Source organism: Manihot esculenta, chromosome 17 (assembly GCF_001659605.2).
Source record: "Manihot esculenta cultivar AM560-2 chromosome 17, M.esculenta_v8, whole genome shotgun sequence".
Classification (NCBI taxonomy): domain Eukaryota; kingdom Viridiplantae; phylum Streptophyta; class Magnoliopsida; order Malpighiales; family Euphorbiaceae; genus Manihot; species Manihot esculenta.
The window spans coordinates 24,535,244-24,593,219 of NC_035177.2; the positions used below are offsets into that span (position 1 = coordinate 24,535,244).

General features: G+C 43.8%; 2 protein-coding genes across 2 annotated transcripts; both read right to left on the bottom strand.

Annotated features, from left to right (window-relative positions):
- Nucleotides 1-30,411: 30,411 nt before the first annotated feature.
- LOC110604887 lies at nucleotides 30,412-32,193 on the bottom strand. Its single transcript, XM_021743176.1, has 3 exons — nucleotides 31,846-32,193; nucleotides 30,946-31,731; nucleotides 30,412-30,870 (listed from the first exon to the last, which is right to left on the bottom strand). Exons 1-3 carry the CDS (start codon nucleotides 32,191-32,193, stop codon nucleotides 30,412-30,414), a joined length of 1,593 nt encoding a protein of 530 aa, XP_021598868.1.
- Nucleotides 32,194-35,730: 3,537 nt separating this feature from the next.
- On the bottom strand, nucleotides 35,731-37,235 carry LOC110604630 (ethylene-responsive transcription factor 4). Its single transcript, XM_021742886.2, has one exon. The coding sequence runs from the start codon at nucleotides 37,144-37,146 to the stop codon at nucleotides 36,400-36,402; it is 747 nt and encodes a 248-aa protein (XP_021598578.1). The 5' UTR covers nucleotides 37,147-37,235; the 3' UTR covers nucleotides 35,731-36,399.
- Nucleotides 37,236-57,976: the final 20,741 nt, after the last annotated feature.

Here is a 57,976-nt window from a genome sequence, read left to right on the forward strand (position 1 = left end):
TGAGTCAATTTGGTCATCGAAGCTGCTATCTTTGAGAAGTTCTGAACGAACCTCCTGTAGTAACCTGCCAGTCCCAGAAAGCTTTTAATCTCAGTCACTGTCATAGGTCTGGGCCAGTTAGCTACAGCCTCTATCTTCTTGGGGTCTACCTCAATACCCTCTGCTGATACCACGTGTCCCAAGAAGGCAATGCTCCTCAACCAAAACTCACACTTCGAGAACTTGGCATACAAACCATGCTCTCTCAGTGTCTGCAGAATTACCCTCAGATGCTGGGCATGCTCCTCTGCATCTCTGGAATACACTAAGATATCATCGATAAATACAATGACAAAGTGATCCAGAAACTCACTGAATACCCTGTTCATGAGATCCATAAATGCTGCAGGGGCGTTAGTCAACCCGAACGGCATCACTAAGAACTCATAATGCCCATATCTGGTTCTGAACGCTGTCTTAGGCACATCTGCCTCTCTGACTCTCAACTGATGATACCCGGATCTCAGATCTATTTTCGAAAAACAACCTGCTCCAGCTAGCTGGTCAAATAGATCATCAATCCTAGGTAGCGGATATCTATTCTTGATAGTGACCTTGTTCAACTGTCTGTAGTCGATACAAAGTCTGAGGGATCCATCCTTCTTTCTGACAAAGAGCACTGGAGCACCCCAAGGTGAGGTACTAGGGCGGATGAAACCCTTATCTACCAAGTCCTGCAACTGTTCTTTCAACTCTTTTAACTCTGCTGGTGCCATCCTGTAGGGAGGAATAGAGATAGGTCTAGTACCTGGCAGCAATTCAATTTCAAACCCTATCTCCCTATCAGGTGGAAGTCCTGGTAAATCGTCTGGGAACACATCGAGAAAATCTCGGACTACTGGTACGGCGGCTGGTTCCCTCACCTGACTGTCTAGCTCTCTCACATGAGCTAGAAACCCCTGACAACCCCTCCTAAGCAAACGACGAGCCTGAAGGGCTGATATCATACCTCTGGGTGTACCTCTCCTGTCTCCTCTGAAGACACACTCTGACCCATCCTGGTCTCTGAGACTCACTAGTTTCTCTCTACAGTCCAATGTAGCACTATATGTAGATAACCAATCCATCCCTAGAATGACATCAAAATCCGTCAAATCTAGAACCACAAGGTCAGCTGGAAGGTATCTACCCTCTATAAACACTGGACTGAAACGACAGACTGACACTGCCACTGATGGGTCACATTTAGGTCCACTGACCCAGAGAGGATACTCTAACTCAGAACTGATCAAACCCAATCTCTCTATGGCTCTCGAAGCAATAAAGGAATGAGAAGCACCGGGGTCCATCAAAGCATACACATCGGAACACCCAATGATGAGATTACCTGACACCACTGTGTTCGACGTGTTAGCCTCCTCCTGTGTCACTGTGAAAATCCGTGCTGGGGCTACCGGATTTCCACCTCGGGAACCTGCTGCTGAAGTAGAGGCTGCCCCTCTCCCTCTACCTCTGCCACTACTCTGAGGCATGACTGGAGCTGCTGGCCGAACAACTGGCTGTACCACACTGCCTGAACTCATCTGCTGGGATGGTGCAAAAGTCATCTGCGGACAATCCCGAGCAATATGCCCTTCCTGTCCACATCGAAAACAAGCTGTAGATCCCAACCGACAAACTCCGCCATGTGGTTTTCCGCATCTTCTGCAGACTGGAGCTGTGCCAGAGCTTGAGGCACTACCTATTCCCAGACCTGACTTCACTTTATTCCAGAACTTACTCTTTGTTCCTTTTGCTCTATCCCATCTTTTGCTGCCTGACGTGCCTGTACTGGGGGCCTTAGAACCCGAAGCCTGTGCCTTTGATTGTTTCTGAATATTGGCACTAGCTTCCATTTTCCTGGTTGCGTCCACTATGGTGTGGAAACTCTCCTTTTCTGCTGGAAGAATCAAGGAAGCATACCTGGGATGCAATCTCATAGTATATCTCCTTGCCTTCTTCTGATCAGTATCATAGGCTTGACCCACATACTGAAGCAAATCCAGGAACTTATCTGTGAATTCATCAACACTCATCTCATCTGTCTGGCGCAACTGTTCAAACTCTATTACTTTCAATTCCCGAGAACTGTCAGGAAAAGCCCATCCTGCAAACTCATTGGCGAACTCTCCCCAGGACATGCTGTCCATTCTGGGTTCCACATAGTTCTTAAACCATTCTCTGGCTTTCTTGCATTTTAATGTGAAACCTGCCATCTCAATGGCTCTACTATCATCAGCTCCCAACTCACTAGTTATCATCCTAACTGATCTGAGGTATTCAAATGGATCATCTCCCGTGTTGTATTTAGGAGCATCCAATTTCAAGTACTCCGTCATGTGTACCTTACCTCCAGATGAGCTAGGTTGATGTCTGTCAACAACAGGGGCTACTGGTTCTGATGGTGGTACTGGTTCATTTGGCTCTGGGTGTGCTGCACTTGGATGGGTAGGGGAAGATGGATACATAGGATATGGTGGATAGTACGGAGGATAAGGCATATATGGCATGTAAGAAGGATATGGCACAAAACTAGAGTACTCCGACATACCTCCCATCGGATACTCTGGATAGCCAAAACCTGAGGTCTGAGCACCTCCCTGTGACTCTCCCATACCTTTCTCAAAACTGCCTATACCCATGCTCTCATCTCTAGACTGATCAATCTCCATAGCTTCCATCCTTTCCTCTGATCTTTCTCCCCTAACTGTTCCTCTTCTGCTCTCGTCTACAGACCTTCTCGGGTCTATAGACGTACCTTCCCAGCTAGATCTCTGAGACCTTGCCCTTGGCAATGCAGGAGGACGAGCAGCTGTTCTCTCACTCTCTGGTGGGACTCCAGTCAATCGAGCTGATCGACGAGTTCCTCGCATCTTTACTCGCTGGAAAACAACACATAACATAGCACTTTAGCACATACATCAAATATCAATAAGGCACATGCATAACTCATGGCATATCACAGATAGGACGCAACACCCTATCCTAGTGGACATGATTTCCTATTGTGCTTGACCAACTGTATTTTCTATGAGCCCGACACTGTCTCTATAGGTCCGATCATGTGAACCTAGGGCTCTGATACCAATCTGTAACGACCCCAAAATGGACCGTCACCGGCGCTAGGATTCAGGTCGGCTTAAGGCCGCCAGAACCCGTAGCAAGCCTGCTAAACTCTCTGTGTACCTGTAAAACTCATACATGATCATACATTTGCTGTGAAAATAAAAACTCTTTGCTGAACCAAGGCTTAACCTGTGCATGCACTATCTCTGTACTCTGTACTCTGTACTCTGTACTCTGTACCCCTGACTAGAGCTTGCTCTAGATGGGTTAACTCATACCTGTTAAGCCTGGTTTTTCACATACAGAAAAACATATATACATATCCAGATCATGTACAACACATACAATACTAAGTCAAGCACATGTCTAACTTTAGACACACAATTATTACATCTCTTTACTATTACATGTCCACTCTAGGCTATTACAATTCTCTTTACTCTTTTCGTACTCTGCTGGACTGTCCCTGTACACTGTATACTGAACCTGCAAAACTGGGGTTAAGGGAGTGGGATGAGCTCTATAGCCCAGTGAGTAGAACAGTAAAACATCTCAGTAAAACATGATCTCATGGAATGCGTCATAACACAGATAAATCACATCAAGAGTAAACCTGTCACCACATAGTCTCAGTAACTCTGTGCCAGGGCGTAGTCAAAGGCTCCTGGACTTCCTGTCATATATGTATATGTGTATATAACACCATTATACGTACCATTGCCAGGGCGTAGTCAAAGGCTCCTGGTCTTTACTATATACCTGCCAGGGCGTAGTCAAAGGCTCCTGGACTTGCTATACCTGCCAGGGCGTAGTCAAAGGCTCCTGGACTTCCTGTCTGTGACTATTGGATCATTCAGCATTTACCCACATCAACAACTAAACTATGCAATGCAACATATTCGTGGATACTAATGCAATCAACCTATGGCATAATCATGATGCATGAGATATGCTAAAACATTCCATTAGTCAATTAAAAGAGTTAAGTTTAGTTCCACTCACCTCTGGCTAACTGGACTGACTGACTGAGCAGGCTCTGAAAACTCTGGAGCAGTACTCACTGCCGCTCTCTCTGGTTCCTCTGGTCTGTACAGATACAGATAAATGCAAATGAGGGACCAAACTAGCTTCTGACTACCTCTAGTAAACTTCCCAAGAATCCCCTTAACCTCACTCAGCTATCCATGCAAAGCATGAAAAAGAAGACTGGACAGAACACTTTCGGCGGCAGGTTCGGCGGCCGAATGTCCTTTCCAGAGACGAAACTCAAGCACCTTCGGCGGCACCTTCGGCGGCCGAAGTCCCCAAACAGAGCCGAACATGCAAAAACACTCAGGGCAAGCTGTGGCAGCCAAAGCCACCATGCAAGAGGTTCGGCGGCCGAATGAACCTTCGGCTGCCGAACCTGAGTTCATCCAGAACTCAGCCCGACGGCAAACCAAGCTCTTCCTTCCCTTCAATATCTCCAAACATGCATATATCAACTCCTCAACACTCATATACATAAGTATATGGTCACAGGGGTCCAAAACTATCTAATCACCCCAAAAAAACAAAACAAACATAACACATAAACATATATACATGCATAAATCAGCAAAACGCTCATTTATACCCTAAGCATGCATTTTCTTCCACAACTCCCATAAGCCCTACAGAAAACATAAAAACATGTTCAAGAGCCTCAATTACCTCCTGGACCAAGAAGATGACTGCTCTGAACAAAGGAAAACGGATCAACGCCTTTGAAAACGCTCAAACCCTCAAACTCTCACACTCCCACAAACGTAGCTTTTTGCTTCAAAACTTTCAACCTCTTTTGCACATTAGCAACTCCTGCATGAGCTGCTCAAACTGAGCACATATAGCATGGGAGACGTGGCCACTCTTCTGGCCATGGTTTGGAGCCAACACCTGTCCATCATGCTGACTAAGGATTGCACAAGAGCTGGCTGAGCAACTCAGCTTCGGCTGCCGAATCGCATGCAAAACCATGAAACATTCGGGGGCCGAACTTGCACTTCGGTAGCCGAACCTTGAGCACTTTCGGCGGCCGAACTTACCTTCGGCGGCCGAACTTGGCTCAGCTGCCTTGGGTCCTTTCAGCTCAAAACTTAAGTCCATTTGACTTTAACATCTTAACACACAACAGAACACATAGGAAAACATAAATCCTACCCTTTCATAGACTTCCGACACCCCGGATTCCACCGGACAACAGGAATTCCGGTGCCGGACTCTAGCCGGGTATTACATTCTCCCCCCCTTAAAAACATTCGTCCTCGAATGATTCGAAAAAAAATAACACATAAACTGGAGGAAACTCACCTCAAAACAAATATGGATACTGCTGGAGCATAGACTCCCGCGTCTCCCAGGTGCACTCTTCTAGGTTATGGTGGTTCCATAGAACTTTCACCATCGGAATCCCCTTGTTTCTTAGCTGTCTGATCTGCGTGTCCAGAATCCGCACTGGCTGCTCTATATAGGTGAGATCTGTATGAATCTCCACCTCAGGCTCACTCAGAACCTGATTCGGGTCTGACACAAACTGCCGTAGCATAGAAACATGAAATACCGGGTGAATCCTCGCCATAGAAGCAGGCAAATCTAGCTTATACGACACATTTCCGATCCTTTGCAAAATCTCAAAGGGTCCAATGTACCGTGGAGCTAACTTACCCTTCTTCCCAAAACGAACCACTCCTTTCATTGGAGACACTTTTAGCAATACCCAATTACCCTCCTGAAACTCTAACTGTTTTCTGCGAACGTCTGCATAACTTTTCTGTCTACTCTGAGCTGTCTTGATTCTATCTCTGATCACTGACACTACGCGACTAGTAATCTCTACTAACTCTGGCCCTGCAAGAGCCTTCTCTCCTATCTCTTCCCAACAAACAGGGGATCTGCACTTCCTCCCATACAAAGCTTCATAAGGAGCCATCCCAATGCTAGCATGATGGCTGTTATTGTAGGCAAACTCCACCAAAGGTAGATGCTGCCTCCAAGAACCGCCAAAGTCTAACACACACAATCGAAGCATATCCTCTATGGTCTGGATGGTCCTCTCTGACTGTCCATCAGTCTGTGGGTGGAAAGCAGTGCTAAACTCTAATCTCGTGCCCATCGCACTCTGCAGACTTCGCCAAAATCGAGAAGTAAACTGAGGTCCTCTATCTGAAACTATTGACACTGGAACCCCATGCAATCTTACTATTTCATCCAGATAGACCTGTGCCAACTTATCCACAGAATAGGTACTCCAAACTGGAAGAAAATGAGCAGATTTCGTGAGTCTGTCCACAATCACCCATATCGAGTCTATTCTGTTGGACACTGCTGGTAAACCCACTACAAAATCCATAGCTATGTTCTCCCATTTCCATTCTGGAATCGGCAATGGGTTAAGCATTCCTGCTGGTTTCTGATGCTCTAGTTTCACCCTCTGGCAAACTTCACAGGCTGTCACAAACTGCGCCACTTCTTTCTTCATGGCTGCCACCAATAGACCCTTTTCAGATCCTGATACATCTTGGTGGCTCCTGGGTGAACACTATACCTCGCATTATGAGCTTCTCTCATAATGTCTTCCTTCACACTGCCCCTATCTGGTACACAAAGTCGACTCCCATAACGAAGGATCCCTTTGCTGTCAAATCTGAACTCTGCACTGTTGCCTGACTGAACAGTCCTGGCAATTTTCATCAACTCAGGGTCCTCATGCTGTCTCTGAGCGATCTGCTCCAGAAACACAGGTGTCACTCGCATCTGTGCTATCAACGCACCTGTACCAGACAACTCTAACTGTAACCCCTCTTCTAAGAGCTTATGAAGCTCCATCACTATCGGTCTCCGCTCTGCTGCTATCTGGGATAGACTGCCTAGTATGCCACCACAGACAGGTTCGGCGGCCGAAAGTGCCTTCGGCTGTCGAACCTGAGTTCTTCCAAAGTGGCAGAACTCAGCCTCTATAATGCATTTATGCCTCCCAAACTTTCCAAACATGCATTTAGCTATTCTACAACATGCATACACATACCACCAAGTATATAGGGGTCTCAAACTATCCTAAACCTCAACACAAACACATATAGCAACTCAAACAATATATATTATCCATAAACTCAACATAAACCCTAACATTAGGCATATACTCTAAAACATGCATCAACCCTCTTAAAACCCCTAAAAAATTTTACAAAGCATATAAGAAAGGTGGGATCTGAGCTTACCTCTTGAAGACCGAGAGGGGAGGCGATCCCTAACTTGGAGATGGAAGAAATCAAGCTCCTTGGATCTCCAAGTTTCAAAACTCCGTTTTTAACTAAAAAATCTTCAAAACAAGATGAAAGCTTGTCAAAACTTGAAAGATTTAAAGGAAATCATTGAAACTAACCATGGGAGGGCATGGACTCACCGTTGACGAAAATAGGGGAGAAAGCTCGCCCATTTTCGGCCATGGGGCCTTTTATAGGTTGCTGGCCAGGCCACCTTCGGAAGCCGAAGGTGACTCCAAAACTCATGCATGTTCGGCGGCCGAACCTGGATTTCCCTCTATGGTCTTTTTTATTCAAAACTCAATTTCTTTCTTACTTAAAACCATAAAATACATGAAAACATTTTATAAAAACATGTTTGTTACCCTTCTAGAGGTTTTCGACATCCGAGATTCCACCGGACGGTAGGAATTCCGATACCGGAGTCTAGCCGGGTATTACATTCTCCCCCCTTAAGAACATTCATCCCCGAATGTTCACCAAACAAGCATACATAGCATAAAACATAAACATACATACAGAACACATAACACTCACCTTAGAAGAGATAAGGATATTACTGGAGTATAGACTCCCGTGTCTCCCAGGTACACTCTTCGATGTTGTGGTGATTCCAAAGGACTTTCACCATCGGGATTTCTTGTTCCTTAGCTTTCTGATCTGGGTGTCTAGGATCCGTACTGGCTGCTCAACATAGGTGAGATCTCCAAGGATCTCCACATCAGGCTCACTAAGAACCTTGCCCGGATCTGACACGAACTTCCGTAACATGGAAACATGGAAAACCGGATGGATTCTCTCCATTGAAGTAGGTAAGTCCAACTTGTACGATACATTCCTAACCTTTTGCAAGATTTCAAAGGGTCCGATGTACCGTGGAGCTAACTTACCCTTCTTCCCAAACCGAATCACCCCTTTCATAGGAGACACCTTGAGCAATACCAAATCTCCCTCTTGAAACTCCACATGCTTCCTGCGGACATCTGTATAGCTCTTTTGCCTACTCACAGCAGTTCTAATTCTTTCTCTGATAATGGGTACTACTCTGCTGGTGATCTCTACTAGCTCAGGCCCCGCTAAGGCCCTTTCTCCAACTTCCTCCCAACAGACAGGTGACCTGCACTTCCTTCCATACAAAGCTTCATATGGAGCCATCCCTATGCTAGCATGATAGCTGTTATTGTAGGCAAACTCCACCAAAGGTAGATGCTGCCTCCAAGAACCGCCAAAATCTAGCACACACATTCTGAGCATATCTTCTATTGTCTGGATGGTCCTCTCTGATTGTCCATCTGTCTGAGGATGGAAAGCAGTGCTGAAGTCTAGCCTGGTACCCATAGCACTCTGTAGACTCCGCCAAAACCTGGAGGTGAACTGGGGTCCTCTATCAGACACTATTGAGACAGGAGCCCCATGCAACCTGACCACTTCATCAACAAATACCTGCGCCAATTTGTCCACAAAATAGCCATTCCTGACAGGGATGAAGTGAGTAGATTTGGTCAGTCTGTCCACAATCACCCATATGGAGTCCAATCTGTTGGATGTCACCGGTAACCCCACCACGAAGTCCATAGCTATATTCTCCCATTTTCACTCTGGAATCGGCAGTGGGTTAAGCATTCCAGCCGGCTTCTGATGTTCCAGCTTCACCCTCTGACATACTTCGCAGGCGGACACGAACTGTGCCACTTCTCTCTTCATAGCTGGCCACCAATAAACTCTTTTAAGATCTTGGTACATTTTGGTGGCTCCAGGGTGAACACTGTATCTAGCATTATAAGCCTCTCTCATAATGTCTCCCTTCAGACCCACGTCATCTGGTACACACAATCTGTTCCCATAGCGGAGGATCCCTTTGCTGTCAAATCTGAACTCATCATTCTTGCCTGACTAAACAGTCCTGGCAATCTTTACTAACTCTAGGTCCTCGTGCTGTTTCTGAGCCACCTGCTCCAGAAACACGGGTGTCACTCTCATCTGGGCTATCAAAGCACCTGTACCAGACAACTCCAACTGCAAACCTTCATTAATGAGCTTGTGAAACTCTTTCACTACCGGTCTCCTTTCTGTTGTGATATGGGATAGACTGCCAAGTGATTTCCGACTTAAGGCGTCTGCCACAACATTCGCCTTACCCGGATGGTACTGAATCTTGCAATCATAGTCACTAAGCAGTTCTACCCAGCAGTTCTACCCATCTTCTTTGTCTCAAGTTCAACTCTCTCTGACTCAGGATGTACTGCAGGCTTTTATGATCTGTGAAGATCTCACATTTAACCCCATAAAGGTAATGCCTCCACATCTTGAGTGCAAAGATCACAATTGCCATCTCTAGGTCATGTGTAGGATAATTCAACTCATGCTTCTTCAGCTGTCTAGAAGCATAAGCAATTACCCTTTCATTTTGCATCAACACACAACCTAGTCCCACACGGGACGCATCACAAAACACTGTGAAGTCTTCATTACTGGTGGGCAGAGCTAACACTGGTGCTGAAGTTAACCTCCTCTTTAGCTCCTCAAAACTCTCTTCACACTGGTCAGTCCACATAAACTTCTTATTCTTCCTAGTCAGTTTGGTCATAGGAGCTGCAATCTTAGAGAAGTCCTGAACGAACCTCCTGTAGTAACCTGCCAAACCCAAAAAACTCTTGATCTCTGTCACTGTAGTGGGTCTAGGCCAGTTAGCTACAGCTTTCACCTTATTAGGGTCCACTTCAATTCCATTTTCTGACACAACATGCCCCAAGAATGAAATGCTCCTCAACCAGAACTCACACTTGGAGAACTTGGCATACAAACCGTGTTCCCTCAAGGTCTGCAAGACTAACCTCAGATGATGGGCATGCTCCTCTGCATTCCTGAAATACACTAAGATATCATCTATGAAGACAATAACAAAGTGATCTAGATACTGACTGAATACTCTGTTTATGAGATCCATGAATGCTACAGGGGTATTGGTTAACCCGAACGACATTACAAGGAACTCATAGTGCCCATATCTAGTTCTGAACGCCGTCTTCGGCACATCTTCTTCTCTTATTCTCAGCTTATGGTACCCAGATCTCAAATCTATCTTGGAGAAACAACCTGCTCCTACTAGCTGGTCGAATAGATCGTCGATCCTGGATAACGGGTACTTATTTTTGGTAGTGACTTTGTTCAACTGCCTCTAGTCGACACAAAGTCTAAGGGATCCATCCTTCTTTTTCACAAACAGTACTGGAGCACCCCAAGGTGAGGTACTCTGTAACAGCCCGGAAACCGGTACCCCTCTAGTAACGGCCCGACCTGCTCGGCGCTAGGATTCAGATCGGCTTAAGGCCGCCGGAACCCGTAGCAAGCCTGCTAAACATCCTGAAACTCTAGGTATAATCCCATACATGATCAAACTTGCCTGAAAACTTAAACTTTGATCTCATAAAAACCTTTAAACTTGTTTTCCTTACCTCAGCTTGACCTATGCATGCAAACATAGAACCTCATACCAAATGGGTCATCAAGCTTGCTTTAAAACATATCCGCTTTGGGTCAAGGGATTGAAACCCTTTCTTCCCTCACGGGCCATTCAAAACTCATAACATTTAAAACATTTTCTCAAGATCATGCATAACAAAGGGATTAACCAACACTCAAGGCAAAGCACAATTCTATACATCTCATGTTACAACACATGGCATAACTATACTTTTCTTAACTTGGCTCTATCTCTTTACACATTACTCTTTCCATTCTTTCATATTCTTTATATACATAAGGACCATACATCAAGTCCATCTATCATGTCCATATATCATCATGTCCATAACTAAACTATACAAGCATACAAGCATTCATAGCATTACATAACATATCATCTCTTTAGCAACTTACATCACATACTATCTCCATAACCATATACAAAACAAAACAAGCTAAGCTGTTACAACCAAACATGGCAACCCATGCTTGAACCTCTTCTATCCCATAGCTCTTTCTGACTTACTCTGGCTTGACATACTCTGGCCCTGCAAAACTGGGGTTAAGGGAATGGGGTGAGCTACAAGAGCCCAGTGAGTAGAAACAGAGAAAAACATTTGATTTAGTTCCACCATTTTTAGGTATATTATTATTCATTCTATTCATTCTCTTTCTTTATGCTTACATGAAATGCGTCATAACACAGAGAAATCACATCATCTTGTCCGTCTCGGGGCTCATGCTATAATTATTCCCCACGGACCCTGGTTTCTGAGAGTCTGTCTGTTTGCATGCATCTTTCCTCTCAGAGGATGGACATGACCTCAAAAATACCCTCTGTCGGTGCCCGGCTCCCCCATAGGAGCTCACAAAGGCCTGAAACATACATGACATGGTGTTTGGTCCACAGAGAGCTCACAAGGACTTTCCTACATGTACTTGTCCGGCTCCCAAAGGACTAAACAAGACTCGTGACAGATATGGGCTATTGAAGTCGCCTCGGTCCACCCTACCTCAGCATCAACATCAGATAATGCAATGCATCACCTTCGTGAAACTAGTGCAAACATCCTATTACAAATAAACATGATGCATGCATATGCTTTATGCATTGAATTCTTTAAAATAAAAGATGCATTAAACATTGGATTTTCTTAAAGTAAAAGATTGAGTTAGTTCTACTCACCTGAAGCCACTGCTCAACAAACTCAGGGTCAACTAGCACTGAAGCTAGACACCTCTCCTCAGGTCCACTCCTACACAGATGGACTCACATGAGGTACTAAACACATGCTAACAACTCATAAGCAACTCCCCAAAAAAAACCCCTCTAAACATCACTGAAACATGTATAGAAAACAGCCATGAAAAGGCTGGACAGGCACTTTCGGCGGCACCTTCGGCGGCCGAAAGTCTCCTCCAGAGACGAAACTCGGGTAGGTTCGGCGGCACCTTCGGCGGCCGAACCCTCACTCCAGAGACGAAAGTCAGGCACTTTCGGCGGCCGAACATTGCCTTCGGCGGCCGAAAGTCTGCTTTCAAGCCACAACTCAACTTTCGGGGGCAAGGTTAGGCGGCCAAACCATGCATCCAACGGCACGTTCGGCGGCCGAAACCACCTTCGGCGGCCGAACCTGAGTTCATCAGAACTCAGCCTTTGCACACCAGCCTCCAAAACCTTCCAAAACACCCCAAACTCACATACTCTCTCCCAAGCATGCATACACACTCCCACAAGCAAAGAGAGCAAAGAAACTAACTTAAACTCCTCAACACATCATCACATAACATACATTGGGCATAAAACCCACATAAACCTTAAACATGCATATCTACCCATTCTAACATAAAACCTTCATAAAACTTACTTAAAACTTCATGAAAACTCAAGGGAAACCAAGATCTACACTTACCTCTTGAAGATCGAGGGTTGGTGCGATCCCTAACTCGGAGGCGTGGAGAATCCAAGCTCCAAAAGCTCCAAGCTCCCAAAACTTCTATTTTAGCTTCAAAACTTCAAACCAAGGGTAGAAATCATGAAAACTTGAAGGATTTTGAAGAGAAGACACACAAGCAACCAAGGGAGGGCAGAAACTCACCTGAGTTCGAGAATGGGGAGAAAACTCGCCCATTTCCGATCTGAGGGCCTTATATAGGTGGCCTGGTCATCAACCTTCGGCAGCCTAACGTGCCCCCTAAACTCATGCATGTTCGGCGGCCGAACTTCACTTTCGGCGGCCGAACCTTGGCTTGCTCCCACAAGACTTTCGGAGGCCAAAGGCGCTCCCGAAGCCTTCACATGTTCGGCGGCCGAACTTCACTTTCGGCGGCCGAACCTGGCAAACGCCTCCTTGGTCTTTCCTCTTCAAAACCTCAACTCTTTTCTATTTAAAACCATAAAACACTTAAAAACATTTTAGAAAACCTTTCCTTTACCCTTGCTCTACCCCCCAAAGAGGATCCGACACCCGAGATTCCACCGGACGGTAGGAATTCCGATGTCTGAACGAGCGGGGTCTTACATACTCGGTCGGATGAAGCCCTTATCTACCAGCTCTTGCAACTGTTCTTTCAACTCTTTCAACTCAGCTAGTGCCATCCTGTAGGGAGGGATAGAGATTAGTCTGGTTCCAGGCATCAATTCTATTTCAAACTCTATCTCCCTAGCAGGTGGTAAACCTGGCAGCTCGTCTGGAAAAACATCTAAAAACTCTCTGACCACGGGCACTGAGGCGGGCTCTCTAACATGACTATCCAGCTCTCTCACATGAGCTAGAAAACCCTGACAACCCCTCCTGAGCAACCTACGAGCCTGTAGGGCTAATATCAAACCTCTAGGTGTACCCCTCCTGTCTCCTCTGAAGACAACCTCTGACCAATCCTGACCTCTGAACCTGACTACCTTGTCTCTGCAGTCCAAGGTAGCACCATGGGTAGATAGCCAATCCATCCCTAGAATGACATCAAAATCTGTTAAATCTAGAACCACAAGGTCGGCTGGAAGGCATCTACTCTCCACAAACACTGGACTAAGCCGGCAGACTGACTCTGCCACTGACGGGTTACACTTGGGTCCACTGACCCATAGGGGACACTCTAACCCAGAGACCATCAAACCCAACCTCTCAACGGCTCTCGGAGCAACAAAAGAATGAGATGCACCAGGGTCCATTAAGGCATAAACATCCGAACAACCAATGATGAGATTACTTGACACCACGGTGTTTGATGCATTTGCCTCCTGCTATGTCATAGTGAAGATCCGCACTGGAGCTGATGGACCTTCACCCCTGAAGCCCGCTGAAAAAGAGGCTGCCCCTCTCCCTCTGCCTCTGCCACTGGCCTGAGTCGCGGCTGGAGCTACTGGCTGAGCTACACTATCAGAAGCTGTCTGCTGGGACTGCGCCATATAAGCTGCTCTAGGACACTCCCGTGCCATGTGTCCCTCCTGCCCACATCTGAAGCAGGCTGTCGTCCCAAACCGACATACTCCCTTGTGCGGCTTCCCACACTTCATACATACTGCACTGCCTGCACCTGAGCTCGAGCCACCTCCTAATCCCAGACCTGACTTTATCTTATTCCAGAACTTGTTCTTCTTTGACTTTTTGGTGGTATTGCCCCACCTCTTACTGCTTGAAACTGTTGCACTCAAAGAAGGAGGGTCTAACTTTCCCCCACCTGGGGTCATGGAACCAGAAGGTTGTGCCACAGACTGCTTAACTTTTCCTTCGATTATTGCACTAGCCTCCATTCTCCGGGCCATATCCACTATGGCATGGAAACTCTCCCTCTCTGCTGATTGGATCAAGGAGGAATACCTGGAATGAAGCTTCATGATATATCTCCTAGCCTTCTTCTGATTTGTGTCCAGATTTTGCCCTGCAAACGGCAACAGCTCCAAGAACTTATCTGTGTACTCATCTACACTCATCTCCTCTGACTGCCTCAACTGTTCAAACTCGATCATCTTCAACTCCCTTGAGCTATCAGGGAAAGCCCATCCTGCAAACTCATTAGCAAACTCCTCCCATGATAGACTGTCCAGCCTCGGGTTCACATACTTTTTAAACCACTCTCGAGCCTTCTTGCACTTCAGTGTGAACCCAGCCATCTGAATGGCTCTACTGTCATCTGCCCCCAACTCATCTGTTATCATCTTGACCGTCCTGAGGTACTCAAACGGATCATCACCTGTTTCATACTTAGGAGCATCCAACTTCAAGTAGTCAGTCATCTTGACCTTGCTCCCTCCAGATGAGCTAGGTTTAGGTGCTTGGGCTTCTGGGACCATAGGTTCTGCTGGCGGTGGAGGAGGTGTAACATCCCCTAGGTTAGGGTTTATTGTACCTGGATAAAAGGATGGGGGTGGGTACATAGGGTATTGTGAGTATGGTGGGTAGAAAGGTGGATATGGCATGTAAGAAGGATAATGGTTAAAACTGGGGTAATCTGATGTACCTCCCATCGAATACCCGGGATTCTGTGAAAAGGGTGGGTATTAGGATGGTTGGACAAACCCCGAGGCCTGAGTGCCTCCTTGAGACTCTCCCATGCCCTCTTCAAACATGCTCATACCAAGACTGCCATCCCTCCTCTGATCCACATCCATATCATCCCCCACATCTTCTGACACTCCACCTTGAACTGTTCCTCTTCTGCTCATATCAAAAGACCTTCTAGGGTCCCTTGACACTCTCTCCCTACTAGACCTGCAGGACATTGCCCTAGGCAAAGCAGGAGGATGGGCATCCGTGCCCTCATCCTGAGGTGGTACTCCTGTCAATCGTGCAGATCGACGAGTTCCTCTCATCCTGCTTACTGAAAAACAGCACACATCACATAAAACATTAGCATTATATGGTTCATGTGGAAACACATGAACTCGCGTCACATACATCACATACACAGCATATCATCAATGCACATGCATAAAATCAAGGCATTTCACATCATTATTCAAGATAGGACTCTACATCCTATCCTAGTGGACATGATTTTCCTATTGTGCTTGCCCTTCTATAACCTCTATGAGCCCGACACTCTCTAGGTCCGACCATATGAACTTGGCTCTGATACCAATCTGTAACGACCCGAAAATTAGACCGCTACCGGCACTAGGATCCAGATCGGCATAAGGCCGCCGGGACCCGTAGCAAGCCTAACATACATCCTATATACCTGTTAAATCCCATACATGATCATACATATACATAAAACTTTAAACTTTTTCTTTCATTTACCAAGCTTAACCTGTGCATGCACAAACTCATAAACATAAAACCCTATAATGGAGCCCTCATCAAATGCTTCAATGGGGTAACATATCATACATTAAGCTTGGCTTACTTAAACATCAATAAAACATTTCATTAAAAGATCATGTACCAAAAAGGGATTAACATACACTAGGGCCAAGCACAATTCTATCCTCAATACAATTCTTTACATTACATCACATTATAACATTTTACAATACATGTCCACATCTAACTATTACATAAAACATGACTCCCTTACTCTTATTGACTTCCTAGTCTATACCGTACCTGCAAACCTGGGGGTTAAGGGAATGGGGTGAGCTACTAGAGCCCAGTGAGCAGAATAGTAAAAAACATTATATTAAAATTCATGCTTTCATGAAATACATCACATCACAAACAAATCACATCAAGGATGGACTTGTCACCAATAGCCCTCTACACATTCTAATAGTGCCAGGGGCGTAGAATGGGCCTCACTGGTCTTACATACCATACCATATCATATCATATCATGTCATCATACGAGGGCTAATGGATCATTCAACACCCATCCACATCAACATTATATTATGCAATGCAACATATTCGTGAATTCTAGTGCAAACAACCTAATATATCACATGGCATTCGTGATGCATGAACATGCTCGAAATTTATTTGCTTTGAAACGTAAAGATCCATTCTACTCACCTCAGGCTAGCTCTGAAAAGACACTGAAGCAGCTATCTCACTGCTGGGGTCCTCGGTTCCTTGGGTCCAAACCTACACAGGTGGACTCAAATGAAGGACCAAACATACATGAACATGACTCTAAACTATTCCCCAAAAACCCCCTAAAACACCTTAAAACAATCATAGAAAACATGCAAAGAAAGGCTGAACAGGGCACCTTCGGCGGCCGAACCCTCCTCCAGATCCAAAAGTCATGCACTTTCGGCGGCACCTTCGGCGGCCAAAAGTTCTCTCAAGATCCGAAACTCATGTATGTTCGGCGGCAGGTTCGGCGGCCGAAACTCCCATCCAGAGCCGAAAGTCCAACTTTCGAGGGCAGGGTTCGGCAGCCAAAGCATGCCACCACAGGCAGGTTCGGCGGCCGAAAGTGCCTTCGGCTGCCGAACCTGAGTTCTTCCAAAGTTGCAGAACTCAGCCTCTACAATGCATTTATGCCTCCCAAACTTTCGAAACATGCATTTAGCTATTCTACAACATGCATACACATACCACCAAGCATATAGGGGTCTCAAACTATCCTAAACTCCAACACAAACACATATAGTAACTCAAATAATATACATTATCCATAAACTCAACATAAACCCTAACATTAGGCATATACTCTAAAACATGCATCAACCCTCTTAAAACCCCTCAAAACTTTTACAAAACATACAAGAAAGGTAGGATCCGAGCTTACCTCTTGAAGACCGAGAGGGGAGGCGATCCCTAATGTAACGACCCCAAAATGGACCGTCACCGGCGCTAGGATTCAGGTCGGCTTAAGGCCGCCAGAACCCGTAGCAAGCCTGCAATACTCTCTGTGTACCTGTAAAACTCATACATGATACATACATTTTCTGTGAAAATAAAAACTCTTTGCTGAACCAAGGCTTAACCTGTGCATGCACTATCTCTGTACTCTGTACTCTGTACTCTGTACTCTGTACTCTGTACCCCTGACTAGAGCTTGCTCTAGATGGGTTAACTCATACCTGTTAAGCCTGGTTATAAAACATATATACATATACAGATCATGTATGTAACAAAAGCTTTATAACACAATACAACTAAGTCAAGCACAACTCTAACGGTATACACAACTATAACATCTCTTTACAATTTACATGTCCACTCTATACTATTACAAGCTTTTTTTACTCTTTCTGTACTCTGCTGGACTGTCCCTGTACACTGTACACTAAACCTGCAAAACTGGGGTTAAGGGAGTGGGATGAGCTCTATAGCCCAGTGAGTAGAACAGTAAAATATCTCAGTAAAACATGCTCTCATGGAATGCGTCATAACACAGATAAATCATATCAAGAGTAAACCTGTCACCACATAGTCCCAGTAACTCTGTGCCAGGGCGTAGTCAAAGGCTCCTGGACTTCCTGTCATATATGTATATGTGTATATAACACCATTATACGTACCATTGCCAGGGCGTAGTCAAAGGCTACTGGTCTTTACTATAAACCTGCCAGGGCGTAGTCAAAGGCTCCTGGTCTTTACTATACCTGCCAGGGCGTAGTCAAAGGCTCCTGGACTTCCTGTCTGTGACTATTGGATCATTCAGCATTTACTCACATCCACAGATAACTATGCAATGCAACATATTCGTGGATACTAATGCACATAACCTACAATATACTCATGATGCATGACTGATGCTAAAAGCATTTTATGTTCCAATTAAAAGATTAAGTTTAGTTCCACTCACCTCTGGCTAACTGAACTGACTGACTGAGCAGGCTCTGACAACTCTGGAGCAGTACTCACTGCTGCTCTCTCTGGTTCCTCTGGTCTGTATAGATACAGATAAATGCAAATGAGGGACCAAACTAGCTTATGACCAACTCTATTAAACTTCCCAAGACTCCCCTTACACTCACTCTGCACCTCATGCACAGCATGCAAAAGAAGGCTGGACAGAACACTGGTGCTGTTGTCAATCTCCGCTTGAGCTCCTCAAAGCTCTCTTCACACTGGTCTAACCAGACAAACTTCTGGTTCTTCTGAGTCAGTTTGGTCATCGGAGCTGCTATCTTTGAGAAGTTCTGTACGAACCTCCTGTAGTAACCTGCCAGTCCCAGAAAGCTTTTAATCTCAGTCACTGTTGTGGGTCTGGGCCAGTTAGCTACAGCCTCTATCTTCTTGGGGTCTACCTCAATCCCATCTGCTGATACTACATGTCCCAAGAAGGAAATGCTCCTCAACCAAAACTCACACTTCGAGAACTTGGCATACAAACCATGCTCTCTTAGTGTCTGCAAAACTCTCCTCAGATGCTGGGCATGCTCCTCTGCATCTCTGGAATACACTAAGATATCATCGATAAACACAATGACAAAGTGATCCAGAAACTCACTGAATACCCTGTTCATGAGATCCATAAATGCTGCAGGGGCGTTAGTCAACCCGAACGGCATCACTAAGAACTCATAATGCCCATATCTGGTTCTGAACGCTGTCTTAGGCACATCTGCCTCTCTGACTCTCAACTGATGATACCCGGATCTCAGATCTATTTTCGAGAAACAACCTGCTCCAGCTAGCTGGTCAAATAGATCATCAATCCTAGGTAGCGGATATCTATTCTTGTTAGTGACCTTGTTCAACTGTCTGTAGTCGATACAAAGTCTAAGGGATCCATCCTTCTTTCTGACAAAAAGCACTGGAGCACCCCAAGGTGAGGTACTAGGGCGGATGAAACCCTTATCTACTAAGTCCTGCAACTGTTCTTTTAATTCTTTTAACTCTGCTGGTGCCATCCTGTAGGGAGGAATAGAGATAGGTCTGGTGCCTGGCAGCAATTCAATTTCAAACCCTATCTCCCTATCAGGTGGAAGTCCTGGTAAATCGTCTGGGAACACATCGAGAAACTCTCGGACTACTGGTACGGTGGCTGGTTCCCTAACCTGACTGTCTAGCTCTCTCACATGAGCTAGAAACCCCTGACAACCCCTCCTAAGCAAACGACGAGCCTGAAGGGCTGAAATCATACCTCTGGGTGTACCTCTCCTGTCTCCTCTGAAGACACACTCTGACCCATCCTGGTCTCTAAGACTCACTATCTTCTCTCTACAGTCCAACGTAGCACTATATGTAGACAACCAATCCATCCCTAGAATGACATCAAAATCTGTCAAGTCTAGAACCACAAGGTCAGCTGGAAGGTATCTACCCTCGATAAACACTGGACTGAAACGACAGACTGCCACTGCCACTGATGGGTCACATTTAGGTCCACTGACCCAGAGAGGATACTCTAACTCAGAACTGATCAAACCCAATCTCTCTATGGCTCTCGAAGCAATAAAGGAATGAGAAGCACCGGGGTCCATCAAAGCATACACATCTGAACACCCAATGATGAGCTTACCTGACACCACTGTGTTCGACGTGTTAGCCTCCTCCTGTGTCACTGTGAAAATCCGTGCTGGGGCTACCGGATTTCCACCTCGGGAACCTACTGCTGAAGTAGAGGCTGCCCCTCTCCCTCTACCTCTGCCACTGCTCTGAGGCATGACTGGAGCTACTGGCCGAACAACTGGCTGTACCACACTGCCTGAACTCATCTGCTGGGATGGTGCAAAAGTCATCTGCGGACAATCCCGAGCAATATGCCCTTCCTGTCCACATCGAAAACAAGCGGTAGATCCCAATCGACAAATTCTGCCATGTGGTTTTCCGCATCTTCTGCAGACTGGAGCTGTGCCAGAGCTTGAGCCACTACCTATTCCCAGACCTGACTTCACTTTATTCCAGAACTTACTCTTTGTTCCTTTTGCTCTATCCCATCTCTTGCTGCCTGACGTGCCTACACTGGGGACCTTAGAACCCGAAGCCTGTGCCTTTGACTGTTTCTGAATATTGGCACTAGCTTCCATTTTCCTGGCTGCGTCTACTATAGTGTGGAAACTCTCCTTTTCTGCTGGAAGAATCAAGGAAGAATACCTGGGATGCAATCTCATAGTATATCTCCTTGCCTTCTTCTGATCAGTATCATAGGCTTGACCCACATACTGAAGCAAATCCAGGAACTTATTTGTGAATTCATCAACACTCATTTCATCTGTCTGGCGCAACTGTTCGAACTCTATTACTTTCAATTCCCGAGAACTGTCAGGAAAAGCCCATCCTGCAAACTCATTGGCGAACTCTCCCCATGACATGCTGTCCAGTCTGGGTTCCACATAGTTCTTAAACCATTCTCTGGCTTTCTTACATTTTAATGTGAAACCTGCCATCTCAATGGCTCTCCTATCATCTGCGCCCAATTCACTAGTTATCATCCTAACTGCTCTGAGGTAATCAAATGGATCATCTCCCGTGTTGTATTTAGGAGCATCCAATTTCAAGTACTCTGTCATTTGTACTTTACCTCCAGATGAGCTAGGTTCATGTCTGTCAACAGGGGCTACTGGTTCTGGTGGTGGTACTGGTTCATTTGGCTCTGGGTGTGCTGCACTTGGATGGGTAGGGGAAGATGGATACATAGGATATGGTGGATAGTACGGAGGATAAGGCATATATGGCATGTAAGAAGGATATGGCACAAAACTAGAGTACTCCGACATACCTTCCATCGGATACTCTGGATAGCCAAAACCTGAGGTCTGAGCACCTCCCTGCGACTCTCCCATACCTTCCTCAAAACTGCCTATACCCATGCTATCATCTCTAGACTGATCAATCTCCATAGCTTCCATCCTTTCCTCTGATCTTTCTCCCCTAACTGTTCCTCTTCTGCTCTCGTCGACAGACCTCCTCGGGTCTATAGACATACCTTCCCTGCTAGATCTCTGAGACCTTGCCCTTGGCAATGCAGGAGGATGAGCAGCTGGTCTCTCACTCTCTAGTGAGACTCCAGTCAATCGAGCTGATCGACGAGTTCCTCGCATCTTTACTCTTTGAAAAACAACACATAACATAGCACTTAGCACTTAAACATCACATATCAATACGGCACATGCATAACTCATAGCATATCATAACAGATAGGACTCAACACCCTATCCTAGTGGACATGATTTCCTAGTGTGCTTGACCACTCTCTATGAGCCCGACACTGTCTCTATAGGTCCGATCATGTGAACCTAGGGCTCTGATACCAATCTGTAACGACCCCAAAATGGACCGTCACCGACGCTAGGATTCAGGTCGGCTTAAGGCCGCCAGAACCCGTAGCAAGCCTGCAATACTCTCTGTGTACCTGTAAAACTCATACATGATACATACATTTTCTGTGAAAATAAAAACTCTTTGCTGAACCAAGGCTTAACCTGTGCATGCACTATCTCTGTACTCTGTACTCTGTACTCTGTACTCTGTACTCTGTACTCTGTACCCCTGACTAGAGCTTGCTCTAGATGGGTTAACTCATACCTGTTAAGCCTGGTTATAAAACATATATACATATACAGATCATGTATGTAACAAAAGCTTTATAACACAATACAACTAAGTCAAGCACAACTCTAACGGTATACACAACTATAACATCTCTTTACAATTTACATGTCCACTCTATACTATTACAAGCTTTTTTTACTCTTTCTGTACTCTGCTGGACTGTCCCTGTACACTGTACACTGAACCTGCAAAACTGGGGTTAAGGGAGTGGGATGAGCTCTATAGCCCAGTGAGTAGAACAGTAAAATATCTCAGTAAAACATGCTCTCATGGAATGCGTCATAACACAGATAAATCATATCAAGAGTAAACCTGTCACCACATAGTCCCAGTAACTCTGTGTCAGGGCGTAGTCAAAGGCTCCTGGACTTCCTGTCATATATGTATATGTGTATATAACACCATTATACGTACCATTGCCAGGGCGTAGTCAAAGGCTCCTGGTCTTTACTATAAACCTGCCAGGGCGTAGTCAAAGGCTCCTGGTCTTTACTATACCTGCCAGGGCGTAGTCAAAGGCTCCTGGACTTCCTGTCTGTGACTATTGGATCATTCAGCATTTACTCACATCCACAGATAACTATGCAATGCAACATATTCGTGGATACTAATGCACATAACCTACAATATACTCATGATGCATGACTGATGCTAAAAGCATTTCATGTTCCAATTAAAAGATTAAGTTTAGTTCCACTCACCTCTGGCTAACTGAACTGACTGACTGAGCAGGCTCTGACAACTCTGGAGCAGTACTCACTGCTGCTCTCTCTGGTTCCTCTGGTCTGTATAGATACAGATAAATGCAAATGAGGGACCAAACTAGCTTATGACCAACTCTATTAAACTTCCCAAGACTCCCCTTACACTCACTCTGCACCTCATGCACAGCATGCAAAAGAAGGCTGGACAGAACACTTTCGGCGGCAGGTTCGGCGGCCGAATGTCCTCTCCAGAGACGAAACTCAGGTACCTTCGGCGGCACCTTCGGCGGCCGAAGTCCCCAAACAGAGCCGAACATGCAAACCTCACGGGGCAAGCTGTGGCAGCCAAGCCACCATGCAAGAGGTTCGGCGGCCAAATGAACCTTCGGCTGCCGAACCTGAGTTCATCCAGAACTCAGCCCGACGGCAAACCAAGCTCTTCCTTCCCTTCAACATCTCCAACCATGCATCAACTCCTCAACAACACCCATATACATAAGTATATGGTCACAGGGGTCCAAAACTATCTAATCACCCCAAATAACAAATCAAACACAACACATAAACATGTAGACATGCATAAACTATCAAAACGCTCATTTATACCCTAAGCATGCATCTTCTTCCACAAATCCCATAAAACCTACAGAAAACATAAAAAAACATGTTCAAGAGCATCAGTTACCTCCTGGACCAAGAAGATGACTGATCTGAACAAAGGAAAACGGATCAACGCCTTTGAAAACGCTCAAACCCTCAAACTCTCACACTCCCACAAACGTAGCTTTTTGCTTCAAAACTTTCAAACTCTTTTGCACATTAGCAACTCCTGCATGAGCTGCTCAAATACAGCAAATAAAACATGGGAGACGTGACCAACTTCTGGCCAAAATCTGGTGATTACACCTGTCCAAAATGCTGACTAAGGGATACAAAACTGCTGGCTCAGCAACTCAGCTTCGGCTGCCGAAACGCATGCAAAACCATGCAACATTCGGGGGCCGAACTTGGCTCAGCTGCCTTAGGTCATTTCAACTCAAAACTCACTTCCATTAACCTTAACACATTTACACACATCATAACACGTAGGAAAACATAACTCCTACCCTCCTCTAGAAGTCCGACACCCCGGAATCCACCGGACGACAGGAATTCTGATGCCGACTTCTAGCCGGGTATTACACCTAACTTGGAGATGGAAGAAATCAAGCTTCTTGGATCTCCAAGTTTCAAAACTCCATTTTTAACTCAAAAATCTTCAAAACAAGATGAAAGCTTGTCAAAACTTGAAAGATTTAAAGGAAATCATTGAAACTAACCATGGGAGGGCATGGACTCACCGTTGACCGAAAATAGGGGAGAAAGCTCGCCCATTTTCGGCCATGGGGCCTTTTATAGGTGGCTGGCCAGGCCACCTTCGAAAGCCGAAGGTGACTCCAAAACTCATGCATGTTCGGCGGCCGAACCTGGATTTCCCTCTATGGTCTTTTTCATTCAAAACTCAATTTCTTTCTTACTTAAAACCATAAAATACATGAAAATATTTTATAAAAATATGTTTTTTACCCTTCTATAGGTTTTCGACATTCGAGATTCCACCGGACGGTAAGAATTTTGATACCGGAGTCTAGCCGAGTATTACACTCTTTATGGAGGTGGACGCCCGCAAGTCCACTCGGAGCACAGTGGACAGTCGGATCGAGGAGGCGGGCCTTGAAGAGAATCTAACTGTGACCAGCGACGCCCGGGGTCAACTTGCTGCAGCTCAGGAGCATTTGAAGACCCTTCGGGAGGAGCTGGCCCATACCAAGGAGGCTCTGGAGGGAGCTGATAAGAGGGTAGCTGCTGCGGAGGTCCGTCGTGATGAGGCCTTAGAGCAGCTGTCCTCCTTAGAAGAAGCTCGGAAGGTGAGGGATGAGGCCGTGAGCCAAAGGGATGAGACCCGGCACCAACACGAGTTGTTGAAGGCAAATTTTGATGTCGTGCAGGCTCAGAGAGAAGAAGCCCTAGCTCGGGTTCTGGTCCTCGAGCAAGAACTGACCAAGCATGCTGATAATGAAAAAGACCTGGCTCTGGCAGTAGAGGCATCTATACTTCAAAACCAACATCTCTGCCAGGAAGTCGAGGCTCTTAAAAAGAGGTGTTTAGCCTTGCTCGAGGATGCCAAGCACGCTGAGGACAGAGTCCAGTTGGAGTGTGAGGAACGGCTGAGGGAGTACAAGGAGTCGGCAGAGCTAAAAAAGGAGATTGAACAGGCCTGTGAAGCTCGTCTCCAAAGCTATAAGGACTCTTCTGAGTTGAAGGTTAAGATAGCTGAGGCTTGCGAGGAGCGACTTGCGGAATTTAAAGCCTCTGACGAGATGAAGAATGCAATATGGCACAAAGGCTTCCGCATGTTCATCTCCGGTTTCAATCGAGGCTTGAGGGAAGCCAGGTATGCCCCTTCCACCCCGCTAGCTGAACTCCGAGCTGCTGATGAAGACTCCGATGGAATTTAACTTCTGCTTATATTTACATTTGAATCGATTCTACTTTTGTTTGTTTTTCTGGCTTTACCGAACTGCTCAATCTGTAAAAAGCCCAATATGTTAAGAATAAAACACTTAAGCTATGTACTGAATAATTTTTCTAAGGAATCCACCCTACTGTCTTTTATCTTTTGCCCTTGAGCTAATCAGGGCTGAAATTCTAGCAATTGACTAAACTTCTAACTTATGAATTTTTCCAATCTCGCAATGGCATTCTTATTAGTTTTCTATTCTGTTAACTCGTCCATAATGCGAGCTCGGACGTATAACATTTGTATAACCAAAGTGAAATGGATCATGTACCTTTTGAAGTGATGAGCAGAGCTGGCTTTTTTGTTTTTAGTTCTGTTCAGATAGGAATCGAGGCTGGGGCCTTGTCTGCTCATGCCTTAGATTTCCTCTTGCTTGATTCCTCAGAGCTCAGATTTATGTATCTTAGTTCATGTTTCAGCTCTTTCCAGACCTGCCCTGTTCTTCTTGATTTTTGAATTTGCTCAAGGTTTGGGCCCTTTTGATCTTGAATGGGATCTAGACACCTTAGGCTTGGCTTGTTCTTCGTCATCTCAGCCGGTTTTGCGGTGCTGAGGGCACTTGGGGAGCCCGGTCACCCACCTCACTGAGGTCTTATGCAAGATTCAGGCACTGTGGCCTTACTGTCGCTTCGTCATCTCAGCTGGTTTAATGGTGCCGGAGGCACTTAGGGAGCCCGGTCACCCACCTCACTGAGGTCTTGCGCAAGATTCAGACACTGTGGCCTTACTGTCGCTTTGTCATCTCAGCCGATTTAATGGTGCCGGGGGCACTTGGGGATCCCGGTCACCCACCTGACTGAGGTCTTGCGCAAGATTCAGGCACTGTGGCCTTACTGTCGCTTCGTCATCTCATCGGGTTTTATGGTGCCAGGGGCACTTGGGGAGCCCGGTCACCTACCTGACTGAGGTCTTGCGCAAGATTCAGGCACTGTGGCCTTACTGTCGCTTCGTCATCTCAGTCGGTTTAGTGGTGCCGGGGGCACTTGGGGAGCCCGGTCACCCACCTGACTGAGGTCTTGCGCAAGATTCAGGCATTGTGGCCTTACTGTCGCTTTGTCATCTCAGCGGATTTTGTGGTGCCGGGGGCACTTGGGGAGCCCGGTCACCCATCTGACTGAGGTCTTGCGGCTTTGTGCCTGTTTTATTTTTTTCTTTTTTGTTTCCTTTCAATGGAAGCAAACGTAAGTTATGGAAAATAACAAATTTGATGGTAATAATGTTTACTTTATTTCCATGCTTCAAAATACAATCAATCCTCTTACATTTGGTAACATGTTAAGGTAAGTACCTCTTCAAATGTTGGATATTCCAAGCATGAGGCTCAGGGTTTCCCTGCATGTCCTCGATTCGATACACCCCTGGTTTGACTACTTTTATTATTCTGAAAGGACCCTCCCAGGTCGGCGCCAGCTTTCCTACTACCGCTCTCTTTCCAGTAGCTTCCAGATTTCTCAAAGTCAGATCTCCTACCTTCAGGCTTCTTTCCCTGACCCTTTGATTGTAATAACGAGCCGCTCTTTGCTGATAAGCGGCTGTACGAATTTGAGCTTCCTCCCTGATTTCTTCCAAGGCATCCAGGTTACTTCTCAGTTTATCACTGTTGGTGTTCTCGTCATTGAACTGGACTCGATGTGTAGGGACTTGCAGCTCGATCGGAACTACGGCCTCAGTACCAAATGCAAGTGCAAAGGGTGTCTCCTCAGTGGACACCCTGGGGGTAGTTCGGAGTGCCCATAGGATACTGTTGAGTTCATCAGCCCAATTTGCCTTAGCCCCATCCAGTCACTTCTTCAGTCCCTGGAGGATAGCTCTGTTGGCAACCTCTGTTTGGCCGTTGGTTTGGGGGTGAGCCACCGAAGAAAATTTATGCCAGATGTCCATATTCCTTGTAAATTCTTTGAAGGCACTGCAGTCAAATTGCCTACCATTATCTGATATGAGCACCCTTGGTATACCAAATCTGCATATGATGTTGCTCCAGACAAAGTCTATCATCTTTCTGGCTGTAATTGTGGGGATTGCCTCTGCCTCTGGCCATTTTGAGAAGTACTCCACGGCCACCACTACAAACTTCTTCTGCCCTGTGGTCTTAGGAAAAGATCCCAGGATATTTATGCCCCACTGTGAGAACGGCCATGGGCTAGATATGCTGGATTGAGGGGTGGCTGGTACGTTGATGGCGTTGGCAAACCCCTGGCACACATCGCATCTTCGGACAAACTCTTCAGCCTCTTTTTTAACGGTGGGTCAGTAATACCCTTGCCTGAATATCTTATTTGCCAGTGTTCCTGCTTCTTCATGAGCTCCACACATTTTTCGGTGTATTTCCTCTAGTACCTTGACTGCTTCGTCTGGGCCTACACATCAGAGTCATGGAGCGGATTTCCCTCTTCTGTATAGGGTCCCCCTTACTGCTTGGTAATTGGCAGCTCGAGCAGCTATTTTCTTTGCTTCATCCCTGTCTTCAGGGAGTCTTCCCTTCTCAAGGTATTCCAGGTATGGGGTCATCCAGCTTTAGCCTTGCGCAACCTACATTACAGTGGCCGTTTTGTCAAAAGCAGGTATGCTAATGTGTTGTATCTATACCTCATCAGGGAGTTGTTCCAGCTCCTCTTTAGACAATCGGCTAAGCAGGTCTGCCTCCTCATTGTCCTCCCGGGGTATCCTCTGGTACTGTACCATAATCCCCTGTTCGACGAGCTCAGCCTCTATGGCTTTTACCCTCGCCAAGTAGCTCTGCATGGTTTGGTCTCTTGCCTGATATGTCCCTATTATCTGATTGATCACTAGCTGGGAGTCGCTATTTATTTCAAGATCAGTCATCCCTATTTCCATTGCGATCAGCATCCCATTTGTTAGGGCTTCATATTCTGCTACATTGTTAGAGGCTTTGAATTCTAAGCGTAGAGCATAACAGACTTTGAAACCCTCAGGTCCTTTTAGCATTATTCCTGCACCGCTGCCCCCAGCCCCGGATGCCCCATCCACATATAACTTTTAGCGAAATTCTCGAGGGGGCTGGTTTTTGCTCCCTCCTTTTACTGTTTCTGAGGACATTTCCCCAGGCTCTGCTCGTTTTTCATTGAAGGAACACTCTGCTATGAAGTCTGCAAGAGCTTGAGATTTTATAGTGGTGCGAGGTTGGTATTTCAATCAGTAGAGGCTAATCTCGATGGACCAGACGAGCATCTGACCTGACGTTTCCGGCCTATGGAGGATCTTCTTCAATGGCTGGTCTGTCATCACTAATCCTTGGTGGCTTTCTAAATAAACTCTGAATTTTATGACGGCCATCAACAGAGTATAGGCTATTTTCTCGATGTTCAGATATTTGATCTCGGCATCTTTGAGCACCTTGCTGACGTAAAACACTGGCTTCTGTTCTCCTCCTTCTACCCTTACCAACACAGCACTGACAACTTGTTCTGAGGCTGACAAGTAAATCAGGAGCTCTTCTCCTTCCAACAGACTGCTGAGTACATAAGGCGAGCTAAGGTAGCTTTTGAGCTCTTTGAAAGCCTCTCGACAGTCTTCAGTCCATTCAAAGTTCGGAACTTTCCTCAACTTCTTAAAAAATGGCAAGCATCTCTCTGCCGACCTCGACATGAAGCGATTGAGCGCCACCACTCTTCCAGTAAGTCTTTGGACATCCCTCACGCAGGTCGGCTCGGGCATTTTCAAGATAGCATCTACCTTCTCTGGATTGGACTCGATGCCTTTTCCACTCACCATGTATCCCAAGAATTTTCCTCCCCTGACGAAGAAAGCGCATTTAGCTGGGTTCAGCCTCATTCTATATTGCTCCAGTACTTCAAACACCTCCTTCAAGTCTGTTAAGTGTTGTTGAAAGGTCGTACTCTTCACCACCATATCATCCACGTATACTTCGACATTCCTGCCGATCTGATCTTTAAAGATTTTTTTCATCAGTCTTTGATATGTTGCCTCGACATTCTTCAGCCTGAAAGGCATGGCCTTATAGCAGTAGGTCCCGTCTTTTGTTATGAACGAGGTCTTTTCCTCATCCGACATGTCCATTGAAATTTGGTGGTAACCGGACATTGCATCCAAAGACGACATGTAATCAAAACCGGTCGTGGAGTCAACCATTTTATTAATATTAGGGAGGGGGTAACAATCTTTGGGACATGCCTGATTCAGGTTGGTGAAATCTATACACATCCTATATTTGCCATTGGCTTTTTTGACTAATACAGGATTTGCTAACTACTGGGGGTACATCACTTCCCTGATAAACTCTGCCTCCTCTAGTTTTTGCACCTCTTCCCTGGTGGCCTGCTGCTTCTCTCTTCCCACCACCCTCTTCTTCTGGTTCATCGGCCTAGCTTCTGGGAGGACGTTCAGCTTGTGAGTCATCACCTCTGGGTCTATCCCAGGCATGTCAGATGGCTTTCAGGCGAAGCTTGACGCGTGACCTCGGATTAGGGCCATTACTTCAGTTTTCTGCTCTCTAGTCAGGCCGGCGTTAAGACTGAAGACTTTATCTGTCTCTGCTTCTGATAAGGGAAAATTTTCCAATTTTCCTATTTTCCTACTGGCTCTGTTCTGGCCTCTTTTTTCTCGTCTCGGACCTCTAGGACTTCTGAATCAAATCTTTCCCCTGTCGAGCTCTGCTATGATATCGTGGCCAAGTACACCGCTCTCGCCTCTTCCTGACTTCCTCTGACTACTCCCACTCCTGCTTCTGTTGGGAATTTCATGGCCAAGTACCTTATGCTGGTCACGGCCTCAAAGTCAAACATCATAGGTCTTCCCAATATTGCATTGTAGCTCAAGGGGAGTTTTACTACCAAGAACACCGCGTAGTGAGTTCGAGTTCTGGGTGCTTCCCCGAGGGTGAGAGCCAGCTTCACCTTTCCTTCCACAAGCACTGGGACTCCTCCGAACCCTTTGACTGAGGCCTAGTCCCGAACCAACTGTTCCTCGGGGATTCTCATCTGCTGGAAGACTCTGTATGGCAATAAATTCACCTTACTTCCGTTGTCCACCAAGATCTTCCTAACCCGGTAGTTGTGGGTGACGGCTTCAACAACAAGAGCGTCATCATGAGGCATCTGAACGCCCTGGGCATCCTCCGGAGAGAAGGAGATGGTCATTGGAGAATGGTCATCTATCTGCATGACCTCGGCATTGCTACCTTCCCCATCTCGGCCCCTTTTTCTTCCTCTCCTGCTCATCCGACCTCCGGTTCCTCCGACGATCATATTGATGGTTCCACTGGAACCATCATTCACTGGTCCTGCTCTCGTCCTCCGGGGTCGTTCTGTCGCAGGGTTCTGCTGAGGCCTTTCTCCCTCCGGTTTTTTCACAAAGTTCCTAAGATGTCCCCTTTTTATGAGCCTCTCTATCTCGCTGATCAGCTGATAGCAATTGTTGGTGTCATGGCCGTGGGTACGATGATACTGACAGTATTTGTCAGGATCTCGCTGACTTGCTTCTGCTCTCATGGGTTTCGACCATTGGAGGAACTCCTTGTTCTGAACTGCCATGAGCACTTCAACTCTGGAGGCGTTCAGTGGAGTTAAGTTCTCAGGAACCTGCGGGGGGAGTGCTCTTTGTTCTGGAATCCGAGGGGGGAACGGCCCCTGGTCCCTTCGGTCCCAAGGCTGTCTGTAGGCTTCGGGCCTCTTGCCTTGCTTTTTCTCCTGCCTTTCCGGCCTTCCTTCTTCTAGGGCTTTTCCCCTGTCCACCGCCTCTTTGGCGAATCTGCTTGTTACTAAGGCATCGTCCTGCATTATGTATTTCTCCGCCCTCTTCATCAGCTCTGCCAGCAAGGTCGGCGGTTTCCTGCTTAACGAGCCAAAGAACTCTGGGGAGGTCGTCCCTTTTTGCATCGCTTCCACAGCTCGGTTTTCATCCAGCTCAGGGATTTGTAGGGCCTCCGTGTTAAAACGGGCGACGTACTCCCGTAAAGTCTCATTCCTCCTCTGACGGACTGTCTCCAGGTAGCTCGTCTTTCTGTCCACAGGTACTCCGGCAATAAAACGGCTGATGAAGATAGTGGCCAAATCTCCAAAACTTCTTATGCTTCCAGCCTCCAGACTGTTAAACCACGTCCGTGCTGGCCCTATGAGCGTCGTGGGGAATACCTTGCACATCAAGGCATTCGATAGAGTCTGCTGCTCCATGAAAGTCTTATAGTTGAGGACGTGTTCTCTTGGGTTTCCCGTTCCTTCATAGGCCACCATGGGTGGCATCATAAACTTCTTTGGAATGGTCTCCTGTTGCACCCATTTCGAGAAAGGTGAAGAGGTGGGAAAGAGGGCCTGGTTGTGGTCCTTCGCCCCCAATTCGGCTAGGAGCTGTTCCCTCAGTTTCTACAGTTTCTGATCTACATTCTCTTCTTCTTGTCTGGGCCTCTTCTCCAGACGATACTCCTCCCGCCACGCTTTACTTTCCGTCCTTCTGGTTGTCCTGGCAGAGTAACTATCTACCTCGTCATTCTCTATCAACTCCCTCACCCTTCTCCCATGAACTCTGGCTTCTGGTTCTTCTTCTCCCCTAGCTCTTCTGCCCCTTTCTCCGATTTCTCTGTTGTTTGTTTGAGGGTGGTTAAGGGTAGGCTGGGGTTCGTTAGTTCGGGGTTCTTCTACCACGGGCAACACATTCACTGGGGTGCTGGGGCTCCTCTGCTGCATCATCTGCCCCAGCCAGTGGGCAGTATTTTGTAAATGGATGGCCATGGCTTGTAAGTCCTGGTTGGACAAGGTAGCCCCGGGCACATTCCCTGCCAAGCTTGGTAAGGGATTAAAAGGGGTTGGTGTTTGGTTATTGGGAGTTGTAGGACTGGAGAAAGAGAACTGTTGCCCCTCCTGGACAGAGTTCAGGTCATTGGGGTGTTAGCAAGGTTGTTTTCATTATGGTTGGCTATCGTGGATCTCAGTGGGTATTGTAAGAGTGGAACTCTGGCGATGAAAAGATCTCCTTCGTTCCCACAGACGACGCCAATTGATGATCTGAGATCCAGAAAATAGGGTTTTACAATGGGTTTGTCGGCTTAGTCTGAGAGGAGGGTGCTTCTCTCCTTTTATTCTTTTCCTTTGTCTACTAGTGACTTGTAACGGCATCACTGCCATTGGGCCCTCTGTCTTTGCAATACAGATACGGACGTACGAGAATATAAGATCTTTGCTCCATGCGTAACGGCCATTTAATTCCCCCCTGACACGCATGCGGATGGACCCACTAGGTGAATGGGCTGACTACCTTTTCTCCTTCGGACTGGGCTGGTTGGTGAGATTAGGACTGAAGCCCAGGGAGGTCTGATCTTAAGGCCGAACAGACTGGGCCGGCCCAATTGAGAGACTTAGAGGGAGTCCGTTCTTAAGGCCGAGCGGGCTGGGCCTGGTTCATTCGAGAGGCTTAAAGGCCTTCAGGTAAAGGGCTGTCGTCATGGGCTAAGTTTGTAGGCTTAGTCTGAGAGGAGGGTGCTCCTCTCCTTTTATTATTTTCCTTTTATTCTTTTCCTTTATCTACCAGTGACGTGTAACGGCATCACTGCCATTGGGCCACCTGTCTCTGCCATACGGATACGGACGTACGAGAATATCAGATATCTGCTCCATGCGTAACGGTCATTTAATTCCCCTTGGCACGCATGCGGATGGACCCACTAGGTGAATGGGCTGGCTACCTTTTCTCCTTCGGACTGGGCTGGTTGGTGAGATTAGGACTTAAGCCCAGGAGAGATCTGATTTTAAGGCCGAACGGACTGGGCCGGCACAATTGAGAGGCTTAGAGGGAGTCTGGTCTTAAGGCCGAGCGGGCTGGATCTGGTTCATTCGAGAGACTTAAAGACTTTCAGGTAAAGGGCTTCAGGTAAAGGGTTGTCGTCATGGGTCAGACCTCAAACCGAGCTGTCGTCATGGGTCAGACCTCAAACCGGAGTGATAAAATCCAGTGGTCATCAATAATAATAATAATTATTATCAAAGTAAAAAGCATATTCTATCGTCAATAATCATATAAGTTATTATTAAAGCATATTCTATCGTCAATAATCATATAAGTTATTATTAATTTTTATTATTAATTTTTTATTAAATGGGATTTTTATTTTTTTAAAAATATATTAAATATCCATTAGAGAATATATAGAGTTATAAACCTCTGATTTTTTTATAAAAAAGCTAAATAAAATTATTAAAATTTTCAAATATATTAAATAAATTATTCCTTCTAATTTATATTATTTCAACCCAAGCATCATGGCTAGAGAAATTTGAATATAATGTTACTCTATTTGCTTAATACTATTTTTCTTATATTTATAAAAGTTAAAGAATTTATTTATCTCATTTTAAAATTTAAAAATTATTTATATTTTTTACAATATATTAAATGTATTTAAATATTTAAATGATTTTTAAATAATTAAAAAGTAATTAAAAAATCAAAGATTATATATGATTATATACTGATATTTTATATCACATGTCTAGAATATCAATTTTTATAGCTATAATTATTATTATTAAATAAAAAATATTTTATTTGTACTATAATTTTTATTCTCTTTATTTTTTTACATATATTAAATAATATAATCTTTTTAATAAATTTTTAATTATACTTATTTTAAAATATAAAATTTTATTAAATATTAAAAAATATTTAATGAAAGGTTACTTTAAAAATAAGATAAAATTAACTAGTCTATAATAATAAATTTATATGTTATTATAATATAAAAAATAAATAATAATTTTGATATATTTAATAAATAAATAAATAAAACTTATGAAATAGAAAGAGTAATATATAAAAATAATTAAATAAATTTTATAGAATTATTAATATAAATTTATTAAAAAATTATTATTTAATTTTTATAACATGAAAATTTTAATTATTAATTTATTAATTTTAAAAATATATTAAAATATTTTTAACATTTAAAAAATTTATTAATTAATTTCTATTAATTTAATTATTAAGTATTATAATAAAATATAAAATATTAGTAAATTTTTTAAAAAAAATTAAAAGATTAATTAATAAAGTTTTTTAAAATTATAAAAATTAAATAGTAAAATATTTAATATTTAAAATTAATAAAATAATTAATTAATAAATTTTTTAAAATATTAAAAATATTTTAATATATTTTTTAAAATTGAAGAATTAATTAGATATTAAATTATAATTTTTTTAAATAAATAAATATAATAAAAAACAAATATTTTTATAAAAATTAACCGTTTCTTTGCTTCCGAATAAAAGAGATTAAGAGGATGTCAGTCTAACCGCAACAAGCGACACGTGGCCTCTTGTAAAGGCTGCAAGACGAGCAGCCGGCCCACGAACCACGACAACCACACCTAAGATATGTGGCGGTTGCTTTTTTCTTGGTCATTTTTTATAGATATTTATACGTATATTTTTTAATAGTCCATAAAGCCCGAAACGTTGCTTATCACAGGCAAATCCGCCGTGTAAAAGGTAGGGAATGGGAGTTTGGGTCCCACAAGCACGAACTAGCCCACCGGCGGTCCAAACTTGTCAATCCATATCAAACACATCCGGTTGCTCACGACCACTCTGCGCCGATTTTTTTCTTTTAATACTTAGTTTTATTCAAACATTGGTCCGATTCCTTTATTATTTGCATGCATTGCCTTTTCCAAGTTATCATTTTTTTTTAAGAAACAAGTTATCGTTGTAATGGATAAAAACCTAAACTCGTCTATAGTAAATTAATCATATATTAAAATTTATATAAAATTAAATAAGATTCATCAATTCACATTTAAATTTATTATATATTTAATTTAATAAAATAGCTCCAGCAAACCATTTTAGCCAAAATAAACTTAATTTTTGGACAGATTAGTGAAATGGCCAATCAATTAATTTAGAAACAAAATTTAGTTTTTATTATTAATATTTATTAGTTATTTAAATTTAATTTCTCCATGCGTTACTTTTGAAAGATGCTCATTAACCTTGGTAAGGTGGTCAAATAAAATTATAGAAACTTAAAAATCTAAAATGATTGGGGGCAATAATGGCAATTTACAAAGCCAAAATAGTCAGGTACGGAAAGCATTACAGAAAGTGAAGAGCGAGAACACGCCCAAGGAATTTATTTTTTCCTTAGTTTCTCATGTTGGTCAAAAAGATGGTACTCCTTATAAAATAATTATTTAAACCTTTGATATGTCCACCGTCCATGGTATAATGTTGCGATGAAATTTGCAATAAAAAAGGAAAAACAAGATGCAAAAAATAAAAAAATTATTAATCATTAAAAATTGAACATTTTTTCCTTATTTTCCATAAATGACTTTAATTACGTCAACATTAATTGGTATATGCCAATTATGCTTAAAACGCAAATTGCTTTTTCTTGATATATAAAACCAAATATACATAATTAATATTCCAATGAAAGCTACATAGGATGAGAGAAGCATCGAACAGGCTCCGACTGTGTTCCTCCAAACGACGGCGTAAAGCCATGTGGAGGTGAATATCAGTATCAGTGATATCTTTGTCAAGTACGCTTCCCCACAAAATTTTGGAGAACAACCGAAACCTCGTGGGCATTGTCATTACAGACATAAACATCACCGGCGACAAACTGATTATCAAATACTAGAAGAATATTTTAAAAGAAATTGGAGAAGCTAATCAATTGAGTGAAACTGCAATTATGGGGGTAAAAAGAGTAGCAGTAACTAGCGATCAACAACAGGGAGAGACTCTCTGTTGCAAAAAAGGGAGATCAGCTACTGCATATAGACATTCAGGGAATAAAGAACTCAATAGATCACAGTAAAAAGCTCGCTTTTTGGGAGGCTAGTTTTTAGTTCCTTTTTCTAAGAGAATCGGAAGAATTATTAAAAATGGATGGGCATGGGTGGGCCGTCTCCGGCCAAAAACAAAAATTAGAGGAATTCTGGTTTAGGAGGGAGATTAAGATCGAAATCAAGAGATTTTCGGGGTGGGTTGATTTCATTTAGGTTCAAATCAACGACGGAGGATGAATCAGAATCACTGTGGACTCCTCCAACACCACCACTACCATAACCATTGCCAGCAGTGGACATCGCCTGACGAAGAAGATGTTTCTGCTGGTGATCAAACAACAGTCTCTGATACTGACTCTTCACCATCGCATCGAAATAAAGCAAGTTTTGATGTTTCATTACCGTTGCTGCAAAAGCACCGCCCACCGTTGGCACAGGCTGGAAGGGGAACCTCACAGCATTGAACGGGTCGAGATTAAGATCCAACGCAGAGGATGATTCCATCATCAGAGCAGGCGTTTCTCGACTAGACGACTCTACGGTGCTACTGGGGCTCGGGCTGTGTTTATTAGCGCCAGCGTCTTTCTTCTTGTCAACAATAATAATCTCGTTCACATTTTTGCTCTCCATTGGGAAGTTGGTCTTGGCTTTGGCTCCCCGAAACTCGCGAGCGGCGGTGTCATAAGCTCGAGCAGCTTCCTCAGCCGTGTCGAAGGTGCCAAGCCAGACTCTACTCTTCTTGATAGGATCCCTGATCTCTGCGGCGTATCTGCCCCAAGGCCTCTTCCTCACTCCCCTAAAATGCACTCCCTTAGCCCCAGAGGCAGCGGCGGCGTCGCAGTTACCGTTAGGTTTAACGGCTGCCCTCTTGTCCCTTGGCGCCATAGAGAACAACTAAGAGTAGCAATCGGTGGTTCCTATTTTGTTAAAGTGAAAATTGAAAAGAGAGGAGCTGATAGCTAGGAAGGGAGAGGGCGAAGGGATGCGTTTTATATAGAGAGTCATGTAGGGGCGAGGAATCGACGAGGAACCGAAGATGGGGCCACACTGTCCACGAGTGATTTGACTGAGAGCGGTGAGAGAGGCGGCTGGGGCTGAGGATGGTTGCATGGAGGATTACGTGGAATGTGGGGTGTCTAGATAGAGAGAGTAAAAGCCCATATCATCATCATCATCATCACCACCACAACAATAATCCAACGGCTGTAAGCGCAAAGTACAATGCGTTCTTCCTAGAAGAAGAGCTGCCATGGATAATTGGATACACCTAATTTTGTGGGAAGTTTGACAAAGCCTCAGCCTAACAAACGTCCACGCGTCGCAATTGACTTCATTGACTTGGAAGAGATCTGGAAAATCCAATGTCATCAAACGGCAAGGTGAGGTTTTTTTTTTCTCTTTCTTCTCTTTTTTTAAACGAAGACAACGATAAGGTTAGAACTATCATTACAAAATACCAAAAATCTTCAAAGCTGGCTGCAGCCACTATGGAGTCTCCTCGTTTCATATGGTGCTTAGTGCCCCGGGGCAATAGCTGTTTAAAGAACAAAGATGATCAGACAATACCTCATATCGAAGTTGAAAATAAAATTTAAATAATTAAATTTATAACTCCAATCATATTTAAATGGTTAATTTCAATTATCGAAAAAAAATCATAATCAGTCATTCAGTCTGTTCAACCATGCGGAAAGTCATTTTTTGATTGGGTCAATTCTTAAGCTAAAATCCATTTGTTATATTCTCTAAATATATGATTATAAAAAAAAATTATAAGTCTATAATGAGTAAAAGAATGTTCAAATTATCAGCTCATGGAAGAGTTGGAAACAACTCACAAGAAGCGCCGCAGGCCGCAGTCCTATTCAGCTAAAGCATTAGTGTCCTTCATTGGCACGATCCTCTTGACTAACCAAATGCAGAGTACAGCCTTTTTTTTTTTTTAATTATATTTTCCTGACAATCATTAAGCACTGCATTAAATATTAAATTTGGAATTGCTATTTCTCAGAAGCACATCCACTTCACATGGATTAATTTTTCCATGTGTAATAGAGAAGCTGTTCAAATTGCAAATTTATGTCCATCTACATCGGAAAATAATGACACAAACATTGAATCATTGGTGGGTTGGAATTCCAATAACTCTGTGGTTTTCTTTCTTTGTTTTTTTATTTGTCCGTGTCTTCTTGGTCATGTTTAAGGCGTGGTTTACTGAGTTGAAGTTAACCGTGTTTGGGTAGGTGTCCTTTCCTTTTCAAGGACTAGCTTTGTTTATTTTCTTCATTAACAATTTCAATCAAATTTAGGACATGTGTGATAAAGTCAACGCTACTGCATAAAAATTAATAGAATATTTGTACAGTAATCCTACGTGAACAATGTGAGTTTAGCACCATCAAAGCTATATAAATTAGTACAATATTAGTACAGTAATCATTAATTTTGTCTTTTATAGTATGATTTGTAATAAATAATATTATACACGACTAAGTCCATCAAAGGGTATGCATAAAACACTTTAGATATATAAAATTAGGGAATACAAATTAAAACTATTTGATCATGTCTAACAAAAATTGGGAAATTTATGTGTAGTAAATACAAAGGGTATTAGGAAGGTTTATAATTTTGTTTGAATATTAATGTAAAGTTAATTTCTAATACAAATGAATAATAAAAAAATGATATATAGTCATCTTAAATAATTTAATGTTAAGGATTAACTATTATTTATTTATTAATATATATTTAATAAAAAAATTATCTTACAATTGAAAGTTTTGATTTTTGAGATTTTATAATTTTCAAAATAATTATAATTTAATTGTTTTTGAAAATTTATTCATATGGATGGCAAATTTTAATAGTACAAATTTAAATAATTTCTTTTAAATGATGAATTTAAATAGTTATTGATAGCCGCTGGATTTCTCCACTCCGGACTGGAACTAAGCCCATATCGTGAGCCCATCATTTGGGGGATCCAAGGCCTCTCCCGTGAGACTGGTCCAGCCCGTCTCCCTCTAGATCAGACTCCAATAAGTTTCTTCAATCAGGCCGGCCTAACCTCTTGGGTCCGATTAACAGATCCTTTATGGGCCCAGCCCACAACTTATCCTCCGGTCCAGTCTGGAATCAGGAGGGAAACCCACTTGTCCGTCGTGTGAGTCCATACGCATGCGCGTCCGGAGAGAATCAGGGGCCGTTATGCATGGGATAGAGATCTGATTCTCTCGTACGTCTGTATCAACGTAGCAGAGACAGGTGGTCCAATGATACACGTTCTGTTACACGTTACTAGCAGCTAAAAGGAAACATATAAAAGAAAAAAATATTTTCCTCTAGGTCTAAGTTTTCCCAGTCTTACAGAACCCATTGTGAAACCCTATTTTCTGGATTCAGATCATCAGTTATAATTAAATTTAAAATAAATTTAAATTTTAAAAATAATATGTATGAGGATTTAAGATTATATATATATATTTTATGATAATATTTCTAAAACTCAGACCATATAGTATATGTTATATTATATTGGGATAAGAGAATCGAGCTTGAAAAACTCCAGACCATCAAGATGCAAGACTGTTCGAGTCGTCTCCCTCCTTTCAAGGTGCTGCCTCTTATTCTAACTGATTGCTGGTTTGCTGGTCCGGATTCTCCTACTCTTTGGATGATTCTTGTTTTGGGCTTGGACCATATATTTGGGTTGAGCTTGGATGGTTGTTAGCTAGAAGGCATTTCCTTTTCTTGGCCCAGGGCCGTGTGTTTACTTGACACTATTACATTATCAATGAAATTTCTATTTCTATTAAATAGGGTTATAAACGAACCAATATATTTATAAGTTATTCGATATTCGACTAAATAAAAATTTGATCGAATTTGATTTAATTTCTAAATGAACTGAACTCGAATTTAATTTTTAGACTCGTTTATTAAACGAGTCAAAATTGAATTTAGTATTATTCGATTCGTTAAAATCCACGAGCTGACTCATTAAAAAACTCGAACTAATTTGTTAAGAAAGTAGTGAGATATTTGTCAAGCAGACTCGTTAAGAAACTCAACTTGATTCAAATGAATTAATTATATATATTTTTAGCTATTTAATCTATTTATTATATATATTATTAAATTATATATTTTTATCTTTTAATTATATAACTATATTATTAATTTATATATTTATTTTTCACTATATATCTTTTTAAATAAATATTTTTTTAAATTATTAAGTTTTGATAAACTATTGTTATTATTATTATTTTCATGTGTTTATATATATATTTATATAATTATTTTTCTATTTAATATTATTCATTTAATTTTATAAATTAAAATTTTTATATAATTTAAATATAAATTAATATAATTTTATTGATAAAATTCGAATATAATTTATATATATATATATAATTATATAATTTAAATTGATTATATTTATATTAATATATTTATTTTATATTTATATTATATGTATAATATTTTTTATATAATATAAAATAATTTAATATAAATTATATATTTAAATAAAAATAAATAATGATATATAAATGATCAAATGATAATAATGATAATATATTAATAAATTTTATATAAAAATATCTATTGATATTAATAATAAAATTATATAGATTTAATTAAATTTATATAATTTAAATAAAAATTTTCTCTCTCCCCTATTTATACATAGATCTATATATTTATTATATATAATTTAATTAAATTTTTATATAATATAAATATTTAAATAAATAATTATTAAATTTAATACTATATCATTCATTTTATATTAAATACATTTTATATAATTAATTAAAAGTTTTATAATTAATATTTTTAATATTATAAATAAATAAATATTTAAATATTAAATTTAAATAATAAAAAAAATAAAAAAATATAATCATTTGCTTGTCTATGAAAATTGAACCTACAATCTCACTTTTCATTGGTCTAGATAAGCCGTATTCGATTCAAATTGAAAAAACTTACTGAATTGAATTAATTTAAAATTTTAGTTTAATTTTTAATTTTAAAAATTTTAATTATTTGTTTTATCAGAAAAAAAATTCAAAAAATCAAATTGAACCGATTAGTAATAATAATATATTATTTTTATTAGTGATAATAATATATTATTTTTAATTATATAGAGAAATTAAATTATATTAAGATTAAAATATTCTAATTAAATTTTAAAATACTAAAAGTAAAGTGTAAAAAATAAAAAAAATTATTAAAAATTCAAACGGATCAAACTGAATCGAATCGAACTGAATCAGATCAATTCAGTTCGATTCGATTTATGATCAAAATCAATTCAGTTCAATTTTTATAAATACCAAAATTTTGATTTTTGATTTTTTGAGTTCGATTCAGTTTTGAACCAAACCGATCAAATACTCATCCCTAACTACTAAACTACAAATCTATTTTCACTAAATTATTATACGTTATTTTACATATAAAACATCGAAGGTTACTGAATCAATATTTCCTACTCCACGTCGGAGATGGAGGGTGAAACTCTTTTATAAATAAAAATTTTATTTTCTGTTATATTTTAAATTAAGAATTTGATTATAATAGACATTAATTAAATTATATTTAATTTTATTAAAATTTCTTTCATCTTTTAGTTTAAAATTTAATATTTAAAATTTTAAATTAATTATATTTTATTAACGGATTTTTTAATCGAGTTTCAAATTCGAATTTGAATTAGATTTGTTATTAGCTTTAACGAGTTTTTTTGTGAGTCGAATTCGAATCAAATTCAATTATAATATTTAATTTTGATTCGAATTCATTCTAAACATTAGAGTTTGAGTCGAGTTGGAACTCAAACTTTTAAAATTTTTTTATAAAATAAATCTAAACTTTAAAAATTTTAGTTGAATTCGATTTGATTATGCCCGAAAAGAATACATAGCTTTTATGATTATTTTTTTTATAAAGTAAAATTTACTTCATAAAAAATAATTCTTCAAGGCATTACGTTTATGGTAAAAATAATAAAATATAAAGAAATTAAATCTGGCCATGTATTTAACAAAACAACAGTATTATGAAGTTTGATGTTTTATTTATTTATTTATTCATTTTAGTTATTGATGACCACTGGGCTTCACCACTCCGATATAAGGCCTAATCCACGATGGCGACCCTGATCCAAGGGTCAAAGGGCATCTTCAGCGAGCCGGCCTGGATCTTCCAGCCTTGAGGTCGGACCTCTTGTAGGCCTCAGTCTTCTCACACCTTGCTCGGCTCTGAAGTCCAATGTGATAAGGGGCAGCCGGTCCATATGTCAGGCAGACCTGTTACACGCATGCCAGGAGAAATTAAATGGCCGTTTAGCATGGAGCAAACGTTTGATATTTCAATACATACATATCCGCATGACAGAGACAGGTGACCCAATAGTGGCAGGGCCGTTAGACCTCACTAGCCGACAAAAGAAAAGAATAAAAGGAGAGGAGCTCACTCCTCTCTGACCAAGCTTACTCAACCATTGTAAACCTTATTTCTCTCTGGATCTCAGTTCATCAATTGGCACCGTCTGTGGGAAACGAAGGAGATCTTTTCATCGCCGGAGTTCCACTCTTACAAAACCCACTGAGATCCACAATGGCCAACCATAACGAAAACAATGTTGCTAATGTCCTCAATGACCTGAGCTCTGCCCAGGAGGGGCAACAGTTCTCTTTCTCTAGCCCCACAACCCCCAATAATCAACCGCTAATCCCTTTCAATCCCTCGCCGAACTCGGTAGGGAATGTGCCTGGAACCACCCTATCCAACCAAGACCTCCAAGCCATGGCCCTCCAACTACAAAACACTGCCCATTGGCTGGGGCAGATAATGTAGCAGAGGGGCCTCAATACCCCAGTGAACGTGTTACCTGTGATAGAAGAGCCTCGAACCAACGAACCCCAGCCTACCTTTAACCACCCCCAAGCAAACAGTAGAGAAAATGGAGAAAGAAGTAGAAGGGTGAGTGGAGAAGAAGAGCCGGAGGCTAGAACCCATGGAAGGAGGGTGAGGGAGTTGATAGAAAATGATGAAGCGGAGAGTTACTCAGCCAGAACAACTAGGAGGACGAAAAATGAAGAATGGGAGGAGGAATATCGTTTGGGGAAGAGGCCCAGACAAGAAGAAGAAAATGTAGATAAGAAACTGCAAAAAATGAGAGAACAGCTCCTAGCCGAGCTAAGGGCGAAGGATCACAAGCAGACCCTCTTACCCGCGTCATCGCCTTTCTCGAGATGGGTACAACAGGAAACCATCCCCAAGAAGTTCATGATGCCACCTATGGTGACATATGAAGGAGCTGGAAACCCGAGGGAGCACGTCCTCAACTACAAAACCTTCATGGAGCTGCAGACCTTATCGGATGCCTTGATGTGCAAGGTATTCTCCACTACGCTCACGGGCCAGCACGGGCGTGGTTCAACAGCCTAGAAGCTAGAAGTATCAGGAGTTTTGGGGATTTGGCTAATGTCTTCATCAGTCGATTCATAGCTGGAGTGCCGGCTGATAGGAAAACCAGCTACCTGGAGACAGTCAAGCAGAGGAGAAATGAATCGTTGAGGGAGTACATAGCCCGTTTTAACACGGAGGCCCTGTAGATCCCTGAGCTGGATGAAAGCAGAGCTGTAGAAGCCATGCAAAAAAGGACGACCTCCCCTGAGTTTTTCAGCTCATTAAGCAGGAAACCCCTACTTCGCTGGCGGAACTGATGAAGAGGGCTGAAAAGTACATAAGGCAGGATGATGCCTTGATGACGAGCAGGTTCGCCAAAGAACCAGCTGATAGGGGAAAAGCCCAGGAAGAAAGGAGGCCGGAAAGGTAGGAGAAAAAGCAAAACAAAAGGCTGGAGGCCTATAGAGCCCTGGGACCGAAGGGACCAAAGACCATTTCCCCCTCGGGTTCCAGAACAAAGACCTTTCCCCCCGCGAGTTCCAGAGAACCTGACCCCACTCAACGCCTCTAGAGCTGAAGTGCTCATGGCAGTCCAAAACAAGGAATTCCTCCAATGGCCGAAGCCCATGAGGGCCGAAGCAAGCCAGAGAGATCCTGACAAATATTATCAGTATCATCGTACACACGGCCATGACACCAATAATTGCTACCAGCTGATCAGCGAAATCGAGAGGTTGATAAAAAGGGGTCATCTCAGGAATTTCGTGAAAAAATCGAAGGGAGAAAGGCCTCAGCAGAACCTTGCAACCGAGAGACCCAGGAGGGCGGGAGCAGGACCAGTGAATGATGGCTCCAGTGAAACCATCAATATGATTGTCGGAGGGACTGGAGGTCAGATGAGCAGGAGAGGAAGGAAAAGAGACCGAGACAGCGAAGATAGCAGTGCCGAGGTCATGCAAGTAACATAACATTCCCCAATTGTCATCTCTTTCTCCCCAGAAGACGCTCAGGGCATTCAGATGCCGCACGAGGACGCGCTTGTTGTTAAAGCCGTCATCCACAATTACCGAGTCAAGAAGGTTCTTGTTGACAATGGAAGCAAGGTGAACCTATTGCCTTACAGGGTCTTCCAACAAATGAAAAATACTTGAAGAACAGATGGTTCGCGATCAGGCCCCGGTGAAGGGGATCGGAGGAGTCCCAGTGCCTGTGGAGGGGAAGGTGAAGCTGGCTCTAACCCTCGGGGAAGCTCCTCTGGCACGAACTCACTACGTGGTGTTCCTGATAGTGAAACTTTCCTTGAACTACAACGCCATATTGGGAAGGCCGATTCTGTATGATTTCGAGGTGGTGATCAGTATCAGATACTTGGCCATGAAGTTCCCGACAGAAGCAGGAGTGGGAGTAGTCAGAGGAAGTCAGGAAGAGGCGACAGCAGTATGCCTGGCCACAGTATCGGAGCCGAGCTCGGCAGGGGAAAAGTTTGACTCAGAAGTCCTAGAAGTCCGAGACGAGAAGAAAGAAGCTAGAACGGAACCAGTGGGAGAGCTGGAAACTTTCCCCTTATCTGAAGCAGAGGCGGATAAGGTCTTCAGTCTCAATGCTGGCTTAACTGAAGAGCAGAAAACTGAAGCCATGGCTCTAATCCGAGGTCACGCATCAAGCTTCGCCTGGAAACCGTCTGACATGCCTGGGATAGACCCAGAGATGATGACTCACAAGTTGAACGTCCTCTCAGAAGCCAAGCCGGTAAAACAGAAGAAGAGAGTGGTGGGAAGAGAGAAGCAGCAGGCCACTAGGGAGGAGGTGCAAAAGCTGGATGAAGCCGGGTTTATTAGGGAAGTAATGTACCCACAATGACTAGCGAATCCTGTACTAGTGAAAAAAGCCAATGGCAAGTATAGGATGTGTATAGATTTTACTGACCTGAACCAGACATGTCCTAAAGATTGTTACTCCCTCCCTGATATTAATAAAATGGTCGACTCTACGGCCGGTTTTGATTACATGTCGTCTCTAGATGCAATGTCTGGCTACCACCAAATCCCGATGGACAGGTGAGATGAGGAGAAGACCTCGTTCATAACAGAAGATGGGACCTATTGTTACAAGGCTATGCCCTTTGGGCTAAAGAATGCCGGTGCAACATATCAGGGATTAATGAATAAAATTTTCAAAGAGCAGATCGGCAGGAATGTCAAAGTGTACGTGGACGACATGGTAGTAAAAAGCCCAACTTTTCAGCAACACTTGATAGATCTAAGAGAGGTGTTTGAGGTGCCAGAGCGATACAGAATGAGGCTAAATCCAGCAAAATGCGCTTTCTGCATTAGGGAAGAAAAGTTCCTGGGATACATGGTGAGTGGGAAGGGCATCGAACCCAATCCAGAGAAGGTGGAGGCCATCTTGAAAATGCCCGAGCCGACCTGCGTCAGGGACGTCCAAAGGCTTACAGGAAGGGTGGAAGCCCTCAATCGTTTCATGTCAAGGTCGGCAGAAAGATGCTTGCCATTCTTTAAGAAGTTGAGAAAAGTTCTGAACTTCAAATGGACCGAGGACTGTCGAGAGGCTTTCAGAGAGCTCAAATGCTATCTTAGCTCGCCACATGTGCTTAGTAGTCCGATGGAAGGGGAAGAGCTCCTGATCTACTTGTCACCTCAGAACAAGCTATCAGCGCCGTACTGGTGAGAGTGGAAGAAGGAGAGCAGAAACCGGTTTTCTATGTCAATAAAGTGCTCAAAGATGCCGAGACAAGATATTTGAGCATCAAAAAAATAGCGTATGCCCTGTTGTTGGCGGTTAGGAAATTCAGGGTTTATCTGAAGAGCCATCAAGGGATAGTGATGACAGACCAGCCGCTAAAGAAAATTCTGCATAGACCAGAAACTTCAGGTCGGATGCTTGCATGGTCCATCGCGATTAGCCCTTACTGCTTAGAATACCGACCTTGCACCACCATAAAATCTCAAGCTCTCGCTGACTTCATAGCAGAGTGCTCTTTCAATGAAAAACAAGCAGACCTGGGTGAGACATCCTCGGAGATATTACAGGGCGAGAGAGAGAGGTAGCCCCCACGAGAATTCAGCTAGAAATTGTAATACCCGGCTAGAGTCCGGTATCGGAATTCCTACCGTCCGGTGGAATTTCAGATGTCGGAGACCTCTAGAAGGGTAAAACCATGTTTTCATGAAATGTTTTAATGTTTTTGATGATTTTAAGTAAGGAGGAAATGAGTTTTTGAATAAAAACACCCTTGAAGGAAACTCAGGTTTGGCCGCCGAAACTCAAAGTTCGACCGCCGAACATGCATGCACTTCGGGAGTGCTTTAGGCCCCCGAAGGCATAAGTGAGGGAAGTCCAGGTTCGGCCGCCGAACCTCAAGTTCGGCCACCGAACATGGCATGCATGCAGAGGCACTTTCGGCCCCCGAACGTGGCCTGGCCAGCCACTATAAAAGGGTCCCTTAGCCGAAAACGGGCGAGCTTTTTTCCCCATTTTCGGCCAAGGTGAGTCCTTCCGCCATTCCTCACCATCCTTGAGTTCTTTCCTTCAAATCTTTCAAGATTTTCACAAGTTTTTACGTTGTTTTGAAGATTTTCGAGTTTAAAGCAAGTTTTGGAGCTTTGAGGTTCAAGAACCCAAAAATCTCCCACCTTCGAGTTTAGGACGTCTCTCTCTCGATCTTCAAGAGGTAAGAGCCGATCTTAAGCTCATTTCATGTTTAAAGTAAGTTTTATACAAGATCTATGGGGTAGAATGCATGTTTAGCTCATAGTTAGGTTTTTGAGTTAATGTTATGTTTTGAGCATGTATGTTGGATTTGAGTTGTTGTTGTGTGTTGTAGTTGGGGTTTAAGTTAGTTTGAAGCCCCTAGGAGCCAATGTATGTATATTTGCATGATTTGGATGAGTTATATGCATGTTGAAGGATTTGGGAGGCAAATGTGCATAAAGGAGCCAAGTTTCTGCCCTTTGGCAGAAACCAGGTTCGGCAGCCGAAGGAACTTTCGGCCGCCGAACATGGCTGGGGAGGCAGGCCTTTCGGCTGCCGAAGTTGCCCCCGAAAAGAGACTTTCGTCTCTGTCTGGGACTTTCGGCCGCCGAAGGTGCCGCCGAACCTGCCTGGGTTTCGGCTCTGGAGGGACTTTCGGCCGCCGAAGGTGCCGCCGAACCTGCCCTGTTCAGCCTTCCTTTGCATGTTTTTGCATGATTGTTTGAGGTGTTTTAGGGGATTTTTGGGGGATGTTTTTAGAGTTATGTTCTAGTTGTTTGGTCCCTCATTTGAGTCCACCTGTGTAGGTTCGGACCCGAGGAACCGAGGACCCCAGTAGTGAGTTCAGCTGCTTCTGAGTCAGTAGAGCTTCGGCCAGAGGTGAGTAGAATAAACTCTTATGTTTTTAAAGCAAATGAATTGTATAGTTGAGCACGTTCATGCATCATGAATGCCATGTGATGAATTAGGTTGTTTGCATTAGAATTCACGAATATGTTGCATTGCATTTATGATGTTGATGTGGATTGGTTATTGAATGATCCTTTAGTCCTCATATGGTATGATGATGCTACGGCATGATATGGTATGGAAGTCCAGGTTGTACCCATTCTACGTCCCTGACACTATGTAAGAGAAAGCCCAGGTTGTACCCATTCTACGTCCCTGGCACATTGGTATGTATGATATGCTATGTTAAGAGAAAGACCGGTTGTACCCATTCTACGTCGGCACTTTGGAATGTAGAGGACTATTGGTGACAATACCATCCGAGATGTGATTAGTTGTGATGTGTTGCATTACATAATGCATTAGATTTAAATATTGTTTTCTATTATTCTGCTCACTGGGCTCTAGTAGCTCACCCCTCTTCCCTAATCCCCCAGGATTGCAGGCACGGGCTAGACAGAAAAGTCAAGAAGAGTAAAGTCTTATGTTTGTAATAGTTAGAAAGTGGACATGATAAATTGTAAGATGATGTATAACTGAATAGTTATGTTATGTACAATGATATTGAGGATTAGAAGTTGTGCTTGACCCTATAGATGTTGTAATCCCTTTTTGTTACATGATCTTATGTTTATTGATGACTATGTTAGCCAACTCAACACATGTTATGCCACCCATTGGGGGCATTGATGAGATCCCATAGAGGGGTCAGGTTATGATGATGATTATGTATATGTTCAGTGCATGCACAGGTTGAGTTTGGCGTATGATAGAATGTATGAAAGAAAAGTTTTAAATTTTTATGTATTTTCTTGATCATGTATGGGATTAAACAGGTTTTCAGGATGTATGTTTTGCTTGCTACGGGTCCCGGCGGCCTTAAGTCGACCCGGATCCTAGCGCCGGTAGCGGTCCGAATTTCGGGTCGTTACAGAATGGTATCAGAGCCCTAGGTTCATATGGTCGGACCTAGAGTGTCGGGCTCATAGATGTTATAGAAGGTCAAGCACAATAGGAAGATCATGTCCACTAGGATAGGATGTGGAGTCCTGTCTTGTTTGATGATGTGAAATGCCATGATTTTATGCATGTGCATTAATGATATGTGATGTATGTGATGAGGGTTCATGTGTGCCCACATGAACCATATGATGCTAATGTTTATGTGATGTGCTGTTTTTCAGAAAACAGGATGAGGGGAACTCGTCGATCTGCACGATTGACTGGAGTGCCACCTGAGGATGAGGGCATGAGCGCCCGTCCTCCTACATTGCCTAGGGCAATGTCAAGCAGGTCCAACAGGGACAGAACAGTAAGAGACCCTAGAAGGTCTTTGGATTTGGGTAGAAGCAGATCAGTCAGAGGAACAGTTCAGGGAGGAGCGTCAGAGGACATGGGGGATGATATGGATGTAGAGCAGAGAAGGGATGGCAGTTTGGGAGTTAGTATGTCAGAAGAGGGAATGGGAGAGTCCCAAGGAGGCACTCAGGCCTCGGGATTTGTTCAGCCACCCCACTACCCACACTTCTCACAAAATCCCGGGTATTCGATGGGAGGTACATCAGATTACCCTAGCTTCACCCCTTATCCCACACAGATGCCATACCCACCCTACTACCCACCATATTCACAATACCCAATGTATCCACCCCCACCTTACTATCCAAACCCTACTTCAGAAAATGTTGCACCACCTACAGAACCAGCAGCCCCAGTTACCCAACCTCCTAGACCTAGCTCAGCCAGTGGGAGCAAGGTCAAGATGACCGACTACATGAAGTTGGGTGCTCCCCAGTATGAAAAAGGGGATGACCCGTTTGTGTATCTTGAGAGGGTTAAGGTGATCACGAATGAGATTGGGGCTGATGACAGTAGAGCCATTCAGATGGCTGGGTTCACTCTTAAGTGCAAGAAGGCACGAGAGTGGTTCAAGAATTATGTGAACCCCAGAGTAGACAGCATGTCTTGGGAGGAGTTTGCAAACGAGTTTGCAGGATGGGCTTTCCCAGATAGTTCAAGGGAGCTGAAGATGATAGAGTTTGAGCAATTGAGGCAGACTGATGAGATGGGTGTAGAGGAGTTCACAGACAGATTCTTGGAGTTGTTGCCATTTGCAGGGCAGAATCTTGACTCAGACCAGAAAAGGTCAAGGAGGTATATCATGAAACTCCACTCTAGATATTCCTCCTTGATCCAATCAGCAAATAGGGAGAGCTTTCACGCCATAGTGGATATGGCCCGGAAAATGGAGGCCAGTGCCATCGTTCAGGGAACAGTTAAGCAGTCAGTGGCACAGCCTTCTGGTTCTAAGACCCCAGGCTCTTCTTCTTTTAGTGCAGCAGCTTCAGGTCTCAAAAAGTGGAGTAACACCACTAGGAAGCCCAAAAAGAACAAGTTCTGGAACAAGATCAAGTCTAGTCTGGGACTAGGGAGTGGCTCAAGCTCTGGCGCGGATAATGCAGTTTGTGCAAAGTGTGGTAGGCTACATAGGGGAGTTTGTCGGGCTGGGACAGCAGCCTGCTTCAGATGCGGGCAAGAGGGACACATGGCTCGGGAGTGTCCTAGGGCAGCTTTTGGAGCACAGTCTCAGCAGACAGCTTCTGGCAGTGTGGCTCAGCCAGCAGCTCCAGCCATGACTCAGGCCAGCGGCAGAGGCAGAGGGAGAGGGGCAGCCTCTTCTTCAGCGGGCTTCAGAGGTGAAGGTCCATCAGCTCCAGCACGGATCTTCACGATGACTCAGCAGGAGGCAGACGCATCTAACACCGTGGTGGCAGGTAATTTAGTCATTGGTTGTTCAGATGTGTATGCCTTGATGGACCCTGGTGCATCTCATTCTTTTATTGCTCCGAGAGCCGTCCAGAGGTTGGGGTTGATGATCTCTGAGTTAGAGTGTCCTCTCTGGGTCAGTGGACCCAAATGTGATCCATCAGTGGCAGAGTCAGTCTGCCAATATAGTCCTGTGTTTGTTGAGGGAAGATGCTTGTCCGCCGACCTGGTGGTTCTAGATTTGACAGATTTTGACGTCATTCTAGGGATGGACTGGCTATCTACCCATGGTGCTACCTTGGACTGCAGGGACAAGGTAGTCAGGTTTAGAGTTCAGGATGGGTCAGAGGTTGTCTTCAGGGGAGACAGGAGGGGTACACCTAGAGGTCTGATATCAGCTCTTCAGGCTCGTAGGTTGCTTAGGAAGGGATGTCAGGGGTATTTGGCTCATGTGAGAGAGCTTAGCAGTCAGGTTAGAGAGCCCGCCTTGGTGCCAGTGGTTAGAGAGTTTCTAGACGTCTTCCCAGACGAGCTACCAGGTTTACCACCTGCTAGGGAGATAGAGTTCGAGATAGAATTGATGCCTGGAACCCGACCGATCTCTATCCCTCCCTACAGGATGGCTCCAGCCGAGTTGAAAGAATTGAAGGAACAGTTGCAAGAGTTGGTAGAAAAGGGCTTCATCCGACCAAGCACCTCACCTTGGGGTGCACCAGTTTTGTTCGTAAGAAAGAAGGATGGATCCCTTAGGCTTTGTATCGACTACAGGCAGTTGAACAAAGTCACTACCAAGAATAAGTACCCGTTGCCTAGGATCGACGATCTATTTGACCAGCTAGCCGGAGCAGGTTGTTTCTCCAAAATAGATCTGAGGTCTGGGTACCATCAGCTGAGGATCAGAGATGAGGATGTGCCAAAGACGGCTTTCAGGACCAGATATGGGCATTTTGAGTTCCTTGTAATGCCGTTCGGGTTAACCAACGCCCCTGCAGCATTCATGGATCTCATGAACAGAGTGTTTAGCCAGTACCTGGATCACTTCGTTATTGTCTTCATAGATGATATCTTGGTGTATTCCAGAAATGCAGAGGAGCATGCCCATCATCTGAGGTTGGTTCTGCAGACCTTGAGGGAACATGGCTTGTATGCCAAGTTCTCTAAGTGTGAGTTCTGGCTGAGGAGCATTTCGTTCTTGGGGCATGTAGTGTCAGAGAATGGGATAGAGGTGGACCCCAAGAAGACAGAAACTGTAGCTAGCTGGCCTAGACCCACTTCAGTGACGGAGATCAGGAGTTTCTTGGGTTTGGCAGGTTACTACAGGAGGTTCGTTCAGGACTTCTCGAAAATAGCAGCTCCTCTGACCAGACTAACCAGGAAGAATCAGAAGTTTCTGTGGACCGACCAGTGCGAAGAGAGTTTTGAAGAGCTTAAGAAGAGGTTGACTTCAGCACCAGTTTTAGCTCTGCCATCTAGTGATGAGGACTTTACAGTCTTTTGTGATGCGTCCCGTGTGGGACTGGGTTGTGTACTGATGCAAAATGAGAGGGTGATTGCTTACGCTTCTAGGCAACTGAAGAAGCATGAGTTGAATTACCCCACACATGACCTTGAGATGGCAGCAGTAATCTTTGCACTCAAGATGTGGAGGCACTACCTCTATGGGGTAAAATATGAGATCTTTACAGATCATAAGAGCCTGCAGTACATCCTGAGTCAAAGAGATTTGAACTTGAGACAGAGGAGATGGGTAGAGCTGCTGAGTGACTATGATTGCAAGATTCAGTATCATCCGGGTAAGGCGAATGTCGTGGCAGACGCCCTAAGCCGGAAGTCACTAGGCAGTCTATCCCACATCACGGCAGAGAGGAGACCAGTGGTGAAGGAGTTTTACAAGCTCATTGATGAAGGGCTACAGTTGGAGTTGTCTGGTACCGGTGCTTTAGTGGCCCAGATGAGAGTGACACCTGTGTTTCTGGAGCAAGTGGCTCAGAAACAGCATGAGGACCCAGAGTTAGTGAAGATTGCCAGGACTGTTCAGTCAGGCAAGGACAGCGAGTTCAGATTTGACAGTAAGGGGGATCCTCCGCTATGGGAGTCGATTGTGTGTATCAGATGACATAGGGCTAAAAGGAGACATTATGAGAGAGGCTCATAATGCAAGATACATCGTTCACCCCGGAGCCACCAAGATGTATCAAGATTTGAAGAAAGTATATTAGTGGCCAGCAATGAAGAAAGAAGTGGCACAGTTTGTGTCAGCCTGCGAAGTGTGTCAGAGGGTGAAGCTGGAACATCAGAATTCGGATGGAATGCTTAACCCGCTACCTATTCCAGAGTGGAAATGGGAGAATATAGCTATGGACTTCGTAGTGGGGTTACCGGCGGCGTCCAACAGATTGGACTCCATATGGGTGATTGTGGACAGACTCACCAAATCTGCTCACTTCATCCCTGTTAGGAGTGGCTACTCTGTGGACAAGTTGGCACAGGTATATGTGGATGAGATCGTCAGGCTGCATGGGGTTCCGGTTTCGATAGTGTCGGATAGAGGGCCCCAGTTCACCTCCAGGTTTTGGCGGAGTCTGCAGAATGCCATGGGTACTAGGTTGGATTTCAGCACTGCCTTCCACCCCCAGAAGGACGGACAGTCCGTAAGGACCATCCAGACTATCGAGGATATGCTTAGAATGTGTGTGCTGGACTTTGGAGGTTCTTGGAGGCAGCACCTATCTTTGGTGGAGTTTGCCTACAATAACAGCCATCATGCTAGCATCGGGATGGCTCCATATGAAGCTTTATATGGGAGGAAGTGCAGGTCACCTGTTTGCTGGGAGGAAGTTGGAGAGAAGGCCTTGGCAGGGCCTGAACTAGTAGAGATCACCAGCAGGGTGGTACCCATAATCAGAGAGAGAATCAAGACTGCTGCAAGCAGACAGAAGAGTTATGCAGACATCCGCAGAAGACAGGTAGAGTTTCAGGAGGGGGATCTGGTATTGCTCAAGGTGTCTCCAATGAAAGGAGTGGTTCGCTTTGGGAAGAAAGGTAAATTAGCCCCACAATACATCGGACCCTTTGAAATCTTGCAGAAGATTGGGAATGTGTCGTACAAGCTAGATTTGCCTGCTTCAATGGCAAGAATCCATCCGGTTTTCCATGTTTCAATGTTGAGGAAATTTGTGTCAGATCCGGGCAAGGTTCTTAGTGAGCCTGATGTGGAGATCCAAGAGGATCTCACCTATGTTGAGCAGCCAGTACGGATCATAGACACCCAGATCAGAAAGCTAAGAAACAAGGAAATGCCGATGGTGAAAGTCCTATGGAACCACCACAATATGGAAGAGTGCACCTGGGAGACACGGGAGTCCATGCTCCAGCAATACCCTTATCTTTTCTAAGGTTAGTTCTATGTGTTTTGTATGTATGTTATGTGTATGCCATGCTATGTGCTAGTTGAGGAACATTCGGGGACGAATGTTCTTAAGGGGGGGAGAATGTAATACCCGGCTAGACTCCGGTATCGGAATTCCTACCGTCCGGTGGAGTTTCAGATGTCGGAGACCTCTAGAAGGGTAAAACCATGTTTTCATGAAATGTTTTAATGTTTTTGATGATTTTAAGTAAAGAGGAAATGAGTTTTTGAATAAAAACACCCTTGGAGGAAACTTAGGGTTGGCCGCCGAAACTCAAAGTTCGGCCGCCGAACATGCATGCACTTCGGGAGAGCTTTAGGCCCCCGAAGGCATAAGTGAGGGAAGTCCAGGTTCGGCCGCCGAACCTCAACTTCGGCCGCCGAACATGGCATGCATGCGGAGGCACTTTCGGCCCCCGAACGTGGCCTGGCCAGCCACTATAAAAGGGTCCCTTAGCCGAAAACGGGCGAGCTTTTTTCCCCATTTTCTGCCAAGGTGAGTCCTTCCGCCATTCCTCACCATCCTTGAGTTCTTTCCTTCAAATCTTTCAAGATTTTCACAAGTTTTTACGTTGTTTTGAAGATTTTCGAGTTTAAAGCAAGTTTTGGAGCTTTGAGGTTCAAGAACTCAAAAATCTCCCACCTTCGAGTTTAGGACGTCTCTCTCTCGATCTTCAAGAGGTAAGAGCCGATCTTAAGCTCATTTCATGTTTAAAGTAAGTTTTATGCAAGATCTATGGGGTAGAATGCATGTTTAGCTCATAGTTAGGTTTTTGAGTTAATGTTATGTTTTGAGCATGTATGTTGGATTTGAGTTGTTGTTGTGTGTTGTAGTTGGGGTTTAAGTTAGTTTGAAGCCCCTAGGAGCCAATGTATGTATATTTGCATGATTTGGATGAGTTATATGCATGTTGAAGGATTTGGGAGGCAAATGTGCATAAAGGAGCCAAGTTTCTGCCCTTTGGCAGAAACCAGGTTCGGCAGCCGAAGGAACTTTCGGCCGCCGAACATGGCTGGGGAGGCAGGCCTTTCGGCTGCCGAAGTTGCCCCCGAAAAGAGACTTTCGTCTCTGTCTGGGACTTTCGGCCGCCGAAGGTGCCGCCGAACCTGCCCTGTTCAGCCTTCCTTTGCATGTTTTTGCATGATTGTTTGAGGTGTTTTAGGGGGTTTTTGGGGGATGTTTTTAGAGTTATGTTCTAGTTGTTTGGTCCCTCATTTGAGTCCACCTGTGTAGGTTCGGACCCGAGGAACCATGGACCCCAGCAGTGAGTTCAGCTGCTTCTGAGTCAGTAGAGCTTCGGCCAGAGGTGAGTAGAATAAACTCTTATGTTTTTAAAGCAAATGAATTGTATAGTTGAGCACGTTCATGCATCATGAATGTCATGTGATGAATTAGGTTGTTTGCATTAGAATTCACGAATATGTTGCATTGCATTTATGATGTTGATGTGGATTGGTTATTGAATGATCATTTAGTCCTCATATGGTATGATGATGCTACGGCATGATATGGTATGGAAGTCCAGGTTGTACCCATTCTACGTCCCTGGCACATTGGTATGTATGATATGCTATGTTAAGAGAAAGACCGGTTGTACCCATTCTACGTCCCGGCACTTTGAAATGTAGAGGACTATTGGTGACAATACCATCCGAGATGTGATTAGTTGTGATGTGTTGCATTACATAATGGCATGAGATTTAAATATTGTTTTCTATTATTCTGCTCACTGGGCTCTAGTAGCTCACCCCTCTTCCCTAATCCCCCAGGATTGCAGGCTCGGGCTAGACAGAGAAATCAAGAAGAGTAAAGTCTTATGTTTGTAATAGTTAGAAAGTGGACATGATAAATTGTAAGATGATGTATAACTGAATAGTTATGTTATGTACAATGATATTGAGGATTAGAAGTTGTGCTTGACCCTATAGATGTTGTAATCCCTTTTTGTTACATGATCTTATGTTTATTGATGACTATGTTAGCCAACTCAACACATGTTATGCCACCCATTGGGGGCATTGATGAGATCCCATAGAGGGGTCAGGTTATGATGATGATTATGTATATGTTCAGTGCATGCACAGGTTGAGTTTGGCGTATGATAGAATGTATGAAAGAAAAGTTTTAAATTTTTATGTATTTTCTTGATCATGTATGGGATTAAACAGGTTTTCAGGATGTATGTTTGGCTTGCTACGGGTCCCGGCGGCCTTAAGTCGACCCGGATCCTAGCGCCGGTAGCGGTCCGAATTTTGGGTCGTTACAGAAATTGTATGTGGATGGGGCATCCAGGGTTGGGGGCAGCGGTGCGGGGATAGTGCTAAAGGGCCCTGAAGGGTTCAAGGTTTGCTATGCTCTACGTCTAGAGTTCAGTGCCACCAATAATTTAGCAGACTATGAAGCCCTAATAAATGGAATGTTGATCGCGAGGGAAGTAGGGGCAACCGACCTCGAGGTAAACAGCGACTCCCAATTAGTAATTAGTCAAATAACAGGGGCATATCAGACAAGGGATCCAACCATGCAGAGTTACTTGGCGGGGGTAAAGGCAATAGAGGCCGAGTTACGAGACCAGGAGATCACGGTAAAATACCAAAGAATACCTCGAGAAGAAAATGAAGAGGCAGACCTGCTCAGTCGACTGTCTGAATAAGAACTGGAACAACTCCCAGATGAGGTATAGATACAACATGTCAGCACTTCTGCCTTTAGCAAAGCGAACACTGTAATGGAGATCGAGGAAGAGCGGAACTGGATGACCCCATACCTAGACTATCTGAAAAGGGGAAAACTCCCTGAAGGCAAAGCTGAGGCAAAGAAAATTACAGCTCGGGCAGCCAATTACCAAGCAGTGAGGGGAATCTTATACCGAAGGGGGAAGTCCAGTCCGTGGCTCTAGTGTGTAAGCCCGGAGGAAGCTGTGAGGGTGATGGAGGAAATACACCAAGGAGTGTGCGGAACTCATGAAGGAGCTGGGACACTAGCAAACAAAATATTCAGATAAGGATACTACTGGCCCACCGTCAAAAGGGAGGCCGAGGAGTTCGTCCGGAGATGTGATGTATGCCAGAGGTTTGCCAACGCCATCAATGTGCCAGCCACTCCCCAGTCCAGTATATCCAGCCCATGGCCGTTCTCGCAATGGGGCATAGACATTCTGGGGCTTTTTCCCAAAACCGCAGGACAGAAAAAGTTTGTAATAGTGGCTGTGGAGTACTTCTCAAAATGGCCAGAGGCAGAGGCAGTTCCCATAATTACAGTAAGAAAAATGATAGATTTCATATGGGGCAACATCATATGCAGGTTTGGCATACCAAGGGTGCTCCTATCAGATAATAGCAGGCAATTCGACTGCAATGCTTTTAAGGAGTTCACGAGCAATATGGGCATATGGCATAAATTCTCCTCAATAGCTCATCCCCAAACTAACGGTCAAACATAAGTCACCAATAGAGCTATTCTCCGGGGCCTGAAGAAACGATTAGATGGGGTGAAGGGAAATTGGGCGGACGAGCTCAACAGCATCCTGTGAGCCTTCAGAACTGCGCCAAGGGGGCCAACCAAAGAAACACCTTTCGCGCTCGCGTTTGGCACCGAAGCGGTAGTTCCAATAGAGCTACAAGTCCCCACACATCGAGTCCAGTTCAATAGCGAGGACACTAACGATG

Coding starts and splice junctions, on each gene's coding strand:
- LOC110604887 (XM_021743176.1), bottom strand. CDS start 32,193: ATGGCCATCCATTTACAAAATACTGCCCACTGGCTGGGGCAGATGATG. Junction 31,732..31,845: donor CCAGACAAGAAGAAGAGAAT/GTAGATCAGAAA, acceptor TGGGTGCAACAG/GAGACCATTCCAAAGAAGTT. Junction 30,871..30,945: donor CGAAACCCATGAGAGCAGAA/GCAAGTCAGCGA, acceptor AATTGCTATCAG/CTGATCAGCGAGATAGAGAG.
- LOC110604630 (XM_021742886.2), bottom strand. CDS start 37,146: ATGGCGCCAAGGGACAAGAGGGCAGCCGTTAAACCTAACGGTAACTGC.